Below are 61690 nucleotides of genomic sequence, written 5' to 3' on the forward strand. Positions count from 1 at the left end.
GAGGCAAGGCAAAACATCCTGGTGATGTGGTGTGTGGAGTTGGACAGGGAGGGACCAGGCATAACCTTCACAGCATGCCCCCAGACACCGGCTTCCTCCAGCTGGTCCCCACCTACTAAATAGTACGGAAATAGTACCACCAGCTGAGAATGGAGTAATCAATATACACAAGTCTGGGAGGGGCGCATTTCATGCTCAAACCATAACACTACCAATCCTGGATGCCCTAGCCTGGCTGCAGAATCTCAGGGGCATGTAGATGAAGAATATCAAGGATATGGACATGTAAACAGTTATTTTCATTACAAAGTTCCTGCCTCCCTTGTGCCTAGTAGTTCATGGTCCAGAGATCAACTTCTCCAAAGATAAATCAATCCCAGTGGTGTGTTGGAGGGGAACACATAGGTTGCCCTACTGTGTGCAAGCGTGTGAGGTGTGTGTGTGTGTGCATGTGTGTGGTGTGCATGTGTGTGGTGTGTGTGTGTGTGCATGCATGTGGTGTGTGTGTGTGCATGCATGTGGTGTGTGTGTGCATGCGTGTGGTGTGTGTGCATGCGTGTGGTGTATGTGTGTGTGTGTGTGTGTGTGTGGTCCTAGAGCTTGAATTCAGGGCTTGGGTGCTGTCCTTCAGCTTTTCTTGCTAATCACTAGCACTCTACCACTTGAGCCATACCTCCATCTCTGGATTTTTTTGGTAGCTCACTGGGGATAAAAGTCTCACTGCCTTTTCTGCCCAGGCTGGCTTGGAACCATGGACGTCAGAGCTCAGCCTCCTGAGTAGCTAGGATTACAGGTGTAAGTCACTGGTGTGCAGCTGGCCTAATTCTTAGACTTCCCCAGTAGCCTTCTGGCTATCAGAATTTCTTCATGTTAACCTCCAGGAGCATGGGTCCCCCGGCAATGACTGAGGTAAGGTAGGTCGTGGTCCTGAAGGGCTGATCCTGAGAAGGGGATGGTACTGAGGGCAAAGTTCACTCTTTCTTCCCTCTTTACTGACATGATTTGAGATTTCTTGGGGCTATTAAGTAGTGTCCATGCTGTTTCTGGATTCTAATGTTTTGTTACTACCATCTTTTCCCTTCTGTTTGTCCCAGTGAATTAGGTCTTTCTTCAATTTCTGACTCTTGTTTTAGTGGAATTTTAAAAGAGAATGATCACTCCCAGAGCTATATAAACCCTCCTGGTATTTCCTAGACCAATGATTAAGCTAGTAACTCTATATTGTCTTCACAGTATGCATACCCTTAACCAAGGTCCTGAGGATGTACTCCTTCCACTGGCAGTACTAAACAGGGAAGGTACTAAATTCAATCAGAGCTGTGGCTCTCACTGTGTAAAAAGCATGGGTGTATAAATTCCCACACTTGGGCCTCACCACGGTCAGAACAGAAGCTGGCCAGAGGGAATTCTTCCCCATCCCCTCGTGATTTTTCTGCCTGGACATAGCAGTAAGGGGTGGGGGGAGGGGCTTGCCATCCAAGCTCCAGAAAATTCAAACATCTGATCTAAGTTTTGCTTTGTTCTTGTTTATTTGCCTACTGGTTGGCTGGGGCTATTGGTGGAGAAATCATTAGTATGATTTTATTTCCTCTATCTTCTAAGTCTTCTTAGTTTCAAATAAAAGGCTAAGCAAGAATAAACAAAGCCTTGTGCATGCAGCAAGGAAAGCCTGTGAATGTGCTGTTCTGAGCATGGTTCAAAGGCATTTGCTGCTTTTGAATGCTAGTGGCAACACCAGACGGGGGGGGGGGGGGGGGGGGGGGGGGGGGAGGTGGAGGAGAGGGGTGTGTGTGTGTGTGTGTGTGTGTGTGTGTGTGTGTGTGTGTGTGTGTGTGTGGCTAGCCTGTTGAACTCAGCTGATGGCCATGACAGCAGGGTGAGGTTTCCAGTGCTTCTGGTTGTGCTGGCCTTCCCTGTGCTGTGGGGACAACTTAGCACTTCCTTTCCAGTTGTTATTTCATGAAGGGACACACCCAGCCTTCCTTCCTGCCTGCGACACTGCGACAGAGGTAAATGGTTCTTGTTGATAAAAGTGTCTGGCACAGCTACTAGCAGAGACTAAATCTGGTCAAATTGAACTGCTTTTATTGTAGTCCTATGTATTGCTCAGTCATAACTTGGAGATGGTTCTGCATTTCTCCTCTTATTTTATTTTTTATTGGTACATATTAATTGTACATAAGGATTTCCCTGTGACAAGTCCTTACATGTATATCACCTACTTTATCGCACTCTATTACTTTTTTCTTATCCTCTATTACGTTTTTCTTATCCCCTCTCCTTTTATTCATAGTTTTTGATAGGTTTCATTATTCTGTTCTCATACATGCATGTCAAAGGCCAGTCTCTCCAACAGCCTGACCTTTTCCTCTCCTCCCTCCTCTCTATACGCCCCCAGCTACCTCCCTCTTTACCTTTGCACTTTTTTTATGTTGTCATCGGTATTTCTGACATGCAGGAAGGAATGTTACATGTGACTCAGCATCTGATCTTGTCACTGGGCCCTGCTACTGAACAGCCCACCTTCAAAAATCCTCACAGCCAATGGGATAGGTTTCATTTTCCCAAGAAACTGAATCTTATCTTTTCCTCCTCCTTTTCTTCCTCATAATTCTTTCTCTGTCCCTCTGTCTCTCTGTATCTGTCTGTCTGTCTGTTTGTCTGTCTCTCTCTCTCTCTCTCTTAGAGAGAAAAATCCAGTTCTACAGCTATTAGCTAGAAACTGTATTTTTTATCTTTGCTTTATTTCAATGAGTTTTTTCTTAGCTAGAAAGAAATAACCTAGTCCCAAATTTCCCAAGAGAACACAAAGAACAAAGGATGAAGACAAGATTTTAATTTTTCTTATCAGGACAAAATAGCATATTCAAATAACAAAGTAAATAATATTAGAGTACATTTATCAGAAATAAAAAAGGCCTCCAAACAAAGTCATCTCTGTCCTTCACCAAGTGGTACATAAAAAAGCAGCTGATGTTGGTCTTCATGGAAAGACAAGAAAAAGTCCCTGGAATACAAGTGATTCCAGCAGCTTCAGGGAAATTGAGACTACCAAAGCTCACTCAAGGATTTGATTCTGCCAAGGTATTTTTTGCTGAGAATATGGTTATTTCATTGCTTGATAAAGTTTTGCCTTTACAGGTTTTCTGTAGCCATTGCAGGCAGGTTCACCGAGGGACAGAAGACTCTTACAAGTTTGTCAGATTTAACTTTGGTTCTTAGTAAGTTCCAGGTAAGCCATGCTTAAAAACAATTTCTATTGATCTCCAGTGTTGTAAAGGGGCTGTTGGTATAGACTCATTTGATCTGTGGACTACAGTTCAAAGCCAGCCTGGGCAGAGAATCTCATCTCTAATTAACCAGCAGAATGCCTGAGGTGGCTCTGTGACTCAAAGTGGTAGAGCACTAGCCTTGAGCAGGAGAGCCAGGGATAGTGCCAGAGAGCACTAGCCTTGAGCAGGAGAGGCAGGGATAGTGCCAGGCCCTGAGTTAAAAAACCAGCTACTGACCAAGGGATAATGTCTATAGGGGCATCATCCCAGCCTAGAGGAAACACTCCTGGAACAAAGCTTGTCCTAGCAATGAGAGCATGCAGAGACAGTCGAAAGACTCTGATCAGATAAGAAGAGATGCTCTTTCCCAGCTCTCTCTTTCCCACCTCTCCCAGCTCTCTCTTCTCTTTTCTAGCTCTTTCTCAGCTCTTTCCCACCTCTTTCCCAGGTCTTTCCTAGGCCTTTCCCAGCTTGCGTGGAGGGCCAACATGGCCTGATGCCAGCCAGAACGATGAATAAACCTACCCCTTACCTGAAGACCACGTGCTACCCCTTACCTGAATACTAGGTGCGTGCATGGTGCCGAAACCTGAGAAGGGCTTAAAGTCAGGATAGGTGTGATTCCTCTCCGGGTTTTTTTTCTCTTTTTTTCTTTCTTGTTTGTTTTTCCCTTTTTACTCTGAGGAATACCCACAGTTCTGACGGCCTTTTGCGAACCCATCTGTCTGCTGTAGACACAGTGCATCGATACCATTGCTGGCCTTCACATCCACGTCCACACCACTTCTCTACTCTGGTGAGTAAACTACTCTCTACAGTTCTCTGTCACTCAGTCTCTGTCCAGATGTGGCACCACGCCAGAGAGCTCCTATGGCCCTTAGCTGAAAGGGTGATCACCTCTGAAGCCAGGGATGCTTGGCTTTGGGGGCTTGGCCATTTCTCTCTAGAAGGCTCTGGGGGAAGTCAGGACGCCGCTTCTGCCTGGTCAGCTCTCCTTCACTCACCACACTGACTCTCCTACACATTTAATGGGGTGCTGCGAATCACGACCAAGCCGTGAAACCCCTTTGAAATGCCTCCTGCGCTTCCTGGAAAGCCAGAGCGCCTAATTTTTATGCCATTCTCAGATGTAGACAGTTTTTGCCACTGCAATGGTAAATGGTCAGAAGTCTGTGTACTTTCAGGCTCTCTTTGCTCTCTCTCTGCCAGTCATGTCCAACGTTCCCTATCTCGTCCTTTCTCTTTTCTACAACATTTTGGTTTGTACAATGTAGGCTGGGTCCCGGGGATCCCCCTCTAGGTTCCTTCTCAAAGGCTGGCCAATGTAGGCTTGATCTATTTGTTCAGAGTTTCTCTGCATTTTTTCAAAAATTCGTCATCTTGGCCACATGGTGGGTTAAGGGTTTGGCCCCATCTGACCCTTAGCCTTCCACCAAGCTTACTACTCCATCCAGCTATTCTAAGGTGCTTTGCTAACAAGTTGCTCTTTTCACAGGCCCTGGTAACTGAGGCCCAACCATCTGATATGATTTGTTAGCAAAGATGTCTACACTTTGTTGTCAAAAATTTGGGGTTTTGAGTTTTGCCTTTTTTGTTTTGTGTTGTGTATTCTACTACTGACTACATGGTTCTAAAATACTGGGCCTATCTGTGCTAAAATTCTCATCACATCTAATGAGTTTTGTCATTGCAGAATATTTGTTGGTCAGTTCTTGATAAGGAGCAGGTAAGCTCTACTTATTCTATTTGATCTCCTTGTTGCTTTAATTGGAAATAATAAAGGGCTTTTGTGGCAAAGATTTCAGTTCAAAGCCAACCCTGGTTGAAAAATCCCTAAGACTCCATCTCCCAACTAACCTGCAAAGAGCCAGACTGGAAGCATGGCTCAAGACTCTTATCTCTAACCAGCAAACACTGAAAGTGGTACTATAACTCAACGTGGTAGAGCACTAGCCTTGAGCAAAAGTGCTCAGGGTTAGTGCCCAGGCCTTGAGTTCAGTCCTCCTTGAATACCAACTGGGACAAGCCATCCCAGCAACGAGCACCTAGACCCAGCCAGTCTAGGGAACAAGGGACCATGGAGAGGAGGAAGAGGAGATGATGTCACATCAGCTACTCTGTGCCTGCCCTTTCAAAATTAACCAGAGCCGGGAGGTCAGTAGAAGCAAGAAGCCTGCCCATCTAGTGTCCATACCTGTCTACCTATTAACTGGACAGGAATTTACATCCTTGCCTTTGTTACCTGACTTCTCTACCTAGTCACCAGATGTCAGAAGTAGCTAGGGACATTTCTACCAACATTTTTCAGCCCCAAGTCCTTCCTCTTGCCATTTATTTGCTCTCTAGTATTTTTTTCCAGCCCCTCAATGCTCATGAGACTTCCCCAGACTTCATCTAAGGACTCATGCCACTAAGGGACAGCTGCTGCTCACTGCCTTCTCTGGGAGGAGACCAAATTACAGCCTTTTACCCCTAATGTCAATGCCCCTTGTCACCAGGAAGTAGCCAGAGAGAATCCTCGCCCTATTTCATGATTATTAAAGGCTTGAATGTAAGGTATGCTCCTGGATGGCGAGCAGACTCCACCCTCCTCTCAGCAAAGTCTCCACCCAGTACCTGCATTACCTGGGCAACTGGCACACCTGGAAGAGGTCACATCTGCATCCGCTGAGGTCACTTCTGAATTTGATGTGGCCACACCTTTCTCTGCCCATACCTTAGATAAGGCTCTCTCTTTCCCAGCTCTTTCCCAGCTCTCTCCTCTCTTTTCTAGCTCTTTCTCAGCTCTTTCCCACCTCTTTCCCAGGTCTTTCCCAGGTTTTCCCAACCGTGTGGAGGGCCAACATGGCCTGGTGCCAGCTAGAACGATGAATAAACCTACCCCTTACCTGGAAAAAAAAAAAAAAAAGAGGAGATGGTGTCAGACCCTGAGGCTTGGCCCTTCAAAATTAATCTGAGCTGGAAGATCATAAGAAATAGTTATATGAAGGGGCTGGGAAGGTGGCTCAGTGGTAGAGCACTTGCCTCGCATGCATGAGGCCCTGGGTTCGATTCCTCAGCACCACATAAGAAAAAAGCCAGAAGTGGCGCTGTGGCTCAAGTGGTAGAGTGCTAGCTTTGAGCTGAAGAGCTGAGGGACAGTGCCCAGGCCCAGAGTTCAGGCCCCACGACCGGACCCCCCCCCCAAAAAATGAAAGAACCAGTTTTCCAGAATGGAACTTGGTGACTTGCTGAGACTGATTGGAGGAGAGAGGGGAGGATGAGGGATGATGCAGGGATGATGGAGGGCGTGATTATGATCCCGACACGTACATCAATGGATGTGTTCACATGGATGCTAACAAAAAAGAAATAGTTATATGATCAGCCAGGAAGTTCCCGGAGGCCACCCCACCAGCCTTGGCCAGAGCGGCTGCTGCTGTGATCTTAGATGCTAATGAAGACACTAACATGCTTGCTCCTGCCAATTCCATGTTGAAATCTGACAAAAGGGTACAGTTTGGTAGGGGAATGGACCTCCAGAATTGGCCTCCTGCTTACTGCATCCGGGGTGGATGGGGAGCCCCTTGTAGCCTGGTGAGGGCAGTGGCTGAAATGGGTCTTAGGATGCAGGAGGCAGGGAAGTAAAGGCTGGGATTGCCAAAGGAAAGCAGTCTGGAGGGTCCTTAGAAAGCTAAAGATTGACCTCCCTTACGACCCAGTCATACCACTTCTAGGCATCTACCCTGAACAACAGGAACCAATATACAAGGACACGTGCACCTCCATGTTTATTGCAGCACTGTTCGCAATAGCTAGGATATGGAAACAACCTAGATGCCCCACCACAGATGAATGGATCCAAAAATTGTGGTATCTATACACAATGGAATATTATGCAGCCATTAGAAATGACAAAATAATGGCATTTGCAGGGAAATGGATGGAGCTAGAAGGAATCATGTTGAGCGAGGTAAGCCAAGAACGAAGAGACAAACGGTACATGGTCTCCCTCATAAGTGGATGCTAAATCCAAAATGTTAGGTGATACGACAAAACTAACAGGACTTAAGAAACAAAGAACTCCCGCTCATCTGGTTGAACCACTACTAAATATCCCCATGCTGCTGACCACAAATATGGTATATAACATGTGAACACTGTTATATATTACAGACTGTGGTAGACAATTTGCTCCAGGGAAGTTAGAATGAACTTGTAACTTTGAAAATATGTAATCACTTACTCACAATCAAAAAAAAAAAAATAAAAAGAACCTCGGGGAAGGAGGGAGGGAGGGGATGGTAGGGGGAAAACAATGGAGGGGGTAACAATGTTCAAGAGGAAGTGTACTCATTACCTCACTCATGTAACTGTAACCCTCTGTATAGTATCTTTACAATAAAAAATATATATATATAAGGCAAGGAAGGCACCAAGTCTCCAGGCTTTCATTCCAGCTATGGTGGAAAGCTAAAGAGAAGGAGCACTGTGCAGACCAGTCCCAGCAGAAAAAAGAAGGCTAAAGTGCCTGACTCAGGCACTTACCCAGCAAGCACAAGGCCCTGAGCTCAAACTTCAGTGCTGCCAAAAATGTATGCGAGGCTTCTAAGTGTATCTTGTTCTGTTAGAAAATAATTTTTAATCTAAATTCAGAGTTTTGTAAGTTTTTTTTTGTTTTGTTTTGTTTTTGTCCATCGTGGGGCCTGAGCTCTGGGCCTGGGCGTTGTCCCTGAGCTCTTCAGCTCAAGGCTAGTGTCTACCACTTGAACCACAGCGTGACTTCTGGCTTTTTCTGCTTATGTTGTGCTGAGAAGCGAATCTAGGGCTTCATGCATGCAAGGCAAACACTCTACCACTGAGCCACCTTCCCAGCCCCGTAAGTTGTTTTTTTTTATGTATTTTTTTTCAGGGGAACCAGAAAGCAGGAAAAAATATAAAAAGGTATAAAAACATGTTGTAAAAAACCAAGTTTGCAAAACATGCTTTTAAATGAAAAATGATTTCTAAAAGAAAACAAAAGTAAGCTTTGTCCTAAAGAAGGCTTCAAAATGGATAAAAGAAAATTAAGCATAAATAAATTGTCAGGCTAAAGGGAAGTTGTACAGGGTTTGAAAAGATATAAAATGATAGACAGTGAGAGACAGACTGATTTATAAGAAGTGTATGAGATATGTAATTAAATTTGCTGTAATTTGAGAATTACCTGCAGAATTTCCTAAGGTCAAAATTCAATACAGTGATGCAAAACTAAGCCTTGTCCCATGGTTTCCCTTATTTGCAATAACTAGTATATGTCTAAGACAAGCAGAAACAGTCAGATATTAGGTGAAATGAACCCCAAGATAAGGACTCAAATGGTTTTTCTTTCTTGCTATTGTTTCTAATATATTTATAAGATGATTTCTTTGTTGCTTTGTATGTCCCTCCCCCACGGTATAACCCCTGTTTTCACTGTATTTGATGTTGGTATAATTTGGGGAGGGGAAGGGAAAAAACAAATTGTTTAAATAGGGATACAGGTGGACCCATTGCAACAATGATATGTATAAGATGTTATGTCAAAAAACAAACTTTACTACTTTGGTGGGGGGAGAGGGTTGGGGCACAGGAGGGGATAGGAAGGGATGGTAAGGGGAAACAATGCTTGATAAGAAATGCACTCATTACTTTGCTTATGTAATTGTAACCCCTATGTATGGTATTTTCACAATAAAAATAAATAAATAAATAAATTTTAAAAAAACAAGCCTTAATTCTATCTATAACACGACTGTCTTTAAAATATCGCTGTAATATTTGCCAAAAAATTGGCTTAAAGAAAACATGTCATATTTTATCAAGATATTAGCTTGTCAGGCTTTTGACTACTTAAGAAAACTGAACCTTAACTGAATCAGAGTTCATTTAACTACCTGTCTACCCCGTGAATCTTTTTTTTTTTTTTTGGGGGGGGGGTCCGGTTGTGGGGCCTGAACTCTGGGCCTGGACGCTGTCCCTCAGCTCTTCAGCTCAAGGCTAGCGCTCTACCACTTGAGCCACAGTGCCACTTCCGGCTTTTTTCTTTTTGCTTATGTGGTGCTGAGAAATCAAACCCAGGGCCTCTGGCATGCAAGGCAAGCGCTCTACCACTGAGCTACCTTCCCAGCCCCCCTGTGAATCCTTTAAATGACTTTGTTACAACAGTAGAAAAGCAAACTACTGTCTTAAGCAATCTTAACTCAAGTAATACTCTGTATGTCAATGACTAAAAGAATATCGAGCTGTGTGTCTAAGCTTTATCTAAGTATTGTGCAAATAATTGCTGAGCCTAAGTATGCCAGTTTACTATAGATAAAATGACCAGGTAACAGCTCTTTCCTACTCCCTGTGACCTTAACCTGATAAAATAATCTGTAAAACTTATGGCATTTCTGCTGCTAATCAGTACCTTGTAGATTAAAAAAAACTCAAACTTGGTCACTTGGCAGAGTTTTTAAACCTGACTTACATCTATCTTTCTTAACTAAATCAGCATTATTCAGAAGATATGCTTGTACCTTTAAAAATGGGGCTCTTTCCAGGCATTGTCAATGTTCCTTCTAACTTGTGAGAGATCTGAAGTTCTGATTTTTGTCAATGATGTACACCTATTGTCTTACATAGCCGAAGATTCTAAACTTTGCTTTCAGAATAACTAAATTAATGTGTACATATGACATTTATATACATATGTTGCTGGCTCCTTTGTACGCTAAATGTATTTATTCCCCTACCCCCAATATAAGCCTTTCTAAATGCAAAGCTTCAGAAAAAAACTTTACCAAACAGGTATCCTCTAGCTTAAAATTGTCAGTGATGCCAACTTTTACAGGCACGTGTGTGTGTGTGTGTGTGTGTGTGTGTGTGTGTGTGTGTGTATTCCAATGGTAACAGAGGAAGCCTAAGGATGCTAATGAAATGTTGTCAATTATTAGCCTATATTGTTTTATGCAGTGGCAATAATTACACTGTTCTGTCAAATGCTGCGTGTTTTCCGGATTTTTAATGGCTATTCAGCTTTTGTCATTGTAGTTTTGGTCTGTTTGAAGCATTTGCAATCAATCCCAGGGAAAAATGACTCTAGCATGTACTTATTTACCAAATGAGTTTGGCTTTAGTATTTGCTGCTATCTCTTGACATAGTGAAGCATGTACTTTTCTACCAAATGAGTTTGGTTTTGGTATTTGCTGCTGTCTCTTGACATTGACATAGCTAAAACAGCAACCTGCACAGGACTCTGAGATGCTAGGGCATGATCTACAGAAAAAAAAAAACAAACAAAAATTAAACTTCTTTAAACTGCCAGGTAAGCCAGTCTAAGAGCTACTCTTCATAATCTCTTTGTTGACTTAAAATTGGCCAAGAGGGTTTATTAGCACTGACTCTCCCCTGAACTGTTTTTCTTCTTTAACATGAGACCAGCCTAGGTCACTTGGGAAAAAGCTATAGGGATTATGACTAACCAGAGACAGTTCAGAGACAGTCTGGAGGAAAAAACTCTTCGGACTAAAAGGGTAATTATCAAAATCCAAATGGAATAACTTGTACCAGCCTTTCCAAAAACAAAGCTCAGGACATTGCAACATGGGGATTCTAATACACTCATGGCTGTCTAATATTAAAGTCCCTTCAGGCTTATCTGACAGAGGAAAACTCCTGTATTTGGCCAAGGCCTTCTATTCAGTTAGAGACAGGGATGGCTATTTCTCCTGGCTCTGAACATCTTTTAGTATGGTAATGAAATTTTTTTAATCTCCTTTACAATTTATTCAGTTGGATATCCTATGATATTTTCTTCTTCTTGTGTTCCAGCAGCACTTTTCTTCTCTGTTTTCCAACAGTCTTTCTAGTTTTAGGTGGAAACCTTCAGAGAGGGAACTGTAAGATGCTTTTTCTCAGCCTTGTGAGTTAACTAAAAGCTAGGCACCCAGATCCTCCTACTTTGCATCTGTGCACTTTGACCTGACTTTCCCTGCTGTGGCCACTTTACAACTACAACGACTCCAGGAAAACAGGGTTCACCAATAAGCATCTTGTGGCAGAAGGCAAACTGACCCTCATCAGGGAAGATCATCTTCTTACATTCCGGAGAACAGCCAAATGCTCAGGAGACTGCCTGCCAGACAACTTGTTCCTGTTCCATTCTAGTGATAACAAACAACTTTGCCAATATTCCTCTAGAGACCAAGACTGAGAATGGTCAACCAAGTCATGCCTTTTTTTTTTTTTTTTTTGCCAGTCCTGGGGCTTGAACTCAGGGCCTGGGAACTCTCCCTGAGCTTCTTTTGCTCAAGGCTAGCACTCTACCACGAGCCACAATGCCACTTCTGGCCTTTTCTGTGTATGTGATACTGAGGAATAGAACCCAGTGCGTCATGCATGCTAGGCAAGCACTCTGTCACTAAGCCACATTCCTAGCTCCTCATGCCTGTTTTTTCTTTAAAAGATTTTTAAAATTATGCATGCCTTTCTTACCTCCTGTCCCCAATTCTCCCTATTTAGCCAAAATTTAATGCCTGTACCTCAGAAGATACTTGATATACTGAAGTGAGGTCTTCCCATGGCTTCTATGTAATAAACTTCTTTTCTCTGTCCTTCACCATATCTCTTTATTTGGCATATGGAGGTGAATGGCGGACTTAATTTGGCACTACTGGACTTTCAGTCTGGGGTCTAAAACCCAGTTTTAGCACCAGCCCAACAGAGCTAGACAACTGAGGACTTAGCCATGTGTACCATCTAGGGGTTGCTAAAGGGAACTTGAGTGGTGGACATTTAGGGGGTAGAGGCCAAGGAATGAACTAGAGATATCTAAAGATGGCAGACAGTTTTAGCACCAGCCCAACAGAGCTAGACAACTGAGGACTTAGCCATGTGTACCATCTAGGGGTTGCTAAAGGGAACTTGAGTGGTGGACATTTAGGGGGTAGAGGCCAAGGAATGAACTAGAGATATCTAAAGATGGCAGACACCTGTCAAGGATCACTGAGGCTGAACCATCCCCACTGAGGGGATGGTTTAATTTCCAGTAGAGGGCACCAAAGACAGGCTGCAACAGCACCACAGCTGGTTCTTGGGAACTGACTAACAGTATATCAAGTTTTTGTTTGTTTGTTTGTTTTTGCCAGTCCTGGGGCTTGAACTCAGGGCCTGAGCACTGTCCCTGAGCTTCTTTTGCTCAAGGCTAGCACTTTACCACTTGAGCCACGGGGCTTCATGCATGTTAGGCAAGCACTCTAGCACTAAGCCACATTCTCAGCCCCACCCCCCAATCCCCACAAATATTTTGCATATACAAAGTACCTGATCCTCACTACAACCTTTAAGAATGTATCATTATCCTCATTTCATAGATTAAATAATGAATCTTAGGAAGGGTTCCTTGCCTCCCTTACCAGTGTGCTCTGGACACTTTCTCTTCACTTGATCTTTCTCTTTCCTTTTTTTTCTCTATACCTCCACTGCCTCTTTCTGCTAAGGTCTCAATGCTTAAAGAGGTACACCTCTCTGCTGGTGCCTTTCAATAGCTAGGTTTACTTCTTTTCTATAGCCTGTACAATCCTCAATGATGCAGACTTCTTCACCCTACTGAGCATAGAAAGCCCAAGCCTCTTCCACCATCCTTGCTCACTCTTGATTGGGTATGTTGGATCAGGTCTGTCCAGGCAAGTAGCAGATGCAGGCCTGATAAGCTCAAGCACATCATTGCTCCCAGAGGCGCCAAAAGTGGAATCAACAACAGACAAAGCTCTCCTCCAACCCTATGATGAAAGCCCCAGGAGCTTCTCAGCTATTAATTGACCTGTCACTGCACTCATAGCTCAAGTGGGCACTCAGCATGTCTTTATTGAATGACTTATTTTGGAATAACTTTTTCCAATGATTGCCAACCCTTCTGTTACACATGTTATATGCAGGTGCTAGGGTCTGAAAAATCACAGGACTTTTTATATTCTCTGATAATCCACCCAGAGGGACATTTCCAGCAGCACACATTAAAATCTTTGTCCCCTCCCCCTTATCTTCAGCTTTGAGATTTAGTTCGAACTTGTCCAAAAAAAAAAAAAATGTTTTTCAACACCCACCTACATAATACTAGTATAATAGAGAGACGGTTAATTATTATGAAGTACAAAGCAGCAACTAAAAGTGAAGGAGACAGAATAGGGAGGGGGAAAAAGACCAGCTGAAGGCTCACATCTGTAATTCTAACTACCTGGGAGATGGAAGATCATAGTTCAAGGCCATCCTGGGCAAAAAGTCTGTGAGACACCACCTCAACCAATAATAACTGGGAATGTGTCCCTGTCATCCTACTTACAGAGAAAGCAAAAGCAGGAAGACCCCGGTGGATAAACAGGATATCCTATTAGGAAAATAACAAAAGCAGAAAAGGCTGGGGACATGGCTCAAGTAGTAGAGCAAAAAGTCATGAGTTCAAACCCTAGGACCACTAAAACAATTTAAAAAGGAAGGAAGGAAAAGAAAAAGGCCAATTTAAGAACAATATGTATTAGGTTAAAACAAAACCATATCAACAAAAATGCACTAGTATCACAACATGGATATCGTCATTGGAGCTATCCTCGTCTGTGTGTATCCTCTCGCGTACTGAAAGAAAGAACTTACAAACGTGACAGCCAAAGCTATAAAACTCTAAGAACCTCACAGCCTTGGACTTGGCAATGACCGGTTCGCGAAGCATCAGGCACACAGTAGGTTCTCAGTAACCGAGGTGCTGCTGAAGCAAAAGTGGAAGAACAACACAAGAAAACGCGTTCCTGGTGCACAGCAGTTCGGGATGGAGCCGGAATTGTGCCTAAATCCTAACGAACCCGGAAGCATTCCCACACCAAAGCCCCACACACGTCATCCCCCCCCCTCCCCCGCTCTACGCTTGCGCGGCAGAGGTCTGCAAGCCAGCCAATCAGGTGGCGATCTTTGCTCTGGCGGCGGGACTTCCTGCTGCAGCACGCACACGTAAGGTGGAAGCCCCGCCCCGGAACTGCGGTGGGCTCTGCAGCTGAGTCGCCACGGCGGAGTCGAGCGCGAGGAGGCGGCTGGCGAGTCCGCACGGTGAGGGCCCGCCCGGTGAGGCCTGGCGCGGTGAGGGCCGGGTCGAGACCGAGTCCAGCTCCGGAGATCCTGGGGCTCCTACCACGGGCTTTCCCCAGGGTGCTGGGTTCCCTGGGTTCCCTGGGCCTCCCTGGGAGGCCGCCGGTTCCGGGTACCTGGCCGAGCTGCGTGGCTGTGCCCCGCGTTCGGAGCTCCTCCCTGGGGCGTCCGAGCCCGCAAGCCTCACCTTTGACGGGGCGGGGGGTCTCGCGCCGTGCGGTACTTGAGGGGGGAGCGAGACCCTGGAGTGCCCGGCAGGTCGCGGGTCTTCGCGGCTTCGCCCGACCCCAGGGCCAGGCACCCGGACTCTCCCCCCCCCTCCGACCCCACCCGTGTCGTCTGTGCGCCCCGCCGGTCGGTGGTGGTGGGATTGTCAGTGGAAACAGATCTGTGCGCGTGCGCGGCGGGCCCCGCCCCCGCCCTCGTGCTGGGGGCGCCATGCTCCGGGAATTTGACGTGCGTCACTGGCTCCTTAGGCCCGAGAGCCCGGGGCTCATCCTCACCCCAGGATGCCCCCGGGGAAACTGAGGCCCCCGACACCCTCGCGCACACCCACACCCGGAACCCGGCACGCGGCGCGTCCAGATATGAACCGACGTTTATCTTTGGTTTTTCTGCAGAATCGATTCTTGTCTGCTCCAAAAACAGGAGAGCCCGGATCGAGTTCCACCCAAACGAGTTGTGCTCCAAGGTTCTTTTAAATGACTTAAAATGGAATGACAAAAGTCGGATGGGTTTTTAACAACCATTTGGCAAAGGCCATATCATGATGGAACCAGGCATTTGTCTTCTTAAGAGGGAAGCTCAATGCATCTTATTTCTTATTTTTAAGTGATCTTTAAGTAGTTGTACGAAGGGGTTTTGATTCTACAAATCTATGTTCCATGCATCTTGGTCAGTGTTCTTCCATCATTCTCCCCCATCTCTTCTAATTCCACCCATTCCCTCAAGTTAACCTGGTTCCATTTTCACATATGTATAATGACTGTATTTGTCCACCTTTCTTCTCTCCATTTGCCTATCCTTCTCCCCTTGACACCCCTCCCCCCCCAAAAAAGTTTCAGTTTTCTGGTATTCATTTGGTGAGATTGTTCCTTAGTTGTTTAAAGGAGTTACACCAGGAATCTTCCTGAGTAAACTATAGTCAATTTGTTTATGTATAGATGCATCTATACATAACTTTTTTTTAATAACTTGGATCTAATGTCCACATGTAGTGCACTTTTAATGAAGAATACCCCAAATCCCTAACATACAAGCAAAAAACACATCTCAGATCTTCATTCTCTGCAGTGTGACCTCTGTATGGCAAGCCTCATTTGCCCTACTTTTCATAGTTTAAATTACTTGCATAAGCCATAAAAATCCATATTATCACATCCCTCCCCCTTTTAAAGAGCAAAACAAGCTTCAGAGCCGAGTAAGAAGCCCTGTTCAAGGCCACACATACACACACATTAATGTTGGATCTGGAATCTGCGTTTAGTTCCTAATGCTTAATAGGTTGCTTAGAGAATACCTGTTGCCCCTGAACACTATTCTTTTACATCACCACCTAAAGGAACATTGTTTTTCTTCTTTCCAGCAACCATGAAGTTGAAGGAGACAAAATCAAGGCATAAACCACCAAGTCGTGACAAATTTCAGACAAAGGGCATCAAAGTTGTAGGAAAATGGAAGCAGGTGGAGATCGATCCAAATGTATTTGCAGATGGACAGATGGATGATTTGGTGTGCTTTGAGGAATTGACAGATTACCAGTTGGTCTCCTCTGGCAAGAATCCTTCTGGTCTGTTTTCTGAGCAGTCTCCCAAGAAGAGAAAGGCACAAGCTATTTCAGAGGAGGAGGAGGAGGAGGAGGAGGAAGAGGGAGGAGAGTCTAGCAGTCCAAAGAAAAAGATGAAATTGAAGAAGCATAAAGATGGACTGGTTACCGAAGGAACCACTGCTCAGAAAGAGTTGGAAATCAAAGATGCTGGGCCAGAGCCCCAGGGAGAAGATATTGTTTGTTCTGATCCAAAGGTAGAGGAGATGGTATCAGACAGCCTAGTACAGACTGTTCCAAAGAAGAAGAAAAGCAAAGGGAAAAAAAAATTACAGCCTTCTCAAAGCACTGTCCCTAAGGTGCCCAAAACAGCAAAGACGTGGATGCCTGAAGTGCACGACCAGAAGGCCGATGTTTCAGCTTGGAAGGACCTGTTTGTGCCCAAACCTGTTCTCCGAGCACTTAGCTTTCTAGGCTTCTCTGCGCCAACACCAATTCAGGCTCTGACCTTGGCACCTGCCATTCGTGACAAACTGGACATCCTTGGTGCTGCTGAGACAGGTAAGGGAAGATCTGGCCAGGGCAGGAAAGCTGATTTGAGTCTAGAGCTGCTAGTAGGCTGGAAGATTGGGGGAGGGAGGACTGTTAGCATACCCACAAAAACAATAGTGAATAAAAGTGTTGAGAGGTCAGCCATCTCTGGTCTGAAATTTGCCCCTTCTTGATTATGGTACTCAATTTTCTCTATGAATTCCTATAAAATGAAGATAAAATCACCATGTCTTGTTGCAAAGGGTAAATGCTAAAGTTTATACAGTACGTTATAAGTATTAGGCAAATGGTATTCCCCCCCCCTCCCCCCCCCCCCCCCCCCCCCGTTCTTTAGCCTTTTCTAAATAAGGCTCAGATCAGTCTGCTGAAGAGAGAGAGATCTTCACTCGTGTAGTAAGGAAAAAATTGTCTTTAATCTCAAGAAGTTGTCCAGACTTAAAAAGAGTTGCTATGGTAGTTGATGAGTTTCTTCTCATTGGAAGATTTGAGCGTGCTGAATAGTCACCAGAAAACATACAGCCTTGTTTTTCCTCCTTTATTGGTTTCATTATCTGGGTATCACAGTCATCACTGATATCCTCAGGTATTAAACTTCTTGGGCTGGCCTAATTATTTTCTCTGGCAGCCTGGCCTGGAGGAACTTGTGTAGAGTAGAAGGACTGGTCAAGTGATTTATGACTTATTTTATTGTTCGTTATTCTGTGGGAAAAATAAACTGCACACAAAAGTATGCACATCTTTTGACTGACATGTTTTGTTTTACTTGTAAGGAAGTGGGAAAACGCTTGCCTTTGCCATTCCAATGATTCATGCAGTGTTACAGTGGCATAAGGGAAAGGCTATACCCATCTCATGTAACACTGGAGTGCCATCAGGAGAGATGAAGACTGAGGCTGGAATCGAAGCTGGTACATTGCCTGATGAGACTGGAACTCAGATTGAAGACCCGCTCAGTGAGGCTGGAGCTAAGGCCAGAGCCAAGATTGGTGCCTCTGTCTCAGACCAGGAAGTGGTCTTCCGTAATGATGATGATGATGATGATGATGCTGGTGAAGGGCCTTCTTCTCTGATCAAGGAGGAGCCTGCCCCCAAACAGAAGGAGAATGAAGAGAAGCTTGATGAAGAACAGACTGGAGAATTAAATCGGGAGTTGGATGACAACTCTGGTACCTGCAAAGTTCGTCCACAGCGTCCTTTGCTTGGACTGGTTCTAACTCCCACTCGAGAGCTGGCTGTTCAGGTCAAACAACATATTGATGCTGTGGCTAAGTTTACAGGTGAGGTTTAGTTGTGCTTAATACTTCCTAAGCAAATTTTAAATGTGAGGTAGTCCAGATGGCTCCTGTTGTCTGGGGAATCCATCCTCAACTGCCATAGAATTAAGCCTTCCTTTTGCTTTTCCTTCTCTCCCATCAATTAAATGTAGTTGTCTGGTTCATTTTGTGTATTTGGATAACTATATAATCATTCACTTACATGGTTACTGGTAGGGTTATTTGCTTATGTTCCAGTCACCAACCAATTAGGTTTTCAACTGTTTTGTTGCCAAGGGTTAGTGTTTTCCTATTGATTTGCTTATAGTGAGTTGCTGGTAAGAGGCACTTAAAGACATTGAGGGAGGAAGGGGGCAAAGCTCTGTCCAGTCTAACTTTTTGTCTTCTGCAACACCTAGCACAGGAGGTAACATCAGTAAATGTCCAGTTAAGACTTTAATAAAATTTTGTGATGACCATAGGTGATAGTATTGAGAGTAATAAATAAGAAAAGAGGGATAGAGGGGATGAGGGACAAAGATGAAAGATCTGAGTCTAATTAAGGTGAAAGAATTTCACAGCCAGGAGCTGGTGGCTCATGCCTGTAATCCTAGCTACTCAGGAGGCTGAGATCTGAGGAGCATTGTTCGAAACCAGCCCTGGTAAGATAGTCTGTGAGACTCTTTTTTTTTTTTTTTTTTTGAGGTCAGGTCGTGGAGCCTGAACTCTGGGCCTGGGCGCTGTCCCTCAGCTCTTCAGCTCAAGGCTAGTGCTCTACCACTTGAGCCACAGCGCTACTTCCGGCTTTTTTTTTTTTTTTTTTTGCTTATGTGGTGCTGAGGAATCGAACCCAGGGCCTCATGCATGCAAGGCAAGCGCTCTACCACTGAGCCAACTTCCCAGCCCGTCTGTGAGACTCTTATCCCCAATTAACCAGCAGAAAACTGGAAGTGGAGCTGTGGCTATATGCTAATAAGGATTCTTCTTACACCTGTCTTGGGGCATGAACTCGGGCTGAGTGCTCTCCCTGAGATTTTTTTTTTGCTCAAAGATAGCATTCTACTACTTATCACAGCTCCATTTCCAGCTTTTTGGTGGTTAGGTAGAGATAAGAGTCTCATGGATTTTTCCTGCCCAGGCTGGCTTCAAACCATAGTCCCCAGATCTCAGCCTCCTGAATAGCTAGGATTACAGGCGTGAGCCACTGTAATCCTTTTTTTTTTTTTTAAGAATCAAGTCCTATAAAAAGTAATTTGAGTTGAATGTAGTGGCCCACATCTATAATCGCAGCACTGGGAAGACTGAGACAGGAGAATTGAAAGTTCAAGGGTACCTTGGGTTACATAACATTACTGTCTCAAAAAGGAGAGGGGGAGGAAGAAAACTCGAGTACTGTTTTCTCAGTTCTTCCAAAGAGGCTAAAGCCCTAGACACATAGGGGATTAATTTACTGGATATAATTGGTGCTTGGGGTAGAGATTAACAACTGCCGGGTTTTGTAAATAAAGTTTCATTGGAAACTATCTTCACCGATGGCTACATATCACCTGTGAGTGCTTATTACTTCTATGTCTGCTTTTTTACTACAATCAAAGAGTGGAGGTCAGTAATGTTTGCTAGTGAGCTTTGAAGGAAAAAATAGCTGAACCCTGCCTTAAGGTAAGAACTTAGTTTTCTCGGAATTCCTTAGAGGCAGAGTGCTCAACGTAATTTTAATTTTATACTAATAAAAGCAGCATTTAATTACCAAGATCTTAGTGAAGTCACTTTGCTTTACCTGTATGATACTACAGGTGATTACTGAGAGAAGTCCTCTACTAGGGAGAAAAACAATCCTGGGTACTAGAAGAGCTTCAGATTCCTTCCAGTTGAGGAGCTGAGAAGGGTTTCCTAGCAGTTATGTTATAGCTGCAGCTAACTTACTTCCTTCTCTGCATTGTAGTGCATGGACCACTGCTCATGTTTCCCAGAGCTTTAGAGGTAAGCATGACTGGGTTCAAGTTCAGCCTTTCTGATGTAATTGGAAAGAAGAGTAGAAAGAAATGAGGCTGGAGGAGTAAACAGGGTCCAAACCACAGAGTTTTGGTAAGCCATGTAGGAGTGGGTTGAGCAGTCAGTCCAAGCCAGTCTTTCAGCACTCTCCTGGAGCAAGTAGCACATTAACCATGTAAGAAAATAAGTAGCCAGACTGAACAACAGTGACCCTTATGTTTTCTGTCCCACAGGAATTAAAACGGCTATTTTGGTTGGTGGGATGTCCACACAGAAACAGCAGCGCATGCTGAACCGCCACCCCGAGATAGTGGTTGCCACTCCAGGCCGGCTGTGGGAGCTAATTAAAGAAAAGCACTCCCATTTGAGCAACCTCCGGCAGCTGAGGTGAGAGATGAAAACTCTCCCCCTCTCTCTCCACTTTTAGCGACTCTGAGGGAGAATAGTTGAGGCACAGTGTGATGGAGTGGTTACTGCATATCATGTGGATGGATGAGTGCATTTAGTTGGTGGAAGGAGTGTATATGGTTCCCCTTAGCTGCCATTAGCCTAAGACGTGTCTGTCTATATCTGTAGGTGCCTGGTAGTGGATGAGGCTGACCGGATGGTTGAAAAAGGCCACTTTGCGGAGCTCTCCCAGCTGCTAGAGATGCTTAACGACTCCCAGTACAACCCAAAGAGACAGACGCTTATTTTTTCGGCCACACTGACCCTGGTGCATCAAGCTCCTGCTCGAATCCTGCATAAGAAGCACATAAAGAAAATAGACAAAACTGCCAAACTTGACCTTCTCGTGCAGAAAATTGGTCTGAGGGGCAAGCCAAAAGTCATTGACCTCACAAGAAATGAGGGAACAGTGGAGACACTGACAGAGACCAAGATCCATTGTGAGGCAGATGAGAAAGATTTCTACCTGTATTACTTTCTCATGCAGTATCCTGGCCGCAGCTTGGTGTTTGCCAACAGCATCTCCTGTATCAAACGCCTCTCTGGGCTCCTCAAGGTCCTGGATATCATGCCGCTGACCCTACATGCTTGCATGCACCAGAAGCAGAGGCTCAGAAACCTGGAGCAGTTTGCCCGTTTGGAAGAGTAAGTCAGCCATATCCCAGAGTCCTGGCCTCTAGCCCCAGCATTGCAGGGGGGGAGGGAAGGGGGGGCTAGGATGAAGGGGAATAAATGGTAGGAAGCTCTCTTGTACCACAGAGCCCTTTTCAGCAAAAGTCTTCTTGTATTTATTAAGCACAGTATTTGGAATCCAAAGCCCTGTGATACATGATCACATCCATGCACTTCAAACATCTTAAGTTCTGGTTAAGATCAAGTCCTGAGTCCTTCCTAGCTGGAAGTAACTTGTCTTGTTTAACTTCATTTTCTTGTAGTTGGGTTAATACTAGAAGCTCCCTGAAAGGATTATATGGATAAAGTGATTGAGAATTCATGCAAGTGTTTAGAATGGTCTCTGGCACATAGTATGAGCAATAAGTCTGTCAGACTCCAGAGAACCATGCATGCTGTTTTCCCATCTGCCTTTGAGTTAAACTGATACTCAAGGAGCAGGGTGCACATTGTTTGAGGAGGGATAAGGAAGTCTGTGTGACTGGACGGAATTAGTGGGAAGGTGCTAGGAGATGAGGCCACCGACCCAACGCACAGATGGTTTCATTTAATTTTCTGAATGCCCTTCTTTCTGTCATTGTAGAGAATGGCACATTGGTTTGTGTCAGTGAGACACAGGTTTGGATCTTGACTTCATACCTAAAAGGCTTGTACTAACTTGGAAGTTCATCTTCTGAGCCTTGATTTCTTAATTTACAAAAGGGAGATTCTAGTATTTTTCCATAGGGTGGTTGTTAAGGATGGTAGTGTTGAGAGTGCTAGCAGGTGGGGAGAATTTGACTAATGATTATTGCTTATAATTATGGATTTCTGTCTGTCTCTGCGACAGCTGTGTTCTTTTGGCAACAGATGTCGCTGCTCGGGGTCTGGATATTCCTAAAGTCCAGCATGTCATCCACTACCAGGTAGGGCCATAAAGGCATCTTTCTACATTGACTATGGGGCGTTTTTAAAGCATCGGTTGGGAGAGGGAGGAGCAATTATTGGTCTGTAGCTCTCTGAAACAGCTATCAACTGTCATCTAGTGCTCACTGCTGCCACTTCTGGAACACAAATGAGATCTAGTCTAGAAAAGATTGCTTGTCATTATCCAATGTCAGGTAGCCCTCTTCTCCAAGCTACTTTATCATTGGGTCTTAGATTTTTCTTAAGATGGGTAATAAGTATGTGCTATAGTCTGTTTTCTGTTGCTCTAATATAAAAGATCTAGGATTGGTTTTGGCTCTTAACAATGCATGCTGCAGAGTCCAGGAGCATGTTATTCATACATGCTCAGCTTCTGTGGGAATCTCAGGGTGGAAAAGCAAGCAGGTGGCAGGTGTAGAAGTTGAGCATAAGGCAGGCATAGGAAACATAGATTGATGCTTACAACAGTACTTTCTCATGGTAACCAGTCACTCAATAGCAGGAAATCACTCCCTTGAGACAGCCTGATCCCAAATACTTCCTGCTAAGCCTCACCTTCCGGCACTCTGAGGAATTAATCGTCATCGTGAGTTTCAGTGGGGACAAACCATATTCAAACCATAGTGTAAGAGCTTATCCTGGCACCAAGAATTAGAATGGGGTTAGTTAAGACCTCCCTTGGCTTAAATTCCAGCCATGTAACTTGGTGAAGCTATTTATCACTGTACCTCAATTTTATCATTTGCCAAATGGCAGTTGTTATACTTGAGGTCCTTTGTAAGGCAAAATAAGTTAATGTGAAGGACTTAAGAAGTCACTTGGCACATCATGAGCACTAAATGTTTAGTGGCAGTAACATTAGTATGTGCACCTAGTGAACGTCTATCTGCACATACTTGTGTCAGGGTATGGGCTCTGGAGTCAGCCTGCCAGGGTTTGAACCTCAGCCTGATGCCACAGTTGTCTTACTTGGGGAAGGTTATTTAGCACTTCTGTTTCAGTGTCATTGTAAATTGAGAATAATAATGCCACCTGCCTCATAGGATTGTCATGACAACTAAGTTGAGCTGATGGTCAAGCATCTGAGTAAAGGGTGGCTATTACAACATTTGAAGGTGGGGGAGAAGGGAGATGACTATGGACATAAAGCAGAATGTACTAGAAAGTTTAAAAAAAAAAGTGTAATAAGAGAGAAAGGCTGAGAGGAAGGATTTGGACATGCAGAGGGATGAAAGAGGTTGGACCTGTGCATATGTGGGCCTGTAGTAGTTGAGTGGTTCCTGGGGCCAGGTCACTGAAGGTCCCCAGCGTCAGGGCCAGGAGCTAGATCTTCATTCTGACACTGAACAATGGCAAGTAGATCCCATTTCTAGAACTGTGGTGAGGAGTTGATAGTAGCTGTTCAGGGTGTTGTGTTGAAAAAAGATACTGGGCTGTTACCTGGTTCCGGTGGAGGGGCTGCCGTGTGCCTCAGGAGCAGAGGAGGAGGGCATCAGCACCCATGCACTGGTATATCTAGTAGCAATTGGGTTGGATGCAGTATAGCCCAGGGGCAGCATGCTGGCTCATTTTAACTTCTTCACTTCAAATTCTGCCTCCACCATTTCATTGGGTACCCCAGGGGGAATCATTTGTCCTGTGTTTTAGTGTCTGGTCTATAAAATGAAGATGAAGTATTTGTTTTATATTGTTGTGAAGAATGCCGAATACTTAGAATTGCCTGGCCTAATACAGTCACTCAGTAACTACTGGATATGAGTACCATCAGCGGTCACCTCTGCGAAGTTTGTGAAGAGTCTGAATTTTCTTCAGCTAGGGATTATTACCATCACAGCTGAGAATCCGGACAACACTGGTGTCAGGGGAAGTGTGAGTGGTGAGGGCTCAAGATCAGATAAGAAATGACTGACCAGGTGGAGCCAGGCCAAGGGGAGGGCCGTTAGAAGGGTAGAGCATACACAGTGATGGGATTAGGGGACAAGGACAGCTGGGTCCACTGACCTACTGCCTAGCCAGCAGGGAGGAGGCTTTGGATTGGGAATGTGGCCATGAGAGGAAGAGGAGTGTCTGCAGCCAGCCCTCACGGCAGCACCATCACCCAGCCGCGTGCTGATCCCAGTTCTTGATTTGACAGGTCCCTCGCACTTCAGAGATTTATATCCATCGAAGTGGTCGAACTGCTCGGGCCACCCGTGAAGGCCTCAGTCTGATGCTGATTGGGCCTGAGGATGTGATCAACTTTAAGAAGATTTATAAAACGCTCAAGAAAGACGAGGACATCCCACTTTTCCCTGTGCAGACAAAGTATATGGATATAGTGAAGGTGAGAGCCCAGCCCTGGTGCTGGGCGGGGGGGTGGGGGGGTGCGGCAGGGTGGAACTCTGGGTTCCCTCAGAGCTTCTTGTGATGATGCCCAGCAGCCACCCCAGGAAACTTGACAGCAAGACTTGTGAAAAGGCTGCAAGGGTCAGGACGGAGAAATGAGGGGAGTGACCAAAAGTGTGACACATTTTCTTCTCTCATCCATAGCTATTATTTAGTTGTCTGCCCTTAAAGTCTCCATATCCCTGCCTCTCACCCCTCTGGACATTGCAGTGAGCATGCTAGCTGCACCTGAGGGCAGCAAGGGAGTTGGTTCTCAGATAGATACTAAAGGTCTGGTACATTCTCAAGCAACAGAGCCAGCGCATCCCAGCTTTGATGTCTATTTTAACTGAGTGGGTATTCACTGTGAGTGCTCCTTATGATGTACCATAGTGTATCGGATGCCAGAGTGGGGTAGTCCCCTTCCCAGAGGTTCACCCACTTCTGAGACAGCCCAGTCCATGGGAAAGTTCAGGCACTAGTGGAGCATTGTCGTGGGAGAATAGGTTTCATCCTGCAGCAGAAATATGGAGAGGCAGAGAGCAGATGGAGTTCCAGAAATTATGGGAAGAGCTTCTGTGTCCTTGTCCCATGTCATCATTCATGGGGAGCAGGGGTGGACAGAGAGCAAGAGATGTCCTGTTACTGAAGTCTAACGTCAGAACCCATGATGGTGGGAGTTAAGGAAACCAGATATGTCATCTGGAGTTTTCCTTGGTTTCACTGTGGGCCACCTGTAGGTTGGCAGTCATGCTGGGACAGGCTTGAAGAGGTCTAGTTTATTGTTGAGAAGGCTGTCTTGTGATTATGTGTATGCACATGTGTGTACATAATTGCCCAAATAAGTGCATTTCATCGGAAGTGAGCTGCATCTCAACACTTTTTTAAAAATAATGGGGGTTCAAGGCATGGCTCAGTAGAGTACTACTCGATGAGCAAAAGCAGCACGTACTGAGTTTGAGTCCTGGTCTCTGACCTGAAAGAAAAGAAACAAAAACATAACTTTGGTGAGGTCTGAGCCCCCTGTTAGACAAATATTTTTTGTTACTGCCCCTCAGGAGCGAATCCGTTTAGCTCGGCAGATTGAGAAAGCTGAGTATCGAAACTTCCAGGCCTGTCTGCACAACTCTTGGCTTGAGCAGGCAGCAGCTGCCCTGGAGATTGAGCTGGAAGAAGACATGTACAAAGGTAAGGCCTTGGGTTGGTGGGGGGCCTAAGGGACGTACATTTCGCTTTTCTTGTTTTCCCTTTCAACTTCTGCCTAGTTGGAGCCATCTAAACTTCCGTGGTCCTGTCAGAATCAGCAAGGAGCCCTTTCCTTCTTGCGTCACAGCCCCTAGTCCTGGATTAGCCTCGATGAACCCAGTGCCCTTAATTCCTAATGTCCTAGACTCCTAATGGCTTGTCTGCCAAGCCCTCTGCTGCCTGTGCTTCATAGGGATTGCCGTGGAGCCTAGCACAGGGAGAGCACAGGCTCTCCTCTGGCCACACAGCTATGTTTGGTTCCCCTACTCCCTTAACTGAGCCATGTTATTTAACTTCCCTGTTGTGCCCATTTATTTCCTCATTGGTAACATGGAGCTAATAGGGTGGTAGTGAAGATTAGAGTAGAAACGTCCAACAGTGCCTGGCAATAGCAGGTGCGTGATACATTTTAAGTGGTTATTTAGTATGAGTTCCTACTACACCTGCCTTCCATGCCAGCAGAGCATCTCGTTTGATCTCTGCAGTTTCATGAGGTAGCAGTTATTACCCTTTCACAGATAGGAACTAGATGCTCAGAGTGACGGACTTGTGCATGGACCAGCTGCATCAGCTTAGACCAGTAGTCTGAGCCCTACTTTTCTGTGAGGTTCGTGTCCCTGCTTAGGCTGGAAGTGAGAGCTCTACATCTGGAATTGGTGACACCAAAGTGAGAGCCAGCACTCTTCCCACCAGCAATGCACCTCAGCCAAAGTGTTCATATGTCTGTGCCAAAGTCAACACAATCCTTTGGAGCCAAAGCAGTGGCTTGATGACTGGGCTAGTCCTCCTAGCTCTGGCCAATGGAGGCCCTGACTCTTCCTGAAGATAGCTGGGTAGAGCCTGCACATCTGCGTGTAGTCACAGCTCTTGACTGCAGCTCAGGGTAGACAGGTTGCAAGGAAGTAGCCTCTGTCTCCTGAGAGATTTGCGGCTATCAGGTCACCAGATAGCAAGTGAGTATAGGAAGTCAGAAAATTATCTTCTCTCAGGAGACTTGGGTTGTTTCCTTGGTTTGACAGCTAGCTAGCAATATCCTCTTAGGGGACTTCTAATGCTGAGTTGGCTTACCTGTAAACAGAATAATTCTTTGAGGGTTTTCATGGGGAATAAAGGAAAGTGTTCCTACATATCCTTCCTGCATGATTAGAAAGTACAGTTCCTGTCAAGCTAGCTAGCGCAAAGGAAGCAAGATGTTCCACATTCCAGAATAAATAGGGTCTTATTTGTATTGTGTCTCAAGGAGGAAAAGCTGACCTGCAGGAAGAGCGTCGGCGACAAAAGCAGATGAAGGTCCTGAAGAAGGAGCTGCGCCACCTGCTTGCCCAGCCATTGTTCAAAGAGGACCTGAGGACCAAGTACCCCACTCAGTCTGGCCGGCTGCCCCAGCTCATGGTTGCCCCAAGGAAAGGCGAGTCTGCTTTAAGATGCCTCTCCAAACAGAGAAAGAAGCAGCCAAAGGGCCGGCAGCAAGAGTCACCACAGCCAAGTACCAGTGCAAGTTAACTGTTCCCGCTCAGTGTTTGGTGCCTGCTCAGTGGTGTCTGTTCTCTGGTTCTGTGTAAATACTTCCCACCTTGCGGTTCACTCGACCATCACCTGTTAGAAAAATCTCCCACTCTTCCACCCCTAGCAGGCGGGTCCTCAGCAGGACTTGTGATGTTGTCAAGAATTCTGTTCAGCAGCTTAATCTGTCTGTGTTCCAGTGTTTACACGCTTTTTGTGTATTCTGCTTGACTTGCTGAATTAAAACCTATGTTGAGAGGCAGAGCGTCACCCTGATATTTGTAACCTGGGGGGGGAGGGGTACTGGCCTTGTCATCAGTTTAGGAACCCCCTTGAGCCAGCACAATGCTGGTCCCTTGAGAAGGTGGGAATCATGTCCACTGCTTCTGACTTGAGGTCACCACACATTGCTGCTAGATCTTTAGCGAGCGTGCCCTTCCCAGTAGCAGCTCATTTGCTCATCCCACCCTGCTGGGCTGTCTGAGCCACGCTAGGAAGGGGGCAGGGGAACAGGATGTCAACCCTGAGCTTCCTTCACATCATAGAGCTAGCCTGTAACTCCTGTCAGGAGTGGGAGGCCTTTGGATCTGGCTCTGGCCCAGGCCCTGTCTGTACTCCCCTCTGACAGAATGGCCTCATGCTAACAATTTTACATACAGCCTTCTGTCCCTTTTTGCAAATAAGCTTTTCCCTCAGCCTGTAAATCCTAGGGCAGGATGGAGAGGGACAGAGCCGACTGTACCCATAGTGCTTGTGCTGCCCTCCTAACGCTGGCCACACTCCCTGCTCCTCGGGCAGAGGTCTGGTAGAAGTGTACATTGTGTGAAGTGACCACTGGTGTCACCCAGCTGCCACAACCTGGGAGGGCAGAGTTCCAACAGCTGTCTGGATTTTCATACACATGTTCATAACACAACAGAACTGCTTGGCTAGGAGGTCCCATGGATTTTAAGGTATACCAGTAGACCTAGATAGCTTAAGATCCAAGGAACCTGACCTCCTCAGGATTCCCTAAGCCCCTGAGGGTGATTGACAGGATTCTTGGCTTTGTCCCTAAAGTCAAATTTTGGTGACTCTATTGACCAAGTGTCAGGCCTTGTTTTAGGTTTTTTGTTTTTGTTTTTTGGTGACACTTGAACTCAGAGCCTGAGCGCTGTCTCTAAGCTTTTTTGCTCAAGAGTAGCACTCTGCCACTTGAGCCACAGTTCTACTTCCTGGCTTTTCTTGGTACTTAACTGCAGATAAGAGTCTCACTAATTTTGCTGCCTGGGCTGGCTTTGAACCAACAGTCCTCAGATCTCAGCCTCCTGAGTAGCTAGAATTACAGGTATGAGCCACCCGTGCCCAGCCTAGACATTTCTATTTTAATTACAATTTAGGTGTCCTTAAGGTCAAGACCTAAATCTTAATATTCATTTTTAGAGTTAAGGAAGCACAAAGGATTTGGTCAGGGTGAGCAGGGAAATACAGCCCAGTGGTTAAGCACTAGTCTAGCACCGGTGAGGTCCTGGGTTCCATCCCACACACAGCCAGTCACCTAAGACTTGCTCAGCATTACACAGAATCACAACCCAGGCATCTTCCCTCAGGGTAAGTTAGGGAAGCTGCTCCAATCTTAGGAGAGCAGTCACAACAGGGTCACCAGGGAATGTCCTTCCCTTTGACCCTAGTCAGTTTTTGCCCTGGATGACAATGCAGAAACAGCCAGAAGTGCCTCAGCCTGGGAGTTCAGCTCCTGGTAGCCATCGGTAAAGGACAGTAAGGTCCTTCACATCCCCAATGATGCAGGGCAGCTCCACAGGGTAGAGGAGCAGGCTGGAGGCGGGCCACTTGTCCCAGGCCAGAAAGATTGAGCCAGGCTTTGAGGCTTTCTGCAGTAGTGTGGTGAGGCTCAAGCAGCTTCTTGTGTTCTAGATCTGTCCTTCTATGGACTTCTCATAAACCAATAGTGCCCACAGGCTGGGTTGCTCGGGTATGTGCCAAGCACCCAGTATTAAGAAGCCATGACGAGTTATTTGTGGAAGCCATTTTAATTGTAGGACAATGTTCTCATCTATGTGCAGGGATCCTGTACAGCTTGGCCCTGAGTACTAGTGAACCTCTGCCCACTCACCACCCCAACTCAGGCTGTATGCTTGTCTCTCTTCCCCTGTGGCTCACACTGGCCAATCACTGCAAGGTGGCATGCTTCTCCAGCCAGCAATGCCCTCCCTGCTGGGAAGGGTGGGCTGGCATCTAGTAGAGCACCCTGTGTCAGGCATTCATTGTCATGCATGTTATTCCCATTTTAAGCAGCAATCGGGGGTGTATAGGTAATGTCTGATTCACAAATGGGGTTGGAGCTCAGAGAGGTGAAGGGACTTGGCTAAGATCATACAGCTAGTAAGTGGCAAAGCTGAGATTTGAACCATGATTGTTTGGTTCTAGAGCCCTTTTATTTGTGTTCAGAATAGGTGTCCTGCCCAAGGTGTCCTGCTATCGCTGCTGTTAAATATTCATACCAATTGTTTCCTCTGGAAAGAAAGTAATTTTCATTGTTATGATGCCCTCAAAGCCTCTTCCTTCCAACACTTGGTCTGGAAGAAGCAGCTCTGTGAGTTAGGGGGTCGTTCAGGAACTGGGATTGACAGTGGGATGGGGCTGAGACCAGCCAGGTGAGAGCTGTGGAGGACTGGGTTTTAGGCAAGTTTCCAGTCCTGTCACTGTTCCCCTGAAGCGCTTTCCATTAGAGACAGAAGTCAGGACAAATTTGGAGGAAATGAGGGTGTTGGTCCAGATCTGGCTGTTGGCTTTGCAAAGAAGAAGAGAGAAAAACTGACTGAAACACCCTGGCTTTCCTCTGCCAGAGAATGGGCATCGATCCTGACACACTCATTGCTGGAAGAGAGTCCGGGATGGGTGTCAGCAGTGCTCTGGCTCAGATGCACAGTAGAGGTAAAGCTGCAAAGGAATGTGCCAGAAGTTCTGTCACAGGACACTCCATAAGCCTCTGGATCCAGCTGCTCTGAACTCAGCAGCCCAGGGTACCAGTCAGGCCCCATGTGCATGCCCTTCCATTTGGAAACGGATGCCCTGGAGATGACAGGAGATGTGGAATGTGTACCCCTACTCTTCAGGGAATTTGTCAGGGACCCCAGCATGCCTACTAAGAGCAGGCGGTCAGGATTTTATTTTTGGGGAAAAGTGACACACTAACTTGAGCCCTTAGAACCAAATGCTAGCTGAGGTCATTGTGGGCTCCAGGGCCCCAACCTGGACCTGAAGAACCACAACGTCTAAGTGCGGTTGGCTTTCACTAAGGCAAGAAGCATAGTACGAACAGGAGTCTGCTCCGCAGCCCTCGTGCACACCGTCAGCAGACTCCCATAGTAGCACCAATAGACTACAAATCCCTGCAGAATGAAACCTGGCTAAGGCAGGCCCCAAAAGGCACCCCACATTGTTGGGGGTCGGCAGCACCTCAGCCCTGCCAGGTTGGTTGGTTCCTGACGGGTGCCTTCTCACCTGCCAGCTCAGGGCGGGCTCCTAGAGCACCTGAGACAGCACAGTGAGAAGCTATTTAAGGAGCATGTCTGGGAGGCTGCTGCCATGTAGTTTCCAGCTAGGGAAATCTCTCCTACTGCCCATTTCCACGACTTCTATCTTTCCCACCTAATCTCCCCACGAAGCGGGTAGGGCAGCCAGCCACAGCTGCTCAGCTAGTATCTAAGCCGCCCAAACCCTTACCCAGTTGAGTACCTAGACTCTGCTTCAAAGATTCAGTGGGGATGATGGACAGCGTCGCCAGACATGGGTACATGGAATGTGTCCAGACCTTAAAGGGCCTGCCCTGCAAGTCAGTTCTGCCACTGAGAGGAGGAGGAACCCTAACAACCTGAGCTTTGTAGTGAAGGCTCCTACAGTGGGGAGCGAGAAAGCACACCCATCGTGCTTGGACCTGCGTGAAGACCCTCCCATCCAGTCAGCCTCCACCAACGTCCAGCCACACGTCACTGGGAGGAGTCTTTTTGTATAGCTGCTGTGTCACTTGTCACTTGGGTCGTGACAACTGACCTTGAGTTTTTCTTCCTTACAGAGGGGCACTGCCCCTGGTGAAATGGAACCCAAAGTCCCCAGTTTCTACACACCAGCCATGCCACACTGGCAAGATGTTCCTCCAGATGGAGAAATAGGTCCGAAGAAGGTCTGGTTCCTGAGTTCCTGGCCCAGAGTTAGCAGGCATTAGATCTTCCATGAAAAGAAATACTAAAAATTCCACCAAGCCACTAGAGTCCCTAAAAGGCAGGCCTCACTCTCAGTGGCTTTGCCCAAAAGGCTGTACATTTTCTAGCTATAGTCTAAATCGCTTAAAAAATTGAAAAGCCGGAATGTTCCATTCAGAATACAGTCCGTTAGGTGACAGGTTCCACTGCCTGGCCTAAAATTAATCAATGTTTATCGGCTGCATAAAGGATGTTGTAGTGGGATGTTTTATAGAGCAGGTAAACGGAAGGGATGGCAGCCTCTGGGAACACGTGGTGATTCAGGGCAGTGTCCATCTCGTCCACGTACTCCACCTGCAGGGCGATGTTCAGTGCCTGGGACAGGGCCGTGATCTGGATGTGGTCACACTCCATGGCCATTGGCTCCACCTCCTGCAATGCCAAACAAGCCAGCTTAGGAGGGAGGCTGAGCAGAGGAAGGGGAGCTCAGTTCTGGCTCTCTAGGTCCTGATCACAGCCACTGGGCCGAGGGGCCATCTTCCCAAGCACCTGTGAGGCAGGTGTCTACATGCCTCATTTCACAGAGGAAGCTGAGGCTCATGGGAGGAAGCAACACAGAGAGTTGTTGCTGGGATTGCAGAAACTGACCCTGCATCTTTTTCCTCTCATTTCAAATCCTTTGAAGAATCTAGCTGGGGCGGGGGTGGTGGGGTGGGGTGGGGTGCGGGGGAAGAACAGGAGTCCTTCAGGTTAACATCAAAGAACCTTAGAGCTGAGAGGGGACTCTGTCATGCAGGGGTTTCTCAGCTTAAGTGCTGAGAGGCCAGGCCAGAGGGTGCGTGGGTGTCCAGAGGGGGAAGAGCCAATGGGGCAGCGATGGGGGCAGGCCAGTGTGTGTGTCACACAGAGAGGGCAGCTGGCCTGTGTGTGCTGATGGTTGTCATCTAAGAAGTAGGGCCGAAGGGCTTCCTCTTCTAACTTTTTCAAGGGAAATGTAAATACTCTAGGTAGGAAAAATGGCCTTAATGTTTACATTCCTTCAATGAATACATCATAAACATGGACACATCTCAGGACAAATATGACTGGAGGTGCTGCTATTCTGCAACTGTCTAAAGAGGCTAATCCAAGTCTTGATTTTCCAGGTGTAAATCCCCAGGAAGGGGATGTGACTGTCAAGTGGGGCCTGTCTGCAGTTTGCAGACCTGATACCTGTGTGCCCTGGCCAGGGACTGTGGTACTTTAGTCTAGGAGACAGAGCAAAGCCTGGGGCTGGAGACTCCAGGACTTACATGAGTGCAGAAATCCTTGATGTCCATCTCCTCATCGATGAAGTGCCGGAAGAAGTCGGCTCGGTTCTTGATGAAGGCTGAGGTGAGCAGGCGTAAGAACTGCACAATTCGGTCTGAGGAACTCTGGTCATTGAACACCTTCAGCAGGCTGGACACTGTGCCGTCCTTCTCTACCAGCTCCACCACGCTGTAAAACTGCACCCCACCGCCATCAGCAGGGCAGACCCCCACAAGCCCCGTGCTGCCCTATGGATGCCCTCAGATTGCCCCATATGGAGATTCTCAAGCTACAGCAGAAAGTCAGCCAGACACTGTGCTAAATCCAAGGAAGGGGGGATTCGTGTCCGCGTGCCATCCACGTGCAAGACCCTGGCTCCTCAACCTATGTGGCCCATGTGAACTCACAGCATTAAAGAAGTTTCGGAACTTGTGCTCCTCAAAGCCGGCAGCCAGGAGGTCGTTTGGAGTCTGTAGCACACGCTCTTTGAACCTGGAGGGGAAGAGACAGACCTGTTACAGAGGAAAACACCAAGCAACATAAAAAGTTAGGCCACAAAGCAGGGCACCAGAGATTCATGCCTATAATCCTAGCTACTCAGGACGCTGAGATCTGAGGATCATGGTTCACAACCAGCTGGGGCAGGAAGGTCTGTGTGACTCTTAGATCCAATTAAATCACAGAAAAAGCTGGAAGTGGTGCTGTGGCTCAAGTGGTAGAGCGCCAGCTTTGAGCAAAAGGAGCTCAGGGACAGTGCCCAGGCCCAGAGTTCAAGCCTCAGGATGGAAAGAAAAAAAAAATGCAATTAGGCCATCAAGTTTGCCAACTGCTTTGAAGCAGTATGCTGAGACCTGGGCCTCCCGGTGTTCCTCCTCATGGGAAGAGAGGGAGGAGGGGAAAGGGGGTGAAGATGGGGTTGGGGACAGGAACAAGAGTTCCCAGAAGGCCGGGCGCTGGTGGCTCATGCCTGTAATCCTAGCTACTCAGGAGGCTGAGATCTGAGGATCGCGGTTCAAAGCCACCCCGGGCAGGAGAGACCGTGAGACTCCTATCTCCAATAAACCACCAGAAAACCGGAAGTGGCGCTGTAGCTCAAATGGTAGAGCGCTCGCCTTGAGCTGAAGAGCTGAAGGACAGTGCCCAGGCCCAGAGTTCAAGCCCCACGGCCAACCAAAAAAAAAAAAAAGAGTTCCCAGAACGGAAGGCAGGTGTTTTCTCTCAAAAGCCTACCTGACCCCTGTGTGTGGCCAGGCTGGCCAAGGAGGAGGGGGTAGCGCTAGCTAGGTTTCTAGCCACTGTGCCATTGGGGGCCACCAGCTCTCCTTTCCCACAGCCAGGCCAGCTACTCACTTGAGGACCTCTCGGCTCTTGCCCAGCAGACTCTCCAGGTAGGAGTAGCCCAAGGCCCGGTAGAAGCAGTTCCCATCCCCTTTGGTCTTGCGGATCGCAGTGAATCTTTTGCTGAGTTCCTGTGGGCAGGGAGGGCAGTGGTTGTGAGCAGCAGCAGTGGCTCTCCAGCCCCCTGACCCAGCTAAACCGCTCCCTCCATTCAGCTCCCCACGCATATCCACCTCCTGGGCACATGGGTGCACCACCAGACAGAGCTGAGCCCTGGCAGCCAGGGCATTACATAACGACCACAGAGAGTGGGCAGTACTGGCTTGGATGCCTGGGGCATCCCCCTCCAGACTCCAAAGTCAAGATGGCTTCCTGGAGGACTGCAGCAGGAGCAGGGGGCAGGGGGTGCGTGGCAGGGGGTGGTCAGGAGAGTTGGCAGATGGGGAAGGAGGCTGTGGAGCCTGGGGATTGGGCTTCAGCAGCAGCATGGACAGTCCTCCAAACATTTCTGCAGTGTGAGATGTGCCCATGCTGTCCACTCTGCAACTGTGCTCCTAGCTGCCAGTGTCTCTGCAGTGGTCTGGCTCTTCCCTCCCACCCCCTCCCCTCGTGGGGCTACTGGGGTTCTACCTGCAAAGGGTGGTTTTCAAGGCGTCCTAGAACAGGACTGGGACACCTGAGGCAGGCTGGGGGCAAGGGGGCTGCACCCAGATGCTGCTCTTAGCTTCAGAGGGGGCAGGGAACACAGTCATCACACACCCCTCAGCCCCTGCAACTGCTCCGGTGGCTGCCCGTGGCTGGCCTGCCGCCAATGCCACCCCGAGCTGCTGACTGCCACATGTCAGGCAGACCCTCTCAGAGTGAGCAGTAAGGAGTGTGGAATACCAAGGAGGGCTGGGCGCCAATTTCTGTACCAGAGCCAGTCCATTCTGGGACACGCAACCCCAAAAGCAGCAGTGACCCTAGTGGTCTTCCAGCTATCTTCTCTGTCCTGAGCTATAACTAGGATAGTGGCTACAAATGTAACATGTCAGATCAGACTGCTGGTTCAAACCCCAGCTCAGCACTCAGGAGTGGTGGGAATGTACCTCAGTTTCCATCTCTATAAAATGGAGGTGACAAATCCAGAAGATGCCAGTGGCTCACACCTATAATCCTAGCTCCTCAGGAGGCTAAAATCTGAGGACTGTGGTTCAAAGTCAGCCCAGGCAGGAAAGTCCCTACGACTCTTTAATTAACTACCAAAAAATGAAGTAAAGCTGTGGCTCCAGTTATACAGTACTAGGCTTGAGCACAAACATTCAGAGATAAATGCCAGGCCCTGAGTTCAAGCCCCAAGGTTGGCACAAAAAAAAAATGAGGTGACAGATGTACTTGCCTTGCAGACTTAGGAAGGTTCCGTGAGTAAATCAAACACTTAGCATCGTGCTTAGCTTTAAATTATTATTAATTTTTTATGTAAGGCAAGGACTTCTTGTTGAGGCAGATGGCTAATCAGAATATTCTAGAAGTGTTTCAATGGGCCCAGGAACCTGGTCTGAACACTAAGCCCTCAAAGAGGCACCCCTCCTTTGTGGCCAACTCCAGCTCACTTAATTTAGGATTCTCGGCCCATCCTTCTGGCACACCTGGATTTTCCTCTGGTATATCCTGTTCTCAGGATGATCCCGAAGAATCGATAGAATGTCACATTTTTCTGATATTAGATTGAAAGATGTTTCACTCTGAAAGGCAGAGAAAGCACATTGAGATGTATGAGAGCAGCAGGCTAGACGTCCATCTGGACCGGCACCGTCAGAGACAGGGGTGATTGGGGTCAGCACCATCATGGGGTGCCTCCTTCCTGGTAAGGAAACTCAACCTGCAACCTGCGAGTGGATTTGTTGTATAAAATATAATACCTCAAACCTGCTGAGTCTTCATGCCAGAATGCAATGGGCCCTGTGTTCCCCTCGGTCCTCCCTCATTCCTTCATGCTTTTATTCATCCAACTCCTTGAACATCCAGCCTACCCCAAGCCTGGTGTTGGGGGCTGGAAATTCGGAGATATTCCCATCTCACTCTGACGAGGGTTTGATGCTCTGTGGCTAAGGCCAAAATGTACAAGCGCTGTCATTATGCACTGACTATATACCAAGCTCTGGAACAAAGGCTTGCTTATATATGCTTATTATCTCATTTAATCACAACATTCTTGTGAGTTGGGCACTATACACATGCTCCTGACAAGGTCGAGTCCCCTGTGCTAGGAAGTCACACCTGCATGACTTGGAATCTTTGCGAATTCTATGCAAATTCTAGCTAACCGCTAGGCAGAGTCCAGAGTCCGGTAGCTCTCAAAGGTCCAAGGCTGACAGGTATGAGGAATGTTCTGTTCAGGGCAGTCTGAAGGCTCGTCATGGATAGGCTGGGGACAGTCTCCTGCCTGGGTGCTCCCCGCTACTCCAGCCACACAGCACAGTCTCCCCCAGCTCCTGCCAAAAACCTTTCCATCTGCAAGGCTCATGGCACAGGATGGGGTCAGTCCTAGGTGGTGGTCACACATGGCAAGCAAAGGCATCAGCAGGCTGAGGCTCAGCTCAGTGGCAGAACACTTGCCCAGTGTGTGCAAGGCCCAGCACCACCAAAAAGACTGAACAAGAGCAACACCAGAGGGGCTCAAGTGTTTTCCACCTCTCCAAGACTGCTGCTCGTGCCAAGGGACAGTTCTCATATTCATTCCACTTTCTAGTCTCCCTTCCCCTTTCCCTTTCTCTTTCCCTTTCCCCCCTCCCTCACGCTCCCTTCTTCCCCTCCCTCCCTCCCTCCCTCCCTCCCTGCTCTCTCGCTGGAGCTCTCTCTCTCTCTCTCTCTCTCTCTCTCTCTCTCTCTCTCTCTCACTCTCCTACAGTGCTGGCCTTGATCTGAAGAGCTGAGGAACAGCTCCCAGGCCCAGAGTTCAAGCTCCACAACCGACCAAAAAAAACCCCCAAAAAACAAAAAACAACTCATGGACTTCACTGCTGGACTGGCTTCAAACTGAGATCCTCAGGTCTCAGCTCTGGAGTAGCTAGTTTACAAGTGTGAGTCGCCTCTACCCAGCTTCTAATCTTGTCAAACTTAACTTACAACTTGAAATTGTTCCATTTTCATTTGCCAGTATTTTTTTCTTATAAAAACTTGAGGAAAATGTGACTCATTTGATAATTATTATGAAACATTTATTAGGGCAAAGTTGTACATTTTCTCTAAGACAAAACCTTGTTTTAGTTGTGTGTGTGTGTGTGTGTGTGTGTGTGTGTGTGTGTGTGTGTGTGTGTGATGTTGCAGTTGAACCCAGAGCTTTGTATATAAAAAAAAAATCACCTTTGTCCTACGTCAAAAAAATAATAAACCTTACAATAAGCCAGCTTTGTTGTCTTTGGTGGCACATAGAACATTTACTGGTTTTGGCTAAATCATATAAGTCATTAGCATCATGTATAATCCCTACAGGTGTTTCTGCACCCATCTGTGCCAACGCGGAAGCACCAAAAGGCTGGGTCTTAGCACCCCCTCTGGGCCTGGGGTGACTCATGGGCAAGCCTGGCATTTTTTTAACCAAACTCCATGGCCATTAAACCAGACCTCCCATTCCTCCTCTCCCACATTCCCTGGCAATCATCTTTCTACTTCCTGTCTTTATAAATGAGTGTTCTAGGGACCTCATAAAAGTGGTATTTGTCTCTTTAAAAATACAGAGGGGGCATGTATGTATGTGTTTTAAATCTTTGTACCTATTTTACTATTGACGTTGGGGCATATTTTCTTCTTCATTCAGGACTATTTAAGATCCAGACCTAGCCAGGCATGGTAATGCCTGCCTGTAATCCTAGCAATCTGAATGCTGAGGCAGAGGATGGTGAGTTCAAAGCCACCCTGTGGTGGCGTTGTTGGACTCAGACTCTGTCTCATAAATAAAATTTAAAAATAGCCAGATGCTGGTGGCTAATACCTGTAATCCCAGCAACTCAGAAGGCTGAGATCTGAGGATCGAGGTTCAAATCCAGCCCAGGTAGGAAAGTTTGTGAAACTCTTATCTCCAATAAACTACTTAGAAAACTGGAAGTGGCACTGTGGCTCAAGTGATAGAGTGCTAGCCTTGAGCTGAAGAGCTCAGGGACAGCTCCCAGGCCCAGAGTTCAAGCCCCACGACTGACTGACTAAATAACTAACTAAATAAATAAATAAATAATCGCAAGTGGAATAGCTCCTGCGCCCTCTAGTGGTTCCTGGAATGTTTACTAGGTCGTCTTGGTATCTTGGTGACAAGTCCATTTTCTAACTTGGCCCTTCAAGTCCTAGCACAGCTACAGAACGATCCAAGTCTCCAGGCTGTCCCCACCAGCATAGCTAGGTACACACTCTCTGGTGAGGCCAGACCCAGGCTCCAGGTACAACAGCCCAGACAGCAGGACTGACGCTGTGAGTCTGACCTTGGCTGACACAAATTGTTACTTTGGCTGAACCTTCCCAGGATGTTATGGAGAAAGAACAGACAGGCTGCACCTGACTGACCTGTCAGACCTAGTGAGGCCTCATGAAAAGATGTTGGCTCTTTAATTGCTACTTTGCAAATTGATACTAGTTAAGTCAGACAGCTAGCACCTCCGCTTGGAAATCGTTTTTAGCAGGAGAGATGTAGATATATTTTGCTAACAAGGTCAACAGCAGGCCCTAGCTCATACCTCTGCCTACAAACTCCATCAACACACACTTCCTAGGTGCACCGGAGCACACCCGCAGTCCAGGCTCTGCAGTGCCCACCAGCCTTGCCGGGGATGCAGGAGGCAATGAGCCACATTCCTCAGGGCTGTGGGTCAGCCTCATGACGCAGGCCAGCAGCTTCTTCTCATTGTACACCCATGACTCCAGCTTGCCTGCCAGCAGGGCAAGCTCAAAACATGGCATCCTCCCCTCGCAGAGGCTCGGCACCTCCAGAAGCCACCCTGGCTTGAGCCTTGGCCTGGCCTGTCCCAGGCCTGAGCAGAAAAAGGCCTCTCCAGTGTCGCCTCAGGATGTGGCATGCGGAACGCATATGCAGACAGCTCCAAGGGTTTTGTGAGTGAGCCAAACATGCTTGGAGCCGCACACGTAGCCACAGGTGTGTGCTGCGGCTCTATCGGATGGACAAATGGAGTCGGAAGTCAGAAGTCCAAAATGAGTATCCTGGGCTTAAAGTCGGGGGGGGGGGGGGGGAGGGTGGCACTCCGCAGCACGCCCTCTGGGGCTCCAGACACTGCTGCTCTGCAGTTCTAGGATCCAGCCTGGGAGAGTGGCAGGCCCAGGATCCAGCCTGGGAGAGCTGCAGGCTCAGGAATGTCAGGTCTGGGACCCAGCCTGGGAGAGTTGCTTCAGGCTGAACCCAGCGCGTCCATGGAGGAGCATGGAGGTAGATTATTCTGAGTTCTTAAGTCTCAGTGTTGCTCACACTACTGACTGTTAGACTTACTTGGCACTGCTTACCCACCTGGGAGTGGAAATGTGTGACCCAGGCCTGTACCACCACTGGACCAGAGATGCAGTTAACTTGATAACTTCACAAGCCCACACCTGCCTCAGAAAACTCTGAGTCTCACCTAGGTCTGGCTAACTTGAAACTCTGACCTCTAGAATGAGCTGACTTTGATGAGCACTGGGGGGCCAGGAGCAGAATGCCACAACTTCAATTGCCACGGCAACAGTGGCAGGGGTGGGGCCTCTGAGAGGTGGTGAGGTCATGGGTTCCACCCCCAGGAATAGGCTAATGCAGTCACGGGGTCGCCCCTCCCGTCCTTTCCAGCCTCTCTGCCTCCAGGTGCTTCCCGGCACCTTGTGACCCAGCAAGTGGGCCTCGCCAGACGCCAGCATCTTCATCTTAGACTTCCTAGCCTGCCAGAGCTGGAAGCCAATAAATGCTTGTCCATTATAAATGACTCCGTCTGTGGAATTCTGCTACATCAGCACAAAACTGACCGAGAGAGCCAGGTGTGGTGCACACGCCTACAATCCCAGCACTCAGGAGGCTGAATAGGAGGAGCACAAGTCCTAGGCCAGGATGGTTTAAAGCTCTGCCTCAAAGAACCAAAAGGAACAAACAACAAAAAGACAAAAATGGAAGACCCCTCTGCTGGCTTCTGACTGGAATGTTCTGTGTCTTTACGACTCGGGTGATGCCCTGACCATCTGTCTGCGGCAGCCCTCCCTCTGGCCATCACTCCACCCTGCTTTATTTCTTCAGGGCACAGCCTGGCAGGTGGGCTCACTGGTTCACAGTCCCCCTCCAACATCTCAAACTCTGGGGACAGGGACATGGTCTACTGGTCATTGCCGGTCACTGCCAGCCCCCTCGTTGCCTGCCATGCCGTAATGCTCCAGATGTTCTGTGAGAAAATGGCTATCACCGAGCCCAGTTGGGTTCTAGTGGCCCCATAATCTAATGCTGAATGAGTGAAATGCATCGGACTCCAGCCCAGCCACCTCAACCTGGGGTCCCCTCCACAGCCACAGCAACTGTCCAGGTCAACCATCTCTTACTCACCAACCATGGCATGGTTTTCCCTTCTGTGAATTCCCCAAACTCCACAGCCCAGAGGCTAACCCATCCCAGGATATGTGTGTGTGTGTGTGTGTGTGTTGCTGGGGACTGAACTCAGGACCTTGAACTTAAGCCCTCTACCACTTAAACTACACTGCCAGCCATTTTCAACCTTAGTTATTTTTCAAACAGAGCCTCATATATTTTTGCCTAGGCTGGCCTTGGATGCAGCTCTTCCTACTTCCACCTTCCAGGTAGCTGGGACCATAGATATGAACAACCATACCCAGCCTCTTTTTTGAGATAGGGCCTCATTAGCTTTCCCTCCCCCCAGGCTGGCCTCCTATCTCCATTTATCTTGTGGCTGGGATTACAGGCATGGAGCTCCATGCCTGGCTACACTCCACTCTTGACCAGGTTTCAAGGCCTATAAGTCCACTGCTCCCCTGGCCTAGAATGTACTCTTCTCCAAACCCTCCTTGCATACCCTTAATACACCCAGCTCAAAAGGCCTCCTCAGTGAAGCTTTTCCCAGCATTCCTACACCCACAGGGTACTCAGAGCCCCTGGCTGGCTTCTTTGGCCATGTCAGCAGCTGAGCTGATGCTGACCTGGCCATGGGCAGAGTGCAGAGAAGGGAGATACTTTTATCTGTCTTTCTCACCTGTGCCCAGCACAGGCCCCACAAGAGCGCCCACTGGCGGCTTGCCTGACAAATGACAGAACAAAGCAAACAGGCCCTGGTGGATTTACCCCTCGGGTCCCACATTTACTCCCTCTTTCCCAAACAATAAACACACTGAGAGTGAGCAGGAGGATGCACTACTTGCAGGCCTGCGTGTGCCCTCCCAGGGGACTTCACCCTCCACCTGGGACCCTACCTGGGATCTGACACAAACAGCGAGGAAGACGCCTTGTTTTTAAGAATTCCCTTCTATCACTACCCACACCAGGCGTTCATTCAACCACAAAAGCAAACCCCAGGGCTTTGCACCGTGTGCAGTACACAGGAGGTGCTCAATAAATGCCAAATGAAAACCCTGCACAGCATCTGACGCCACTCCGGGACTCCAGGCAGGCATCCTGTCGAGTGGGTTAACCGTACCATCCCGTCGAGTGGGTTAACCGTACCATCCCTCCCCCAAGCCCCCAAGCTCTCCAGGGGAGGGGTTAGGAGCTTTGGGTCGCAGCACCATCTAATTGCTGGTCTCAGGAGTCCAGGGCAGATGGCAGGGTGGAGTCAGGCACCTCACTGTGCAGAGCAAGGGCCTGCACTGCCCCAGCCACTCAGTGGTGGCCAGACCATATGACAGACCCCGTGTGTGTGTGTGTGTGTGTGTGTGTGTGTGTGTGTGTGTGAACCCCTCATAACTCCAGCTGGCCCGCCAGCTGGGCAGGTAAGCCTCTGGGCAGGAGTCCAGTGCTTCCAGCAGGAGGCTGCCTTCTCTGGGGCGCCAATCCACCCAGGGGGACCCCCGTGGTCAGCCGCTGTCCGCCCCTGCCTGTGGGAGGAGGGGCCAGGCATGGAGACCCAGGCGCTCGCAGGTGGCTGAGTTCGAGCTCCACACGCGTCTCCACGCGGGCCCACGGCAGCCCTGGTGCCCACGTGTGAGCCCAGCGACCCCGAGCCCTTCCCGGCTACAGATCCCCCGAGGTCAAAGACTTGGGGGGGCACTGACCCCACGGCAGCCAGAAGGGGGGCTGATGTAACACTGAGAGCACTGGAGTTCGAGTCGCTGCCCACACACCATCACAATGGGTGCCAGCCCGGGTCCCGTCCGCCTCCGTGTCCCACCTGTCCCGCCCCGGCCGGGCCGGCCTCGGGGACTCACCGAGCCCTTCGGACAGCACTCAGAACGGGGGTCGGGGGGGGCCCGGACCCCTGACTCCTGCGCCTCACACTGGCGACCTGTTGACCTCAGGGGTGAAGCCGGTGTCCGTCTGTCCACCGGCCACGCGGGGCGGGAGGGGGGGTCTGGCGGCCGAGCCCGCGGCGGGGGGGGGGGGGCTGCACGGCCCCCCACGAAGGGGCGTCCTGGCCCCCATCCCGCCCGGCCCCGCACCCGCTCGGACCCACAGCGCTGCCCGGCCCGCGGCGGGTGCGCGCTGGGGGCTGAGCCCCGCGCGACCCCGCCCCGGCGCCCCGCCCCCGGGTCCCGGAGGTCTCACCCCCCCCCCCCCGACCCCCTCCGCCGCCACTGACCATAGTGACCGGAGCCGTCGGGTTCACGTCCCGCCCCAGCGAGGAGCGATCCGGTGCGGGAGGCGCCACGGGAAGCGCTGGTCGGCTCCACTGTGGGGTCGGGCGGCGGCGGCCTCGAGGGCGTGCGGAGAATTCACCCGACCGCCCCGCAAACCAAAGGCGAGCCCTCCTCCGTGTCCCAGCAAGACACAGGCCCCGCGATTGACGTCGGGAGCGAGCAATCAGGGACCGGGACGTGGGACGTCACAGAAAGTGGGTGGGACTTCATGCGCCGCCAGCCTATGGTCTAAGGACCTATTTGACAGGAGGCCGCCCCGTTTTAAAGACACAGCTGCCTTTTTTTTTTTTTTTTTTGATCTGGTCGTGGGGCCTGAACTCTGGGCCTGGGCGCTGTCCCTCAGCTCTTCAGCTCAAGGCGAGCGCTCTACCACTTGAGCCATAGCACCAATTCCGGATTTTTTTTTCTGCTTATGTGGTGCTGAGGAATCGAACCCAGGGCCTCTGGCATGCAAGGCAAGCGCTCTACCACTGAGCCACCTTCTCAGCTGCCTTTTTTTTTTCTGACCAAAGGAGTTAGCCTAACCCAGAAAGACCGGTCCTTGTTTGTAAAGGCTAAAGGGCTTTTGAGCAAAATTACAAATTGGAGGCTTCTGAAAGATTAGCTGGCCCTCATTAATTCACAAATGAAATCACACATGCAGTTTTGCTCCGGATCATAGCCTGGGCACTTAGGAAACCTGTCCACTCACATTAAGCTGATCCCTCTCTTCCTTCACCCCGTGTAGCTACTAGAGTATTTGACCCTTGCACATCGCGAATCAGTAGTTGTCAGTTGTCTGTGGAGAGAATAACTTTTCAGGATGGTGGGCTGTGGCTCTGGAGTGACATGGGTGACTCACCTTGTGTACAAGCCCATTAGCGCTGGACATCCGACAAGGAGTAGTTACCACCCCAAGATCCCTCACCAGCTCTTGACCCCTGGAGGAGTTACTGGGGGCACTGGGGGCGGGGAGCTGGGAAGGGGAATGGTACATGGCCCACACCCATTTCCAGTTCACAAGTTCAACTAGTTGCCTACTCCTAATTTACCATGCTGTGAAACCACGAATTGAATTTTGATTTTTTTTTCTGGGTTAAATGCCATCCCTTCCCTCACCCCACCTCTATCGCCGAGATACTAGACAGCCACAGCAAACCATAGCTACTCAGCCCTGGAATTAGGAGGCAAATAACTGATTAGCTACAGTGGGCTGTGCTGCTAAGCTAAGGAGTTTAGTAGGTTTGGTGTGTTTCATGTTTAATGCATGTCCGCTTATATGTGTGTGTGTGTGTGTGTGTGTGTTTGCACATGTTTATTCTAGTACTGGGATTTGAACTCAGGGTCTTGCTGCTGTCCCTTAGCTTTTTCATTCAAGGCTGGCACTCTACCACTTGAGCCACAGCTCCACTTCTGGCCCTTTGCTGGTTAATTGAAGATAAGTCTCACAGACTTTCCTGCCTAAGCTGACTTTGAGTTCAATCCTCAGATCTCAGCCTCTTGAGTAGCTAGGATTACAGGCACCAGCCACCAGTGCCTGGTCATGCTCTTTGTTTGTTGTTGTTGTTGTTGTTTAGTGTTTGTTTTTGTTCTGAAGCAGGGTCTTGTTATGCTACCCAGACTGACTGCAAACCGCTGGCCTCAATGATGCTCCTGCCTCAGCCTTCAGAGCAGCTGCTCTGTTTTGTTTTGTCTTTTCTTTTCCCTCTTTCTTCCTTTCCTTTCCTTTCCTTTTCCTTTCTTTCTTTCTTTCCTTCTTTTTTTCTTTCCCTCCTCCTCCTCCTCCTCCTTCTCTTCCTCCTCCTCCTCCTCCTTCTCCTCCTCCTTCTCCTCTTCCTTTTCCTCCTCCTTTTTTTGGCTGCCAATTCTGGGGCTTGAACTCTGGGCCTGGGCACTCTCTCTGAGCTACTTTTGCTCAAAGGTAGCACTCTACCACTAGAGCCACAGCACCACTTCCAGCTTTTTCTGTGATTAACTGGAGATAAGAATCTCATGGACTTGTCAGTATAACATGTGGAGGAGATGGGGACAAACAAGTCGTTTAAGGATTCAGGTGGACCTGTTGCAACAATGAGAAGTACAAAATGTCATGTCAAAACCAGCTTTACAATGTCGGGGGGGGGGGTATGATTGGGTGGGAGGGAGGGGGGAGGCTGGGAAGGGAGGTGAAGGGTAAACAAAGGAGGAGGCTGCAATGCTTGGAAAGAAATGTATGCATTATCCTGCCCATGTAATTGTAACCCCTCTGTACAGTATGTTCTCAAATAAAATAAAATTAAATTAAAAAAAAAAAAAAAAAAGAATCTCATGGACTTTCCTGTCCAGGGTGCTTCAAATTGCATCTTCAGATATCAGCCTCCTGAGTAGCTAGGATTACAGACAGGACCTCAGTTGCTCTGTGGTTTTGTTTTTTTTTTGGTGTATGTATTTGTTTTATTTTTGTTTTTTATAGCAGCATAGTCAGAGAAATGACAGGAGCACCCCAGTTTAGCTGAGCTAGGAGCATGCCCATTGAGTGGGGCCTCTAGAATTCTGACTCCTCATCTAGTGCTTGGTCTAAAATGTGTTCCAAGTCCCCCAATTGAGCCAGGAGGCGCTGTGGAGTGTGGGTGGGAGTTTTCACCACCTACAGGTGACTAGGAGCACTAAGCCGCATTAGGCAGCATTAAGCCCTGAGCCCAGGACGCATGCCCCGCCCATCTGCAGGCCGCAGCAGCTCTAAGCAAAGCCAGTATTGGTTTGTGTGTGAGACTGGGCCCCTGTCTCTGGGCTCTTCCACTCACTGTGTGTCTGCAGGCCACTCCCCAGGCCTCTACTTCCTTGTTTATGAGAAGGTTGGCCACCTGTGTCGTTAAAAAAAAAAATCTTAAAATATATAGTTGCTAGTGAGGTCTTTCAGCAAACCACTCTGAATGCATGAATGGACTCTGCTCACTGAAGCCCAGATGAGCAGGAAGAACTCATTCTCTCTTGGTGAATGCGCTTTCGGCTTCTGCCTGAACTCTGACAGGGCTATGGAGGAGAGAAACCCGTTTACAAAGCATCTACTCCCTTTGCAGGCTAGAAGAAGTTGAAGATGTGGACAGCCCCTTAGGGGCTACCTGAATGCAATGTCCCCTCTTCCTGCACCTCCTACCTGATGTCCAGGTGTCAGGAGAGGGGGGGGGATGGCAACTTCACAGGTAGAGAAAAGAGCGAGGCCTCCAGCAAAGGGCTTGGACATCTGCGTGTGGCCTTGGTGGTGGGCTCTGCTGCCCTCGAGCCTGTGACTCGTGCTCTGGTCCTTGTCAGGCTGCTGGAGACAGAGAAACCTCCCAGCTCCACCCCACCTTGCTCCACAGTAAGGCCCAGCCCACCCACCGCTGCCCTCTCCCTGCCTTCCGGACTTCCTGCTTCCCCAGTGTAGGAAGACAGCTTCAAGGAGGTGAGGAGCCAGCTCCTGAAGGCATGGGAAATGAGTTCTAGCTTCCAGCCTTAGAGAAGGTCATGTGACACCCAACTGCTCCCCAGTGTCTTCTTCCCCCCCCCCCCCCCACTACTGGGCTTCACACCCTTGGGTGATAACTTGCCTTGAGCGTGGCCTGGCTCAAGTGCCTTGCTTCTAATCAGCAGAGAGAAAACCATTGCCTAGTACTGTATCTGCACAGCCTGCCCTGCCCATCGGCTCTGCCTGCACCCCCAAGCTCCCACGCCCTGGCCGGCCCGTGCTTATCTGTAAGAACTAGACGCCTGGAGGTTCTTCATGGTAATCAGCTAAAAGCAGCTGGGTCCAAGATGGCGGCTCAGTCAGCCTCTAATCAACCTCCGGCTTCATTCTCATCTAATTCCTATGCTAAGTGACACGCACAGCAGGACCAGGGCAGCAACCAGGAAGGCCCATTAAGGAAAGAGGCAGTGCCAGTTTTCCTAGAAATCCCCATGAATATTCCTCCCCCACGAATTTCTGCTGTCCTATACCTGTGACTTCACAGTGCCCAGCGGGCAGAGTTGACTCATGAGCGGGGCTCCCATGTCTCCACTCTTTAGCCAGTGAAAACAGCTTGTGTTGTCGATGATACTTCAGTGTTGTTATTGGCCTCGCCAACCCAGACAGGGAAAAAGGACCTTGCCTTGACAGTTCCTTCTTACAAGAGAGGCCAGTGCTTCCTTGGTAACACAACCTACATGATGACACGTGGTTTCCAAGGTCAGGTTTCCTGGCTGTCTTACTTGGCCTCGCTAGGCCTCTCACTGGTCCACAGACAAGGAGCTGAGGAAGACCCTCAAACACCGCTAGCAAAGAAGGGAAGCCTGTGGCCCAACAGCCTATGGAAACGCTACCTACCAACGGCCCTGTGAGTGAGCAGTGGAAAGCCACGCCTGCAAGTGAGACCACAGCCCTGGCCAGAAGCTGGATTTCAATGAAAAGCCCCTGAGCCAGAGGCCCCAGCTGAGCCAGGCCCAGATCCCTGTCCCTCAGGAGTATCAAGGGGATGATAAATACTGTCCAGGTGCAATTTGTTATGCAGCCTCAGGTGACAAATACAGCTCCCTGGCTTTCAGCTTCCGCCTGCTGTTCTGTGCTGTAGGATTCATGAGACTCAGACCTCTGGCAATCATGTGGATGAATAATACAGTGCTGGGCTCACCTCTCCCAGCTCCCATCGGACGCAGCATGGCTGTTCTACAGAACATCCTTCACCAGTGTGAGCTCAGCACCTTGCACAGGACAGGGTCACAAGAGCTTGGATACCAAGCGTCTTCTGTAGATGCCTTGAGATGCACAGAGGACTGCGCAGGCATGCCGATGGTGGAGAAGCATCCCTGGAACATCACAAGTTCGTTGGCATCTGCAGCCCCAGAACTCAAGCCGCCACCCCCCCACAAGCCTAGAGCAGACCAAGCCCAGAGAGCCAGGGTGGAGGGGACAGCTAGAAGGCCCAGCACCTTCTAGCTGGGCTGTGGTGAAGATGCCTCTTCCAGATATTCTATCTGGTCAACCTGCTTACCTGGAGAACAGATCTCAATCAGAGCTCCAAGTGTCAGGCCTAGAAGCTAATAGAGGTATGTTCAGAGAGCAGGTCTAAGGATGGGGCTGGGGAGGAGCTGGGGGTGGGGCTGGGGGTGGGTTCTACAAGAACCTGCTGCTGAGCCAAGCTTTCCCATGTGCAGGGGCCACATACCCTGTCCTCAATTGTGAGTGAAGGCGTGACAATTAGCCTGGTTCTTGGGGACACTGACAGAATCAGTGATAAGCTAAGAAGAATGGATTTCTAATTTTGTTGATGGTGGTTGTGGGGCCTGAACTCTGGGCCTGGGCGCTGTCCCTCAGCTCTTCAGCTCAAGGGTAGCACTCTACCACTTGAGCCATAGCACCACTTCTACATTTTTCTGCTTATGTGGTGCTGAGAAATGGAGCCCAGGGCCTCATGCATGCAAGGCAAGCACTGTACCACCGAGCCACCTTCCCAGCCCGATTTCTGATTTGTTTAATAACTGTTTTATTTGGTTCACATCTGTTCACATGGCAGGCCAGAGCCCTTCCCAGCTTTCCTGGAAGACACACTGTGCCTGTTGGGTGGACGGGCTGCTCACGTGAGGATGAGGGCTGTGCACACTTCCCCACGTGCCTCCAAACTAGGCGGCGCCTACAGACCAGGGAACGACTTCAAGTCCAGCTTGGTGAGTGACTGGGTTTACTGGGGCTTACTGAAACATAGGACGGCTCGTGGACAGCGCCACTCGCTAAAGTTGACTCCATTCCTCACCTACCACGGTATTTTTTTTAAATTTTATTTTTGGATCAGTAGTAGAGCTTGAACTCAGGGTCTGGATGCTGTTCCTTAGCTTTCTTAAGTCTGATGCTATATACCACTTGAGCAATAGCTCTGGCTATGGTGGCCAATTGGAGAAAAGTGTCTCACAGACTCTCCTGCCTAGTCTGGCTTCTAACCTTGACCCTCAGATCTCAGCTTCCTGACTAGAATTACGGGTGTGAGACCCCAGTGCCTAGCTCCAAGCTCCTGCGAGCGAGCAGCTGCAAGCTGAGTCTCCCCCAGCCACGCCTGCAATCTCCCGCCTGGTTGGGAAGATGGCAGAGGTGGAGGAGGAAGCAGGCGGTGGTGATGCAGCGGGGCTGGCCAGCCAGGCCCTCAGCTGGGGCTTCAGAACTCCAAGGCCTGGGGAAGGGGCCCCGGGGGCTTGTCCTGCAGCCTTGGGCTTTCCCTAGACAGTCCTGGGTGTCTGCGGAGCCCCTGGTCCTTGAGACGGTCCCCTGACCAGCTTTAGAAGCCCTGCCAGGGTTCTCGTAGTTTCTGTTTTGTCCAAAATCAGTTCCTGGAGTGAAATAAACTCTGACCCGACAAAGCTTTGGCTAAAATGCCCTCAAAGGTTGACCTGCATCGTCTTCAACTCCCGTGAGGGCACTGCAAAAGCTGTGATGTCAGTGCTGCTCGGCCAATGAGCAAACCCAGGCTCAGAGAAGTTAAGTGACACACCTGAAGCTGCACAGCCTAGAAGTGGCAGAGGTGGATGACTAGATCCTTTGTATGAATGTGTGTGTGCCTCTGCTTGCTGCTTCCTCCAAGGAGCCCACCCTGACTGCACCCAGACTCCTTCTCTGAAAACATGCACTCCTTCAGGATCAGGTGAGCCTTTAGCTCTCACTACTACATCCAGCTCTTTACTCCATTTATTATTGGGAAGAAGATAAACTAAAGGCACGGTGGCTATCTTGAGACAAGCGTGATATCTTCAGAGATCGCGCCACTAGATGGTGCGTGCTCCTGAGCCTTGAAACCCACCCAGGTGCCAGACTTCCACTGATGATATGAGTCATGCCAACACCACCCTGAGAAGAACGAACAGAGTTGGCGACAATCAAGGCAGCATGCGAACAGACGTGTAGATCAGCAGGATAGCAGCGAGAATCCAGAAACAAGCTCCATCTCTCCAGTCAGTTGACGTTCGACAGAGATACTCTGACAATTCAATGGGGAAAGGACAGAGTATTTTTCAACAAATGGTTTAACAACAACTGATATTCCCCGAACAGGAGGCAGTCGGAGCCCTGTCTCACAACATACACATGACATGAGCAGGAAATAGATATAAATAGTAGAGCTAAAACTATACACATCTTTTCTTTGCCGTTTGGTTTTGTTGAGACAAGTTCTCAATGTGTCTGGCCTCTAACTCACTATAGAGCCAGAGCTAACCTTGAGCTCTAAGTCTCACTTCCACCAGCTGAGTGCCTGGATTACAGGAGTACACTACCACATCCAGCCCTAAAACTATAAACTTCTTAAGTGAAAAGGAGCATGGATCTTCATGGCCTCAGGTTAAGCAGTGGTTTCTTAGAGATGACGCCAGTAAGCACAAATAACTGAGGTTAAAAATGAATGGATTTCATAAAAGCTTAAAGCTTTTGTGATTCAAATCACACCCTGAAGATTAAAAAGAAGACAAGTGTGGTAACACATGCTTGTAATCTCATCTTAGTGAGAAGAGGCAGAAGATCTTGAGTTTCAGACCAGTCTGGGCTACATCATAAGTTCAAGATCAGCTTCAGCTATGTAGCAAGACTGTGTCTCAAAGAATGAAAAAAAAAAAAGGCAAAAAGATACAGAATGGTAAACATCACTTCCAAATCACTTATTTTATAAGGGACCTTCGCTCAAATTGTATAAAGAATTATCACAACTAATCTATAAGGAGACAATCATTTTTTTAAAAATAGGCAAAAGGTTTAGATGGGAATTTCCCTGAAGAAGAGAGATGCACGGCCAATAAGCATGCAACAAAGGTTCCCCATCCTCAGTGCTCTGAGAAATGCAAATCAAGAGCGAAATTACAGAATGGAGTGGATGGTGCTCCGTACTGAGGAAGAGGTAGAGGAACTAGAACTCCTGACATTGGAGGATTGGGCCACCTTGGCAGCCCCTGAAAACCATGTTGAACAGAATTTACCACAGGACTCAGCAATTCCACCCCTAGCCACATGTTCCCGAGAGCTAAACGCACGTGCGTGGCCAGATAAGGAACACCAACATTCACAGCGGCCTTCTGGAACAGCCAAAGAATGGAAACAACCCAACTATCCATCGACTGACCCACACACAGAACGCAGTTCTCTGTGCAATGGAGTACGACTCAGCCATGAAAAGGAATGAAGTGCTGATCCGTGCTACAGCGTAGTAGGTGGGAGAAGTCAGGTGATGAAAATATTCTGAAAGTTCTGCATGTGGTTCTTACTACACCAAGAGCACTGCAGTGTGCATAGAGAGGAACACATTTTATGGTATGTGGGTTACATGTCACAAAGGTGGTGGTTGTTGGTGGTGGTGGTGTGTGAAGATGAGCTCAGTTGTTGGTCAGAGCCAAAGTGATTGCATTTCCCATTATTGCAGTTTACTAAGGTAGGGGGTTTGGTCCCAGAGTGATGAAAAGAGGTAGCCCAGTGGACTTGTACCTGAGCTTGAAGGCTAGAGCCCTGTGCAAGAGGCTCCCTGCCCCTGGAGCGCCCCCTAGAGTGCACTCCTGAGTGTGAACATGTCACCTGTCTGTCCTGTGTGTAGGGCAGTTTGCATGCTCATCTGCACAGGTATGTTTCGTCTGTGTGTATATGCGTGTGATTGTCTGGCTCTCTCTCTCTCTCTCTCTCTCTCTCTCTCTCTCTCTCTCTCTCTCTCTCACACACACACACATACACACTGTCCAGCCAGTTGACTGGACTCACACTGTAGTTGTTGGGGTGTGGCAGTGTGACGAAGCTGGTGTCCCCCTTGTTGGTGGCAGCATGCTCCAGCTGAGCACAATGCCCCACCAGGTCCTTGCCTAAGAATCCTCAGGACAGACATAAGGGGCTTTGTTCCCTAACACGTCTTTTCCCCACTTCAAAAATGGGAAGCAGGCAGGTACCAGTGATTCACACCTGTAATCCCAGCGACTCTGGATGCTGAGACCTGGAAGACTGAGGTTCAGGGCCAGCCTGGGCAGAAAAGTTTGCTAGACTCCAGCTGTAATCATCCAAAGGCTGAGGTTCAAATAGTAGAATGCCAACCTAGCAAGTATGAGACTGTGAGTCCAAATCCCAGCACCCCCATATGGCTAAAAAGCAGATGCAAACTTAAGGGGGCCTGAAGTTCAGTAGTTAAGTCATATTTTCACGTAACACTCCTAAATCATTCATGCTAATGGGGAAAGCATGAGGTCAAGGACAGGTGCTAACTCTGCATGTGGCTGTGATGATCTCACTCACCTCCCCGAGGCTGAGCCCTGGGAACAAAAGCGCCTGGCTCCAGGTGCTAGACTGCGACTGAAATGAGGTAAAGCAGGCCAAGTGCTGAGCGCAGTGCCCAGAATGGAGACGGGCCTCTACCCCAGGAGAAAAGGCTCCAGGTGGCGCAGTGCTACAGAGCAACCACAAGGGGGCTCTCCAAACACCAGGGCCTGCCTTGGCCACGTCCTTGGTGGTGAACACATGGGTCTTTCTCCTCTCTTTTCTCCTCTCTCCCTCCTCACACTTTCCTCTTCTTGTTCTCACTCCCAGCTCCCGTGGCACTCAGTATACATCATACCACCTTGTCTTTCCCTTCACCTGGAAAGTCTTTCCACTGATGAAAAGTTCTACTTATTCTGATCACCAAAGGGTCACACAGAATGCTTTGAGCGACACTTTTGAGGCACTATGTCTGTCTCCCAAGAAAAGTCTCTAAGATGTGTTATCTTGGATTGGCACAGGAAGAAGAGGAGGCTCACAGAGGATATAAACAAGTGTCACCATTTGGCTAGTGGCTAAGCTGGGATTGCAACCCAGGTCTGTCCAAATACAGGACTTGTAGATTTCCTACTACGGGAAAGACCTCTGCAAGGTTTTCAGTCAGCCAGGAGAAGGTTGGGGCTGGGGTGGGGAACGGAGACAGAGCAAGGATCTGGAGAGACGCTCCCACTCAGACCCAGTCCTGCCCTGGGCTCTCCCAGCTGCAGAAGACAGGGGACCTTCTCCAGGATGAGGGAAGCCCCACCTCCCATGGGTCTCTGGGCCAATGGGAATAGTGGAGGCTTTGAGTGGCATTTACTCTTATAAGGGCAGCGTGGCTCTCCTCTAGAGACTGCAGGCTCTGTGGATGCTCTGGAGTATCTGGGAGAAGGCAGGCAGTGGGCAGCTTCCTGTCCATGCCTTGGGGCAAGGCCTCTGGCTCCTTGGAAGCCCTACAGCCATGGAGACAGGGCCAGGGTGGGGCAGGTGGGCATCCCCAGCAGCTGTGATGCTTACAGTGTCGGAGGTGGTGTCTGCTCTTGTTGGAATCCTGGCATTGAGAGGTAAAGAAAGCAAACCCTTGGGGCTGGGAAGGTGGCTCAGTGGTAGAGTACTTGCCTCCTACGCATGAGGCCCTGGGTTCGATTCCTCAGCACCACATAAGCAGAAAACAGCCAGAAGTGGTGCTGTGGCTCAAGTGGTAGAGCCTTGAGCTGAAGAGCTGAGGGACAGCGCCCAGGCCCAGAGTTCAAGTCCCACGACTGACAATAAATATATAAAGAAGCAAGACCTCAAAGCTCTGCCAGAGGCTACACCATTGCAAGGAAGGGACAGAGCTGGGACCAGCGGCCTGACTGGTCTCAATCCTGCCAGCGGAGGCCTTGGTGTACCCCGCCTCTGCAGTCACAGGCTGTGCCCTTGCTACAAGGGCACAGGCTAAGGGGCAGCCACACACCTTTGTGGATCTTCTCAAGGATCGTCAAGTCTTCAAAAGGCCTGTGTTTCTCCACCTCCCTCTTCAGCTTCCTCTGCCTGTGGGGCGGGTGGAGAAGCTGGCATGGAGGACCCCCTTCCGCCCCCCGGTGAGGCCTGGGCTCTCGCCAGTGTTGTGGGTTAAGCCACCAGGAGAGACCATCCGGACACAGAGTACAGCCCATAGAAAGTATTACCCGGCCAGCGACTACACTGGGTCGGCGAGTCCCCAAGTACGGTACCAAGCCCGTTCTCAGGGCCCCCTTTAAAGCAGAAGACTCACCTTGCTTGCTCACTCGGGGGGGGGGGGGGGGGGGAAGAAGTCCCTAACAGTGCTTTCCTGCATGCGCAAGCCAAGCGAGAAGTCGCAGAAGCCAAGCACAGCCTTGAGCTGGGGCAGCGTGACCTGCTTCTAGGGCCAGTTACTTAGGAACATAAACAGAACAGTGGATACATAGATCTTTAAGTGTCAAACCATAAGAAGCTAGTCTCATCGGTGGGGGTGCTTTTTGCTTCTAAAATGGAGTCACAGGTGCTGGTGGCTCACACCTGTCATCCTAGCTACTCAGGTGGCTGAGATCTGAGGATCGTGGTTCAAAGCCAGCTGGGGCAGGAAAATCCATGAGACTCTTATCTCCAATTATCCACCAGAAAACCAGAAGTGGCACTGTGGCTCAAGTGATAGAGTGCTTGCCTTGAGTTGAAGAGCTCATGGACAGCGCCCAGGCCCAGAGTTCAAGCCCCACAACCAACAAAAATAAATAAATAAAATGGAGTCACAGAGGCTAGGCGTAAGATCTGAGAGGGTGAGGTTGGATGGGCGCTATCACACCAGGGCCACTCCCTGTGGGTCTCCTGTCAGACCCTCCCTGGGCTGACTGCTTACCACCCATAGCTGCTCACCAACTCATCCACCCCACGAGGGCAAAGGGAATCCCTGGATGCATCCAATGGACGCCAGCCCAGCACAAAGAGGCATGGCGGGAGGGCCGGCCTGCTGCTCCTATATATGACTCTCCTGCAGGCAGAGCACCTGAGGCCTAGGCAAATGCAAGGGTGAAACCGCCATCTGCCACCTTAGCCAGCATCCAGGCCATCTGCAGCCCTGTGCCCAGGAGGCCTATGGTTATAGCAGTGCTGGTACACTGCCGGCTGCAGCCCCCAGGCCCGTCCTGCGGCACCTAGGCTCAGACGCCCTGCAGCTCACAGCAGCAATGCGCCTAGAGCCAGGCAGTGGTCTCCCAGCAGAGAGACGCATAGGGAGGGCCATCCTTGGGCCCTTCCTGTGATTGGACCAAAGTCTGAGGTCAAAGGCCACAAGACGGTGGCCACACCTCTTCCCCCTGAGCCAGGCCTTATCTTAGATTTCCTCCCAGGCCTCCCTCTCCTCCTGTCCCTGGCCTGGCCTTTGCATGGCTGATTTTGCTCTGTCCCCTCCCGCCCCCCATTGGGCTCCTGAGGGCGGCTGAGGACTATGGCTGGGCACAGCAGGATCGGGACGGCTCACACCTGGCCTGCGGCTCGCACCGCTTCTTCCTGCAGCAGCACCTGCCGATAAGCTTCCTCCTCGCCGTAACTGTCCAGCCCCAGGCCTGTGCTCACGGCAGCCAGCCGGGAGGCAGACCTGAATGGAACAGTGGCAGCGGCCACTTCACCTTTGGGTCCTCTGACAGTCCTAGGAAGGAGGGCTAGCATGCGCACTTCACCGAAAAGGAAACAAAGCCTCAGAGAGGGGCTGGAGCAGCTCAAGGTCACACAGCAGGCCTGGACTGGAGCTCAGAGCTTACTGAACCTGAAGTCCAGAGCTTCCATGACTCAGGAGGGGCTGAGACTGCTACTCTGTGCTGACCTTATTTCCCTTGCTGCCCCCTAACTGGTACAGCCTATCACCCCAGATTGCCATTCTAGGCACCTCGGTTCCTGGGGGACTTCTAATGTTCAGGGAGGAGTAACTGGGTTGGAGTGGGGCCAGCACTGGGCCTTGCACTCCCTCAGCATCACACGCTCCCCCGCCCAGGTTTATGGAGCTGAGCTGGGAAGTAAGATTGGGGACACCTGGAGCAAGCTCCTGGCTCGACTTGGAAGATGGTTGAGCTCATGGAGAGTTTAACCCAGCCTTACAACAGTCCCTGGGCCCCTGGCCCACACCTGGCCCCCATTAAGCAAGCACGATCTGCCTTTGCCCTCTGCTGGTACCAGGGGAAGGAGAGGCCGCGGTCCTGAGCACCGGACGCAGGCTCAGGAGCACGGGAAGGAGAAGGGGAATGGATGACTCACCCACGGCCACAGGTGCAAAGCCAGGGAAGGGCTGTGACCTCACAGCTGTGGCTGTGAAGCGGCTGGCTTCACGTCCTGTCCACCACGCAGAATGCATGCGAGCGGAGCCCCAGGCACCCAGGGTCCTAGGATAACCCCACCCCACCCGTCCACCCCCCTTTCAGCTCCCAAGGTCCAGAGGCTGGAGAAGGCGTGGACTGTGACCTTTCCTTTCAAGATTTTCACCGTAGTGAAGATGATGGGTAGCTCTTCAAGGTGGGTGGATGCGCTGTCTCGTGGGCCACAAATTCCCTTGGCCTGGCCTGGCCCTGCCTGCCACTCTCCCTTCCTCCACCGCCTCTGCCTGGAATGGCTCAGGACCCAGACAGACCCAGAGCTGGGAGGAGAGAGAAGACGCAAAGGAGGACCGGCCCTTGCCTAGTCGGCTGCTCCTTGTGGTCCTCGCGAGGAGGTCCCACCAGGAGCCTGCAGAGGGCAGCACTGAAGCACGAGGAAGAGTTGCTAGGGTTGGTTGTCACAGGCGAGACATGCAGGAGAGAGGGAGACCAACTTGACCTCTGAACTACCTGCTCCCCTCAATGAGGGAGAATCTTGGTGGTGCCCCCTGGCCTCCCTGCCTGGCACAGAGGAGGAAGAGCTCAGAGGAGCCCAGTGCACAGCCCTGCTGTGTCCCTACCCTCACCCCCTCTTCTCCTCCTCCTCCTCCTCCTCCTGGTCCTCTGAGCCCCAGTCAGGCCCCTCCCTTCCCCCTGCTCTGGCCTCCTACCCCTACTTACACTCCAGGTGTGACAGGTCCTGACTGAAGAGCTACTCGATGCTGCCCCTCCCTTCACCTGCTCTGGGCCTCAGACATTTCCAGTGAAGGCACAGGTGACTCACACCTGTAATCCCAACGCTCAGGAGGCTGAGATCTGAGAGTCGCAGTCTGAAGCCAGCTCAGGTAGGAAAAGACTTTTCTCTCCAATTAACCACACAAAAAGCCAGAAGTGGCGCTGTGGCTCAAGTGGTAGAGTGTAAGCCTTGAGCAAACAAACAAAGCTAAGGGACAGGTTCCAGGCCCCAAGTTCAAGCTCTAACACGTGCACAAAACAAAACACACATGGCCAGGCCCTCTCTTGAACACAGAGAGGAACAAACATTGAGGAGTTCTGTTTGGATCACCTGTCCCCACAACAACCTGTTCCATCACTGCTGTCCCCAAACAGTCCACAAGAGGGCGACTCAGCCCCTTCTAAAATGCCCACTGGATCCCTGACCTGGGGTCGTTCCCTGCCCTCCAGTCTTTCCAGCTGAACCAAGCAGAGCGGAGGTCCCGGGAAGCTTCCCAGATCCAGGATCTAGGGCGGCTTCTGCCAGCTATATGGATGGCACAAACCCCCTTCATTCTTATCATTGTCTCAGGGATCCTGACGTCCTTAAAAATGCTGCCAGAGCTGGGGAGGGGAGCAGTGAAGATGAAGTAGGAGCCGCAGGAAGGAAGGAGGGAAGTCAGGAAGGAGAAGGGGAGGAGCCCTGACTCACGGTCCCCAGGGCTGTGGTGGTCCTGGGCAGACCCACCTGGGAGCACACTTCCTCTGGAGCCTGCAGGGCTTTTGCAGATGTAACTGATTGCAAATCAGCAGACCTTGAGCTAGCTACAGGACTGGCATCTGGGTGGGGATACCAGAACCACAGGAACCCTTCAAGGCAGGGCCTTTCCTCTGGCTGGCACAGGGGTGGAGGTGGGAGGGGTCAGCGAGGACCTCTCAGGGGGCCGTCTGCACATGGCCGCCTCTCTGGTCTACAGCCACCTTCCCTGGCCTGCCACGTGCCGCTGGCTCGCTGGGAAAGCGGAGACCAGGAGGCCTGAGCACTGCCAGCAGCCGGCGGAAGGAAGTTTAGAAGTGGAATCTTCCCAGAGCTCCCCACCCTCTACTTACTCCAGGCCCCCCACCCTCCCGTGCTGAGGATGCCCAGGCTTCCCCAACAGGTGTAGGAGAGGGTAAGACCTCCCCCTACTCCCGCTCCACCCCTGCTGCCTCTGGGGTGGCCCCTCCTATGAGACCACAGCCCGGCCTCCGCTGTTGCTTCTGGCTCTTCGTAGCATTTCATCTGTGCTCTGAGGATGAAAACACTACTGGTTCCATGTCTCGGGCACTTGCCTGTGCAGTGGCTACTCTGGACTTCCCCGGTGTGGGGGTTCTTTCAGCAATAAGGCAGGCAGCAGGGCAAGGTGAGGGGGCTGAGGGAGAGTCGGGCTGCCCCTGCCCAGGCACCCTGCTCACCCAGAGGCGGGGGGGGGGGGGGCTGCACCACCCCCTGCTCCCTGTTTTCATCTCCAAAGACAGGCCTTTCCCTGGGGAACGCGGCTGCCCTGGGCCAGCTGGACACCTGGTCAGGGAGCAGGGCACTGGGCACGGCGGCCTGGACGGGGTCCCAGGACATGTCACAGCAGACACTTGATCGTGTTGGGTCAGAGTGACACTAAATATAGGGCAGGGTAGGTAGAGCTGGGGAGGGCAGCTAGCCCACCAGAAGGGCCCAGAGTCGTGCCCGGCATCCACACTGCTCAGCCCTGGTCCCAGGAGACGGGCTGGCAGCGTCCTGGCACAGGCAGGGCAGCCACCCACCAACACTCCCTGGCTGTCCGCAGGCCCGCCGGGGTGGGCGTTCCTCGGTCACACGCCCTGCGGGCCAGGCCAGGAACTATGACAGTGCACTTTGCAGGGGACGGCTGGCTTCAGTGGCACCAGGGAAATGGAGAAGTAAATAAAAAGAGAAACAGGGACCTAAAGTCCAGCTATTGCCAGGTGCTAGTGGCTCATGCCTATACTAGCTACTCAGGAGGCTGAGATCTGAGGCTCGACTCAAAGCCAGTGCAGGCAGGAAAATCCATGAGATGCTTATCTCCAATTAACCACCCACAAAGCCAGAAGCTTTGTGGAGCACTAGCTTTGAGTATAGAAGCAGAGAGACAGAGCCCAGCTCAGAGTTCCAGTCCCAGGACTAGCAAAACAAAATGCAAAATAAAAGCTGGGCGCCGGTGGCTCACGCCTGTAATCCTAGCTACTCAGGAGGCTGAGATCTGAGGATCGCAGTCAAAGCCAGCCCAGACAGGAAAGTCCGTGAGACTCTGATCTCCAATAAACCACTAGAAAACCGGAAGTGGCGCTGTGGCTTAAGTGGTAGAGCTCTCTCCTTGAGCTGAAGAGTGCAGGGACAGCGCCCAAGCCCGGAGTTCAAGCCCCACAACCGACCAAAAAGAAAAAAATACAAAATACAAAATAAAATAAACTGCAGTCAGGTGATTGTGCTAGTGCTTCCATGGCAACACAGCCCAGGGAGACAAGATGGCTGCTTCTACCCATGGGCCAGCCGCAAATAGCCAACGCCTGCTTTCCAAACCCCTTACCCTTCCCGCCAGTGTCAGCTCACACACAGGATCCTGAGCCTCACGGCCGAGTGCAGCTGCTGTGTGCACGGGAGGGTGCAGCATACCCGTGTGCAAAGCAGCTCCCCGCTGGCTGGGCAGCCATGGTGAAATCATGTGTATAGAAACTTTGGATTCCAGAGTTCCCCAAACAACGAGCCTTCAAAACAAAATCTTATCCCTTTCTGTTTGTTTCTGGTTTCAAAATATTTAGGCAGCTCACAAGGTGTACAGGCTCCGGTGTGGGCTGAGCTCCTCAGCACAGGCCTTCAGCTGCCCCGGGGCGGGGAGGGGGGGCTGGCCCTAGCTGGCTGACACAGGTCTAGGACCCCAGTCTTGTCTAAAGGAGAACCCCCAATTTCAGATGATCTCCACGCAGGGCTGTGTGGCTGCAGCCCTGGCTGTCTCCCTGCCCATGACCTTCAGCGCTGGCCTGTGAGCCAACAGTTACATAACAGTTGGAGTGCTGGAAACGCAAGCGCCAGCCTCCCATGGCAGTGACAGCCGGGACCCAAGGCCACCACCCAGGGAAGACCCGCTGGGGGCAGATCTCCCATCCCCCCCAGCCTGGCCTGCCGCGCCAGGGCCTGGACTCCATGTTGGGGTGAGGATGTCTGGGGCAAGGCCCCCAGAGTTCAGCCCTGCTCTTGACCTCTGCCCACCAGCCACTCCCCCACCTGCCTCCCAGCACTGCAGAAATTGTCACATGTCCCCTGGGGGGGATTGTCCCCAGCTGAGAACCACCTCTGCCATCCACCCACCGCCGCCACAACCACCACCATCTACCCACCTCCATACCCACCACCTCACCCACCCACCCCTACCCTCCCCTACCCACCACTGCACCCACCCACCCCCTCCATCCACCCACCCCCTCCACACCTACCACCTCACCCCCTCCACCCACCCACCCCCTCCACACCTACCACCTCACCCACCCACCCCTACCCACCACTGCACCCACCCACCCCCTCCACCCACCCACTACCTCCACCCACCACCTCACCCCCTCCACCCACCACCTCCACCCACCCACCACCTCTACAACCACCACCTCACCCCCTCCACCCACCCACCACCTCCACCCACCACCTCATCCCACCCACCACCTCCACCCACCACCTCCACCCACCCACCACCTCACCCCACCCACCACCTCCACCCACCACCTCACCCCCTCCACCCACCCACCCTCTCCACCCCCCCACCCCCCTCCACCCACCCACCACCTCCACCCACCCACCACCTCACCCCTCCACCCACCACCTCCACCCACCACCTCACCCCCTCCACCCACCCACCACCTCCACCCACCCACCACCTGACCCCTCCACCCACCCACCACCTCACCCCTCCACCCACCCACCACCTCCACCCACCACCTCACCCCCTCCACCCACCACCTCCACCCGCCCACCACCTCCACCCACCCACCACCTCTACACCCACCACCTCACCCCCTCCACCCACCTACCTCCTCTCTGGCTGTGTCAGGAAGTTTAAGCTAATAACAGTCTCTTATATTTTTAAGGTTTTATTCTAATACACATATATATGTGTATATATACATACATGCTTATACATACACAAGCACATACGTTCACACATACCCATGCAAAATACACATATACACATATTTATATGTGTTTGTATTATATACTAAGTATGGATGTACACTAATAGCATATATTGTAATTATGTGCATGCAATACATATACACATGTTTTATATGTGTCTATATGCATACAGAATGCTTAGGACATTATTATATAATTGTATATACATTTATAATTTTTTTGTCAGTCATAGGGCTTGAACTCAGGGCCTAGATGCTGTCCCTGAGCTGTTTATGCTGAAGGCTAACACTTTACCATTTTGAGCCACAGAACAACTTCTGGTTTTCTGGTGGTTAATTGGAGATAAGAGTCTCATGGACTTTCCTGCCCCCAGCTGGCTTTGAACATCGATCCTCAGATCTTAGCCTCCTGAGTAGCTAGGATTACAGGTGTGAGCCACCAAGGCCTGGCTTACATTTGTAATTGTTAACCCTTGAAGCTTTCCTATGAGGTATGGGTACTATCTTTTTTTTTTTTTCCTCATTGAATAAATCAGAAACCCAAGGTCCAGAGAGGTGAAGTGTGCTGTCTGAAGTAACACAGCACTATGGTGGTGGATAGATAACTCCAGTCTAGCCCCTGGGCGCTGCGGGACATGCCAGGTGCTTCTGTCACAGGTGATTCTGCCGGCAGTGGCTCTGCCCGCCTCCTGTGGTTGTACAGCCGATTCCAGCTGCTCACAGGGCTTGTGGTCTGTGGTAGACCACAGCCCCCTACCCACAGGAGCCCAGTGGCCTTTGGGCACTGTCCGTGTGGTAAGCACCCTGCCACATGCCCGCTTGCCCCCAGGTTCCATGGCAACCTTTGCCCACCCAGGACGCTGCAGGGGTGAGAGGGGGCGGGACACAAAGGGCACAGGCGGCAGGGGCTGTGACCTCTCTGAGCCCTGCCGCTTGCTCTTCTTCTCCAGACTCAGTTTCCCCTTTCTGCAGAAAAGGACGTGGGCCTTCCCCGCCCTGGCGTTCGCACTGCAGTCTCTGTGTGG

General features: G+C 49.9%; 2 protein-coding genes across 6 annotated transcripts; one reads left to right on the forward strand and one right to left on the reverse strand.

The window, feature by feature from the left end:
* The first annotated feature begins 14260 nt into the window (after window positions 1-14260).
* Ddx24 (DEAD-box helicase 24) lies at window positions 14261-27349 on the forward strand. Of its 5 annotated transcripts, XM_042692509.1 has the most exons (10): window positions 14278-14349; window positions 15009-15079; window positions 15974-16714; window positions 17476-17982; window positions 20184-20337; window positions 20527-21042; window positions 21899-21974; window positions 24110-24298; window positions 25398-25527; window positions 26825-27349. In XM_042692509.1, exons 3-10 carry the CDS (start codon window positions 15979-15981, stop codon window positions 27085-27087), a joined length of 2571 nt encoding a protein of 856 aa, XP_042548443.1. In that variant the 5' UTR covers window positions 14278-14349; window positions 15009-15079; window positions 15974-15978; the 3' UTR covers window positions 27088-27349. The 5 variants fall into 5 exon arrangements, with proteins under 5 accessions (XP_042548444.1, XP_042548443.1, XP_042548447.1 ...); XM_042692510.1 differs by lacking the exon at window positions 15009-15079 and having other exon boundaries at window positions 14261-14349; XM_042692511.1 differs by lacking the exon at window positions 15009-15079 and having other exon boundaries at window positions 14312-14390; window positions 15970-16714.
* A 1563-nt stretch (window positions 27350-28912) lies between these two features.
* On the reverse strand, window positions 28913-42829 carry Otub2 (OTU deubiquitinase, ubiquitin aldehyde binding 2). The gene is made up of 6 exons (XM_042692852.1): window positions 42656-42829; window positions 35546-35641; window positions 33930-34048; window positions 32987-33071; window positions 32582-32776; window positions 28913-31721 (listed from the first exon to the last, which is right to left on the reverse strand). Exons 1-6 carry the CDS (start codon window positions 42656-42658, stop codon window positions 31515-31517), a joined length of 705 nt encoding a protein of 234 aa, XP_042548786.1. The 5' UTR covers window positions 42659-42829; the 3' UTR covers window positions 28913-31514.
* Between the last annotated feature and the right edge of the window lie 18861 nt (window positions 42830-61690).

The sequence above is a fragment of the Dipodomys spectabilis genome, unplaced genomic scaffold, assembly GCF_019054845.1.
Source record: "Dipodomys spectabilis isolate Male_0828 unplaced genomic scaffold, ASM1905484v1 ptg000157l, whole genome shotgun sequence".
Lineage (NCBI taxonomy): Eukaryota > Metazoa > Chordata > Mammalia > Rodentia > Heteromyidae > Dipodomys > Dipodomys spectabilis.

Coding starts and splice junctions, on each gene's coding strand:
- Otub2 (XM_042692852.1), bottom strand. Junction 32,777..32,986: donor TCCGAAACTTCTTTAATGCT/GTGAGTTCACAT, acceptor GGTGGGGTGCAG/TTTTACAGCGTGGTGGAGCT. Junction 31,722..32,581: donor TCAAGGATTTCTGCACTCAT/GTAAGTCCTGGA, acceptor TTGGCATTGCAG/GAGGTGGAGCCAATGGCCAT.
- Ddx24 (XM_042692510.1), top strand. CDS start 15,979: ATGAAGTTGAAGGAGACAAAATCAAGGCATAAACCACCAAGTCGTGAC. Junction 16,715..17,475: donor CCTTGGTGCTGCTGAGACAG/GTAAGGGAAGAT, acceptor TTTACTTGTAAG/GAAGTGGGAAAACGCTTGCC. Junction 20,338..20,526: donor AGCAACCTCCGGCAGCTGAG/GTGAGAGATGAA, acceptor CTATATCTGTAG/GTGCCTGGTAGTGGATGAGG.